At 39.0% G+C, this 72,089-nt stretch overlaps 2 protein-coding genes and 2 long non-coding RNA genes across 12 annotated transcripts; 2 read left to right on the plus strand and 2 right to left on the minus strand.

The window, feature by feature from the left end:
* The first annotated feature begins 22,118 nt into the window (after positions 1-22,118).
* LOC145102526 (protein neprosin-like) lies at positions 22,119-25,532 on the plus strand. The gene is made up of 7 exons (XM_079039944.1): positions 22,119-22,541; positions 22,632-22,718; positions 22,814-23,035; positions 23,138-23,302; positions 23,398-23,451; positions 23,554-23,700; positions 24,945-25,532. The coding sequence occupies exons 1-7, from the start codon at positions 22,338-22,340 to the stop codon at positions 25,320-25,322; spliced, it is 1,257 nt and encodes a 418-aa protein (XP_078896070.1). The 5' UTR covers positions 22,119-22,337; the 3' UTR covers positions 25,323-25,532.
* Positions 25,533-30,299: 4,767 nt separating this feature from the next.
* Positions 30,300-32,841, minus strand: LOC145102527 (2-oxoglutarate (2OG) and Fe(II)-dependent oxygenase superfamily protein). Of its 2 annotated transcripts, none has more exons than XM_079039946.1 (9): positions 32,506-32,841; positions 32,078-32,248; positions 31,813-31,975; positions 31,608-31,725; positions 31,455-31,524; positions 31,295-31,375; positions 31,156-31,212; positions 30,967-31,078; positions 30,300-30,836 (listed from the first exon to the last, which is right to left on the minus strand). In XM_079039946.1, the coding sequence occupies exons 1-9, from the start codon at positions 32,713-32,715 to the stop codon at positions 30,397-30,399; spliced, it is 1,422 nt and encodes a 473-aa protein (XP_078896072.1). In that variant the 5' UTR covers positions 32,716-32,841; the 3' UTR covers positions 30,300-30,396. The 2 variants fall into 2 exon arrangements, with proteins under 2 accessions (XP_078896072.1, XP_078896073.1); XM_079039947.1 differs by having other exon boundaries at positions 32,484-32,709.
* A 110-nt stretch (positions 32,842-32,951) lies between these two features.
* Positions 32,952-35,381, plus strand: LOC145102528 (uncharacterized). 4 transcript variants are annotated; one of them, XR_013706173.1, is made up of 6 exons: positions 32,952-33,286; positions 33,423-33,826; positions 34,084-34,171; positions 34,685-34,772; positions 34,842-34,948; positions 35,214-35,381. It is a non-coding gene; the product is annotated as an uncharacterized LOC145102528 (long non-coding RNA). The 4 variants fall into 4 exon arrangements; XR_013706174.1 differs by having other exon boundaries at positions 32,952-33,237; XR_013706172.1 differs by having other exon boundaries at positions 32,952-33,826.
* A 2,112-nt stretch (positions 35,382-37,493) lies between these two features.
* LOC145100347 (uncharacterized) lies at positions 37,494-40,585 on the minus strand. 5 transcript variants are annotated; one of them, XR_013704989.1, is made up of 4 exons: positions 40,268-40,585; positions 40,096-40,157; positions 39,172-39,475; positions 37,494-38,904 (listed from the first exon to the last, which is right to left on the minus strand). It is a non-coding gene; the product is annotated as an uncharacterized LOC145100347 (long non-coding RNA). The 5 variants fall into 5 exon arrangements; XR_013704988.1 differs by having other exon boundaries at positions 37,494-37,780; positions 38,833-39,475; XR_013704987.1 differs by having other exon boundaries at positions 37,494-37,825; positions 38,833-39,475.
* Positions 40,586-72,089: the final 31,504 nt, after the last annotated feature.

Consider the following 72,089-nt stretch of genomic DNA (forward strand, 5'->3'; position numbering starts at 1 on the left):
ATATATATATATATATATATATATATATATATATATATATATAACTTAAAATGCTAGTCTTACCGTTAGTACGCCTCATTCACGAAACCAGTCTATAAGGTGGGTATAAGGTTGCTGCCTATAAAATGGCGCTTAATGGGTGTACACTCACACCTACCGCTTGCTTGACTGGTGGAGGGTCGTTAGCCGAACGGGTAGGATAGGGCAACCATCTCCTCATTAAAAGTATAATGTTAAATATAAAGTAACTACATGTTTTATAAATTCCCATTCCTAGTTACTTCAGGGTAAAATGTGAAAATGATGCTAATCCATGGAATTACACTTCGTACCCTTGTCAAACGTTGATGGAGAGCGTGTGGTTAACCGACACATCAATTTGGGGATGACATTGGTAGCGAAGGGTGAATCGATGTTTGTCATAGATCAATGGAGCGTGTGTGGTTTACCGGCACAATGATTAGGTGATAAAGACATTGAGTGCACCATGTTGATTCGCATGGTTATTCACAAATTTGTTTGCGATCCTCGGTATCCCAGTCGCAAATTTGAAATGCATATCGAGATTTAAACATGCCATTGAAAAGGTCAATGAATCTCAAAGATCTAGGAGTTTTTAATACATTTAAAACCTAAATTGCCTTTTTCGTTTTTCATGGTGAGAATTAGTGAATCATCATTCACTTACCTTCAAATTATTTACTTTTAGAGTACGGCATCCCTTTCTAAGTTGTAAATAATGTTGTTGGATCCTAGCCCTAATTTCTCATTTGGGTGTTTAATTTGGGATTAATTTCTAATCAAACTTTGTTCCTTTCCTTTTTCAGATGTCTGCAAACAACAACAACAACAACGCTTCTGGGTCATTCTCGTTGATGAACTTGTGTCAGAAAGTGACATTTAATGGTTCAAACTTCAACGAGTGGACAAGGTATATTCGCATGATCACACGCTACGAGGACAAAGAATATGTCCTCGATGAAAAGCTTGAGAAGATCATCCCAGATGTTGCTACTCCTGAAGAATTGGCCGCCTTTGAGGCCCATGAGCGTGATGCCACGAAAGTTCACTACATCATGCTAGCCACCATGAACCTCGAACTCCAAAAGTCCTATGAGGACATGTATCCATATGAAATGCATCAGGATTTGCTGGACAGGTATCACTAGAGCGCGAGGCAAGAGCGCTATGAGATAATTACTAACATGATCACCGCTAAGATGGGGAGTGGAGAATCCCTAACCTCTCATTTTCAGAAAATGCAGAGGTATGTTGATCGTCTTCTCAAACTTAATGTTAAGTTTGATGAGGATTTGGCTATCGACATAATCCTCCACTCCTTGCCCTCCTGCTACAATCAGTTTAGGATGACCTACCACATGAACAAAGAGGAGGACTCCTTGAGAAAGCTCCAAGGATTTTTGAGGACTGCTGAGAGCAACCTCAAAGACAAATCCGTTGCACCGTCCCCTGTTGTGGCCGCTCCTGTGATGGCAATAGGTCAAGGAAAGGGTAAAAAGCGGAAGGCTCCATGTAAGAGCCACCATAAGGGAAAGCCCCGAGATGGTTCGTCCTCAAGTGGGACCAAAGCTGGCCCTGCTAAGCCCTCTTTCGATCCCAAAGAAACAGAGTGCTTCTATTGCCACCAAAAGGGCCATTGGAAGCGAAGCTACCCACAATATCTGCAGCACATAAGAGATGGGAAGATTAAGCCCACCTTTGAAGGTATGTATCTTATTAAATCTAATAGCTCGTCATTTGCTACTTCATGGGTTCTTGATACACGGTGTAGTTACCACATTTGTTCTGATATGCAGGGCCTAAAAAGAAGTAGGGAGATGGAACATGGGAAGATGAACCTGATTATGGGAAACAGAAGATCGTCGCCTGTGACCAAAGTCGGTGTTTATTCTTTAGTGTTAAGTAATGGGTTAGGGATAGATTTAGAAAATTGCTGTCATTCGCCAGATATGGCAAGAAACATTATTTCATTTCACGGGTTGTTTAGACAAGGTTTCAGATATTCTTTTGATAATAGTAATGGTTCTATTAATGTTTATTTGAATGGTGTCTTTTATTTCAATGCATTACCTTGTAATGGGATTTATGAATCTGTGATGATTGTTGATAATTCAGGAAATAATGTTTTGAACATTGATTCGTCTACTAGTTTAGACAAAGCATGCTTGTGGCATTGTCGCCTTGGCCATGTCAACAAGAAACGCATAGCCCAACTCCAAAAGGATGGAGTGTTGGAGTCATTCGACCTTAGGGACAATGACACGTGTGAATCTTGTTTACTTGGGAAGATGACCAAGTCACCCTTTACTGGCACTTGTGAAAGGGGTGAGGGTTTATTGGATCTCATACACACCGATGTATGTGGGCCCTTTAGATCCACCACAAGGGATGTTTGTCGCTTCTACGTGACTTTTACAGATGCTTATAGCAGATATGGATATATCTACTTAATCAAGCAAAAGTCGGAAACCTTTGAAAAGTTCAAAGAGTTTAAGAATGAAGTGGAGAATCAGCTGGACAGGAAAATCAAGATGCTTCTGTCAGAACGAGGAGGAGAGTACCTAAGTCTTGAGTTTCACGACTATCTAAAAGAATGCGGAATCGTTTCGCAATTGACGCCTCCGAGGACGCCACAATTGAATGGTGTGGCTGAGAGACGTAATCGGACCTTGTTGGACATGGTTCGTTCTATGATGAGTCGGACTTCATTACCAATAGCTTTTGGGGGTATGCCTTAGAGACTGCCGCCCATATCCTTAACTTAGTTCCCACCAAAAAGGTTTCCAAGACTCCTCACGAGATGTGGACAAGGAAGGCTCCCTCGTTGGCACATATCAAGGTTTGGGGTTGCGAGGCTTTCGTAAGACGAGAGACTCACGACAAGCTAGAACCCCGTAGTGAGAAGTGTTATTTCATCGGCTATCCGCAGAAGTCTTTTGGCTACCTTTTCTATAGACTGAGTGACAATGTTGTCTTCGTTGCTAAAAGAGGAGTTTTCCGAGAAAGGGAATTGATAAGCCAAGAAGACAGTGGGAGGCAAATTGAACTAGAAGAGATTCAAGATCAAAACGATGAAGGAACCTCTGACACTGGCACTCAACTTGAGGAGGAAACTCCTGTTGACGAGTCCTTACCTCTTCGGCGTTCCACTAGGGCTAGTGTTCCACCCCAGTTTTATGGTTTTCATATTACTACTGAAGGGGATACATTTATTAGTGATAGTACACTAGTAAATTTGGATGAACCTAGCAGCTATAAGGAAGCCATGGCAGGCCCAGAGTCTGCGAAATGGAAAGAGGCGATGGACAGCGAGATTCAATCCATGTACGACAACCAAGTTTGGAATTTGGTTGATAATGTATCGGTTCGTAAGACAGTCGGGTGCAAGTGGATCTTCAAGAAGAAGACGGACATGGATGGGAAAGTGCATACTTATAAAGCGCGATTGGTTGCGAAGAGCTTCACTCAAACTCCTGGAGTTGACTATGATGAGACCTTCTCAGTAGTTGCGAAGATAAAATCTATTAGGGTGATGCTTGCAATAGCTGCATATCATGATTATGAAATATGGCAGACGGACGTGAAAACCGCTTTCCTTAATGGAAAGTTGGCTGAGGATGTCTACATGAATCAGCCAGAGGGTTTTGTCGATGCGAAGCATCCAAATAGTGTATGCAAGCTTGAGAAATCCATTTATGGATTGAAACAAGCGTCTCGCAGATGGAATCTTTGTTTTGACGAGAAGGTTAAAGAGTTTAGCTTTCTGCGAAGCGAAGATGAATCTTGTGTGTATGTCAAAGCTAGTGGGAGTATAGTGAGCTTCCTCGTATTGTAGGTCGATGACATACTGCTCATAGGAAATGATGTCCTAACCTTGCAGGGGGTCAAATCCTGGCTTGGGAAATGTTTCGCTATGAAGGACCTCGGAGAGGCTGCATATATTCTGGGAATAAGAATAGTAAGAAACAGGGAAAAGAGACTGATAGGACCCAGTCAGGATACATACTTGGATAAGGTACTAAAGCGTCTTAGTATGGAAAATTCCAAGAAAGGGGAGTAGCCAATCCAAAGCAATACCAAGCTGAGTAAGACTCAGAGCCCGAGTACAGAGGCAGAGATAGCTGATATGAGCCGAGTACCTTACGCTTCCACAGTAGGCTCTATCATGTATGCTATGACTTGTACTCGCCCTGATGTGGCCTTCGCTTTGAGCATGGTCAGCAGATATCAAGGGAATCCTGGTAGAGCTCACTGGATTGCAGTTAAGAATATTCTTAAGTACCTTCGGAGGACCAAGGAATGGTTTCTAGTCTTCGGTGGGAGTGATGACTTAAGGGTACGAGGGTACAGTGACGCTAGTTTTCAGACGGATCGGGATAACTTCCGATCGCAGTCGGGTTGGGTCTTTACCCTAAATGGAGGAGCAGTGACTTGGAAAAGTTCCAAGCAAGAGACCGTAGCTGATTCAACGTGCGAATCAGAGTATATTGCGGCGAGCAAAGCGTCAAAGGAGGCGATATGGTTGAAGAACTTCATTGGAGTCCTTGGAGTTGTGCCATCCATAAAAGAGCCGATGGAAATTTTCTGTGATAATGAAGGAGCGGTTGCCTTGACCAAGGAACCGAGAGATCATGGTAGATCTCGACATATTGACAGAAAATATCATTTTATCAGACATCAGGTAGAAGAGGGACTCCTCGTTGTGAAGAGGGTATCATTAGAAGAAAACCCAACAGATCCCCTTACAAAGGGACTGAGTAGGGTCAAACACTTGCAGCACGCTAGGAGTATTGGGCTGAAGGATGATATGAGTTTGGATTAGATAGGAAATGTGTAATAGATAGTTTGTACTTGACATTCGATGAATAAATAAAATGTGTTATTTATGAGTAAAGCTACTATCTTGTGTTGGTTATTTATCTATTGTTTCCATTTTGCATATTTTGACTTCCTAAATGATAGGATTATTCAAAAAGGTCCGCAGTCGATCATATTTTGGAAGTAGATATGAATGAAGACTATCATGAATTGTTTGTAGATTGTCTAAAAGGTTTTGGACATAGCAAAGGTTTGTTGCAAAGTTCATGAGTGCTTATGAATATGAGTTGAGCATTGGAATAAACTCGAGTTTGTAGTATCACTTCGTGGTGTTTCACCTTAAGTGATCGCAAAGCGATAACATCATATAGTCTTAAAACTTAGATATATGATTGTTGTTTGCTGGTTAGTTATGCATTGATAATGTGTAAATGCATCAGTAACTTGATGTTATAAAATGCATTATTGTGTGTAATCTAATTAGTAAATAATGGATGCATATGAGTCGAAGTTGATTTGTTCCTTTTATTCTATGAGAATAAAAGTAATATATTGGCCACTTGATGATTTGGTTTGACTTATGTGCCGGGCCCGGTCAGAATGAAGTTGATGTGTTCAGCTAAATTCTATGTCAAACAAATCGGAAATCAAGGAACTCCTACTGGACAATAAGCATTGTCAACATGATATCCAGAATAGAGGATTATACGATCCCTTATCTAAAGGACAAGTTGATCAGAGTTGACAACAAAGTATAAGAGCTATGATTGCTAATCGGATTCTGAAGTCGTATGTGAGATATAGTTACTAGACTTATCCAAGTGGGAGACTGTTGGAATAGTGTCTAAGCCCGTAACTATATTTGGTATGTACTTGACCCGGTTGTGCATGGTCCTTTTGGGTTGCCTTCTCCAAAGCAACTTGACAAGGTAATTTAAGGAGAAATATAGAGGATTATGATTCATTAATATATTATAAGAATAATATATTAAAGGAGAAATCATATTTATTTAATTAGTATTGGTCATAAATTAATTAGGAATTAATTTTGGTGACCAAAAGAGATTAATTGAATAAAGGGGTATAAACTGTCAAATGTATGATAGTTGAGTTTTGGGTTAAGGAAACCTAATGGGCTTAAGGGGGAACGAAATTGTGATGGGTATCCATCATATTTTCGTCCAAGACCTTATTCCAGAAGGTTCCTTGGGCTGCTTAGTGGCTAAGCTGTCCATTAGGGTTTAGACTGAAACCCTAGTAACCTGTAAGTATAAATATGACCCTTAGGGCATTGAATTCGGCTACCACTTGATTCTAAGAGAACCCTAGGCCGATTTCTAGCTTCTCTCTCCCTCTCTCATATTGCCTTCTTGCTTGTGGGTTTTGTGAACCATTAGAGGAGTTGCATTTGTGACTCTAAGCTCAAGAGAAGAAGAAAGGAAGATCTAAGCCAACATTTGAAGAGGTAAACATCTAGATCTGATTCTACATGTTGTTTTGTTATTAATATGCTAGATTAGGGTTTGTAAGTCTTGGAATCAAAGCATGTTCAATAGAGAAACCTAGATCCAAGCATTAGGGTTTGTATGAGCACATAGGAATGTTTCTTATGCATAAAACCCATCAGTTTCATGCACGTCAGCCAAAGAAATATGCGATAGGTTGACAGAACTTTACTCAATCAATGAAGATCTAGAACACTAAATTCAAACCTTGCTGATATCTGAATTTGGAGTTTTCGAACAGAAACCAAAAGAAAAACCGATACAAACTTTCTATCGATTCAATCATCTCCTAAGTAAGATGATCAAGCATGTAATAGAAAGAAAGTTGATCGAGCAGAAGGTAACCTTTATGATCGGTATGAGACCAGAATGGATGGATGTGGTTTCAACAGTGAAAGCACATGAATAGTTTAAATCTTACTCACTAGCAAAACTTGTGGGAATACTTAAGTCCCATGAAAGTGTGGTAACCAAGGAGGCGAAAGTTGTTTCAAGTGTGGGATCATTGGCCCTTGTCTCAAAAGGAAAGAATATTGCAGAAGAAGGAGAAGAGTTGGATATATCTGAGTGTGACCTTACAAGCGAAGAATATGCTATGATGGTCACCAATCCAAAGAAGTTTGCACGAAGAAAATTTCCTATCAATAAGAACCGAAACTAGCAGGGAAGTTACAGTTATGAGAAGGTGAAAGATGAACCGAAAATTACTTCTCAAAAGGATGATGATAAGAAGGAGAGCAAACTTATAGGAGACTCTGGGTTCGACTGCAATTACTGTCATGGCAAGAACCATTTTGCCAAAGACTGCATGCTGAGGAAAATGGCTGAGAAAAGAGATGGTGAAGACGATGAGGCTTACTACATGCGAAAGTTGGAAGAGATCAAGAAAAAGAAGGCTTCTAACAGTTCTATGAATGCCTTGATTGTGCAAGAAAATGCTGAGGAAGATGAGTTTGGTGGCATTGAAGTTTGGTCAACCGATTCTGAAGATGAAGAGGTGAGAAAGCCCACTCATGGAAAAGCTTATGTGGAAAAGGATGCAAGTTCGGAAGGAAGATGTTTGATGGTCACAACTAGTGGGTCAACTGAAGGTCCAAATAAGGAGCCGAACCTAACTAAGGACAAATGCTTTGCAGCCAAGCCCGTGAGCGAGAAAATCAACGACTGTGATCGGCTGATCAAAAGGTACACTCCATCCTTGAATCACTTAAAGTTATAGTAACAAATTATGAAGAAGAATTAAATGAATTAAAATTTAAATTCTCTAACTTAAGTGGTAGTCTTATACAAACTCACTTAGCGAATTCTAACCTAACTGACCAACTCAGCAGGGTGTCTTCAAAAAGTGAGGAGAGAAGGATGTGGATTGAGCTGAAGGATGCGGAGTTAACTAGGGCTAGGGATGAAACTATTTATTTGCAACGAGACAATTTAAATTTTTTTGAAACAAAGGAATGTTTTTTGTTTAATTGCTAAACGCTTATATACTAATATTGCTCAATTGCATTTAAGTTGTGAAATAAGGAAAAAGATTCATAAGATGATCTTACCCTTCCTTGAGTTTAAGGAGGATGAGGTCATTGCTGAGTGTGAATCAATAATGTCCTCAGAAGAGACATCCAACGCTAACAAAATTGGACTGGATAAAATAGAGACCTTCATTGACTCTAAGGAACATAAATGTATGTTCAAAAATCTTTTAGATGAAAATGATAGGTTAAAAATTAAGTCCAAAACCATTCAATCATTTGACTCTTCCAACGCTAAATTAATTTCAGACGATAAAATGAACATAGAAAATACGTCTGAATTTGATGAAGAAAGTAAGATGAGCGAAATTTCAGTTGAAGACGTGGTTGATTGCTCTGAGTTCATGAAGAGCAAAACCGAAAATAAGAAACCCCTCATTTCTGAAAATTTTGTGGAATACGCTCGCCTGTCACAGAACAAGCCACAAAAACTCAAGGAGAAAGCAACGGTTTATAATAGGGTTCAAACTATGCCAAATCAAGTCTATGTTGTTATAGGAGTCACTGCAAAACAAACGGCAGAGTTAAAAATCGTAGTTGACAAAGACAATGCTGAAGGGTGCGACGATTACTTTTGGTCAGCCCCTATTGACAACGCAGACGAAACCATTGGCTTATATGAGCAAACTTCTTGGAGAGTTAACGGAAGATACGTTGCTGAACCTATCAACAAACCCTCGAGTTTCGACAAACCAAGCACAAGTGGAACAAAAGAAATCCCTGAAGAACCAATGAGAGAACCAATTGTTCCAACTAAGACAACCGAAACTCAAAGGAAAAAGCCAAAATCAAGATTTAACATTCACAAATCCAAGAAGGAGTTAGCTGAAAAGAAATGCCAAAGAAATTAAAGATACAACAAAAATCTGAATGAGCGAAAACGTTATTGGCAATCTCAAAATGCCAACTACGTACCTCCTAAGAAAGAATCAATTGACAAAGGAAAGGAAAAGCTAAAAGGAAAAGAAAATTTTAGTCCAAATTCCTACTATTCCAAAGCTCAGAACCGAATTTCTAGTCTCGGTTCAAACGACAAGGCTAACAACCAATCCTCTACTTCCGGTTCCAACATCAGCACTTGGAACCAAAAGTCAAGTTTCGGTCAAAAGTCTAATTTCGGTCCTTCCAACTCCCAAAGAAAATTCAATTCAACGAAGGACATCAAAGGAAAGCGAATACTTGATTCTGATTCAAAAATAAGAAAAAGTCAGCTAACCCTAGGATTCAAAAGAAAACACCAAGACCATCTAACAACACACCATCGAATACACTAAAATTTAAACAAGATAAAACCAAAATCAAGGTGTATACCATAAAAAGAAAAGATCAATCCACTATAATAAAAAGAACTTATTTGGTTGATGTTTCTACTGAAATTCCTTTTTCTGTGAAAAACTCACAAGGACCTAAGAAAATTTGGGTTCCTAAATCTGCTTGAATTTGTAGGTGATAAGTGACGAGCAGTTTGATGATGAATGGTATATAGACAGTGGCTGCTCGCATCACATGATAGGAAGGAAGGAAGAGCTGAGGGAGTTTCGGCCCCTAAAGGATGGTGGATGTGTGAAGTATGGCAATAACTCATATGGCACAATCAAAGGATATGGTATGATAACCAAAGAAGACTTTTCAATTCGAAAAGTAGCTTATGTGGAAGGATTGCATCATAACCTCATCAGTGTGTCATAATTAGTTATGGGAACAGGTTTGAAGGTTTCATTCGATGATGAGGGCTCTGAAATAATTGAGAAGCAATCCAAAAAGGTTCTGTTGAAGTCTGAACGCAAGGGAGAGATGTATCCTTTGAATCTCAACCCAATTCAAGGAAAACCAGCAATATGCATGCTATCAAAGGCAAACACTGATGAAAGCTGGTTGTGGCATTGACGCCTATCACACCTGAACTTCAAAGACATTAATAAGTTGGTACTTGGTGACCATGTTCGAGTCCTTCCTCTTCTCAAGTTTGATAGGAACATTGGTGTGCAGCGTGTGAGATGGGCAAACAAAGCAGAAAGAGCCATCCTACACGAATTAATACAAAGATAGTTGAAGCTCTTGAACTTTTGCACATTGACTTATGTGGACCTTCGGCTATCGAAAGCTTAGGTGGAAGTAAGTTCATTCTTGTCATAGTAGATGATTTTTCACGCTTCACCTGGGTTTTCTTTCTTAAACTGAAATCAGATGCGACGCCCAAGTTGAAGACGTTCATCAAGCAAGTGGAAGTACAGTTGCGAAAGCTGGTGAGAAACATTAGAAGCGACAACGGGATGGAATTTAAGAATAAAGATTTAGAGGATTTTCTAGCTAACAACGGGATATCTCACAACTTCTCAGCCCCATAGACCCCACAACAGAATGGGATTGTTGAAAGACGAAACCGTTCCCTTTGTGAGGCAGCCAAAACCATGCTAAGCTTCACTTCTCTTCCACTATACTTTTGGGCTGATGCAGTTGCAACCGCGTGCTACACTCAGAACCGATCCTTGCTCAACAAAATATTCTCAATCACTCCATATGAGATTCTGAACAATCGAAAGCCCAATGTTAAATTTTTCCATGTGTTCGGTTCAAGGTGTTTCATCTTTAATTCAAAAGAGAACCGCAATAAGTTTGATGTCAAAGCTGATGAGGGAATTTTTCTTGGTTATTCACTCACTTCAAAGGCATACAGAGTTTTGAAAAAATGCTCCAAACAAATTTATGAAAACATATTATGTAACCTTTGATGATAATTACATGAAGAAAGTTCAAAGGAGCGAAAGTGACTTGGGGGAAATATTTCCTGTATCAGGACAAGTCTCGGTTCCAATATCCAACTTGTTTGAAGAGTACATTCAACTAGTTGATGAACCAGAGAAAGCAGCACACTCAGAAGCGAAAGCAGTAGACAACAAAATCGACAATCTCAAAAAGATAATAGATGAAGTTTCCAAAGAAATGGAAATTGAACCTCCTAAACTGACAGGTGGTCAACCCTCCAATGACTCTCCAAACATCAGCTCAATGTTCAAGGGGGAGAGTTCATCAGCACCAAAGACAACCGAAATGTCTTTCGAGGGGGAGAATCCAATTCCATCCCCAACTCATAAAGGTCCAAGCGAGGGGGAGCATAAAACTCCAAACCCACCCAACAATAGTCCAATCGAGGGGGAGAATCCGACTCCCACAGAGGATGAAAACTCTGATCCTGACACAGGTTATACTTCACCAGTCGAGGGGAAGAAAAAGAATACAACTGAAGAAGATGATCAATCAAAACTTGAAGAGGAAGTAAATGCAGATTTGGATCCAGCGGATCCAGCCTATGACCCAAATTATCCTCCTTTAGTGAAATGGACCAAGGATCATCCCAAAACACAAATCATTGGTGAATCATCTGAGAAAGTTATCACTCGTTCTCAATTGAAAAGCGAAACAAACTGCATTATTCTCTAAAGTTGAATTCTATATGTTTAACTCGTTTGTCTCCAAAGTCGAACCGAAAACAGTTAATGCTGCACTTGATCATTCTGTCTGGGTAGAAGCAATGCAAGATTAACTCCATGAGTTCGAACGCAATCGAGTTTGGAGGCTGATTCCCACACCAAAGGATGCTTCAATGGTTGGCTTGAAATGGGTCTTTAGGAATAAATTGGACAAAGAGGGGAATGTTATTAGAAACAAGGCTCGGTTGGTAGTAAAAGGATATTGCCAAGAGGAAGGGATAGATTATGAGGAAACCTTCGCTCTAGTAGCAACCTTGGAATCAGTTAGAATTTTTTTGGCATATGCTGCTCATAAAAACTTCGGAGTTTTCCAAATGGATGTAAAATGCGCTTTCTTGAATGGAAAACTAGAAGAAATAGTGTATGTTGAGCAACCTCCTGGGTTCGTGAACAGGAACTTCCCTGATTATTGCTATGTGTTGGATAAAGTTTTACACGGTTTAAAGCAAGCACCGAAGGCCTGGTATGAAACTTTAACTCACTTTCTGAAAATGTCAAAATTTAAGAAAGGTTGGGTTGACCCAACCTTCTACCGAAAGAAAGAAGGCGAACACTTAATGATAGTTCAGATTTATGTCGATGACATCATCTTCGGCTCCACGAATCCTAGCTTAACGGCTGAATTCAGGAAGTTGATGGAGACTAAATTTGAAATGAGTGTAATGGGTCCGATTAACTTTTTCCTTGGTTTGAATATTAGACAGGACCAAAAGGTATATTTATCAACCAGGAGGCCTACACAAAGAACTTGCTGGCAAAATTTGGTATGACGGGAGATTCGAAAGGGAAGGTTCCTATGGCATTTGGCACTAAGTTAACATCTTCTCTAGAAAAACCTGTTGTTGACATAACACTATATCGACAAATGATAGGGTCCATTATGTATCTAACAGCGAGTAGACTGGACATTATGTTTTCTGTTTGTTATTGTGCCAGGTTTCAAGCTAATCCAAGAGAACCTCACATGGTGGTAGTGAAAAATATTTTCTGTTACCTGACGCGAACCACATCTCTCGGTCTCTGGTACCTTGCTAGATCTGGATTCTTTATTCAAGCTTTTTCTGATGCTGATCTTGGAGGATGTGGTCTGGACCGAAAAAGCACAACTGGTGGATGCCAATTCCTTGACGGTAAACTTGTTAGCTGGCTGTCCAAGAAGCAAACTTGTGTCTCACTTTCAATAGCCGAAGTTGCGTATATAGTTGCAGCATCATGTGCTTCTCAAGTAATATAGATTCAAAGTCAACTAAGAGATTATGGGCTGAGTATGAAGAAGATTCCTATCTATTGTGACTCAGAAAGTGTAATAATAATATGTCACAATCCAGTGCAACACTCAAAGACTAAGCATATTGCACTTAGATATCATTTCATCAAGGACCATGTAGAAGATGGGAACCTGGAAGTACATTTCGTTCGGTCCTCGGATCAACTGGCTGACATATTCACTAAAGCCTTACCTGAAGCAAGCTTCAATAAAATTTTACAAGACCTGGGAATGATGGAAGCAGTGTTGGAACCAAATCCTCAAATCTCTCACTTAAAATTAAACAAGCGAAATAGAGCAAACGCTCGGTCTATTTCGGTTCCGGATTTTTTTGGAACCGAAATGAACCGAACGCTCGGTCTATTTCGGCTCCATAATTTTCGAGAACCGAACACTCAGTCTATTTCGGCTCTTAAATTTTAAGGAACTGAAATGAACCGAACGCTTGACTTATTTCGCTTCATTCTTTTAAGATAAGGTTTCGGTTGTACATTTTTTTTATTCTTTTTAATTTTTTAAAGTGTTTTGTGCTAATTTATTTCCGTCTTTCTGTTTTTATTATTTTTCAGAAAATTTCAAAAATCTCAAAAATATTTTTTTTCTACATTATTTTTTGTTTGGTTTGTTTGTTTGTTTTGTTTGTGTGGTGTGTTTGTTTGTTTGTTCTTTTAATTAGGTCCCAAGTATACCGGTACAAAAGAATTTGGAGCTAAGGCAGGTACGATTATTTCCATCTGAACTAGTTAAGGGTCCCTAGAAGCATGCTGCTGCATGTTGACCGAAGCATCTACGACTACGAGCAAGGCCTTAATGATTCGATCTATACCTATCGTTTCTGCCCAATCAGGACATTAAAATCAACTCAAGTCTAGAGCTACCTTACTCTTCTCAAATGAGTTAAGAGTTTTCTGCTTTGTCATGTTAATATAGCAGAGGTACTTTCGGTTCTTTAACCATCATCCTTACATTCTCCATCAACCTTTGGTTCACTATTGTAACCCTCGAGACTCTCAGTCTTTACCACTGAGCTTTATAGTTGCACAAAATCTGTGTTTGTGATCTTAGATACGTACACCACATGCTAAGTGAATCCCAAAAACCAACACCTACAATGAATTGACGGTGAATCATTATATTCAAGATCTTACTTGTTACCTAATGAAATCTCTTTTTATTTTTGAGTGGTCTTTTATGAAATTTTCTAAAACCAAGGCTTTTCTTCCCAAAAAGATTCTGTTTGTTTTTGTTTTTGAGATTTCTATCACATTTTAAGTCACTATAAATTCTATCCAACCTACTTGTTCAACATACCACAATGGTCTCACAAGTACTTTTTCCAACGTTCGGTCTTATGTTAAGAATTGACGTTTGGTTGAAGATAAGCTACCCTTAGCTTATAATTTAAAAGAAGCCTTTCAATGTTTCTGTACAAACACTTGATCGTATCTTCTCGGGAAACCACACAAGCACTTCAAGTCTCTCTTGACTTTGAAGGAAGCGATTCTTGCCCAGAATTATCTGCTTTATGTCTTCTAATAGACATCACTCACATCCAATACACATAGTGCTTTATTTCTTTATCTTTTGTCACCCTATTGCACGAATTTTTTTTTCTAACATTCTGGTTGCTATTGGTTCGATTGTTGTTTATCTTTTGGAGCAACAGAGGTTATCCTAAATTTTGGAGCGACGCTGGATTTCAAACGACGGATTGAGGATAAGCTTTTGGGAGCGTGAATTTGAACGGTCCATAAACCCACGTGTGCTGACATATACCTGGGAGAAACCACCCTGTCACATCGCGCTTTATTAGGCGACGTTTTAGTGATCTCATAATTATCATGACGATTCTTTCTCTCTCCTGGAAACGGTATATAAAGGGTTTCTAATTCTATTTGTCTCTTTCACCTGCAACAAACTCTCTCTATATACACGACGTTTTACAACTGTTCATCTTCTTCCTTAACTCAACAATGGCGACTTCTTCATCGGCTCACGATCAAACTGCTTCATCCACATTGATCTCAATCAAGCCAAACCAGAACATGATCATTGAACTCAACCGTTTTCTGTATGATTCGTATATGCTACAAGTGGTTGAGTGTTTGAAGTATTCACCTTTGGTTCTAGCCTTAACACAGGTGGAATCCATTCCAATTTCACTCTTATCGCAAGTCTACACTATCGCTTCGTATGATAAGAACAAGGAGAGGATCTACTTCCAAATCTTCTCTCACAAGGCTTCGATTTCTAAAGGGAGATTTTGTTCCCTATTACAACTTGTTGTGGCTTCGTCTGTGATCTCATCGGACTTCAACACCACTACTCAATTGTTCTCGATGCTCTACGAGATGGGCTACACTGATGTGCTTACCACAGTTACGAAGGTCAAGAAGTCATGCTTACCGCCCAAATGGAATGCATTGCTTACTCTTCTCATCAAGAGTTTTGCGGAGAGGAGTGGTGAGTCTGATGGTACCAGCAAGGGTTTTCTGACCCTTCTATATGGTCTTTACATTGGTATCAATCTTGACTATGGGTCGATTATTTGGTCACAGGTGGTGCAAAGCCTCAACACTTCAACGAGGCACTCTGAAATTTCGTGTGGTCGATTCTGGACTCTCATTACACAAAGGGCGATTGATTTTTTTGCAGATTCCAGTAATGAAGGATTCCCTAGTCGCTGTTGTGGCTACGTTTCACACCAAGAAAATCATCATTTTTGATCCTACAAAGTTTCCTCACAATGGCTTTATACCTGAGACAATGTATAGGAGTGTCTCAGCCGAGAGTAAGGTCATGGCTGATTATCACAAGATTCCTCCCAAGGCACCGAGAGTCTTATCTCCTAATCAGCAGGCTGCCTTGGATGCTATGGAGAAGCCTGGAAATCGAGGAAAAAGGGCTACTTCCAAGAAAGGGACAACCGAGGATGATACGTCTAAGTCAAAGAAGCGAAAGTCTGAGGAAGGGGATACTTCTAAGCCAAAAAAGATTAAGAAGATGGCGAAGAAATCCAAGAGTCCCTCTTTTTTCAGATCTGCAAACGATGAGGAGGACGCAGAAGAGGAAATTCATCATGTATCACCGAGAGGTAAAACGTCTCCCTGATCCACCACTCCAACTGAATCTCTTCATGCCAAACTTCCAACACCACCTCCATCACCGAAACAGACAGTTCCTATTTCGGTTGCTCCTGTTCTCCCACCTACCACATCTCAAACAACTTCTATTCCACCACCGCCACCAGTTACTACCATTCCCATTTCTACAACTCCAATCCCTCCTCCTATTATTTCCCAATCAACTTCCACTACTATTCCAGAACCGACAGTAGGAGTCAACGTATCTGATACGGGGGCGACTACTGAGACTGAACCTCCAGTTACTTCCAAACCAATTTCACCCTCACCTTCAACCAATTCATGTGCCACTCTCGGTGGTGCTACTGATGAATTTGATTCGATCTACTATAGTCCCTATAGGCTTCCTACAGATGATGATGATGATGAAGCTCTAGTCACACGTTAACAATTGCAGAGCATTGATGAGAAGCTTGATAAATTGCTTCATGCCAACAAGTCCTACAATGATGTTGTGCTCAACGCTTTCTTGGATATTTCTCTTGAGCAATATATAGAGTCGATTGACAAATCCACGAAGGCTGTTAACGAGTCTACTTCTTCTAGCAAGAAGGCCACTACTGATGTTGTAGAAATTGTTCACAGTACTCAGATCTTTCTCGAGTCACTCAAAGGGCATGCTGATACCAGTGCAGCCAAGGTGAATACCTTTGTGGATTCCTTATCCAAGTCCATTCAAGCAGAGCAAACAAAGTTTGAGGCTGTTCGTTCTTCAATCCAAGAAGAAAACACTTCACTTATCAGTTCTGTGAATTCTCGGCTTGAATCTCTTCACGCTGATTTAGCTAAGGAGAGTGCTCTAAAGGAAGAACTTGCACGCGAAGCCTCTACAATTGAAGTTCAGAAGGTGCAACTCGCTCAAGCTGAAAAGGAAATTTCCTTGTTGAAGACGGAGAGGGTTGTCTTTCGTAGCTGTGCTGGGGATGTCAAGGATATGCTGACCAGTCTCCTTGGTGCTCATGATCCTATCCTTACTTTGACTATAAGGAATCATCTCACTTCAAAACTTCTTCCTGCCCTTGCATTGTTACACGAGATGAAGGGTGTTTCGGAGAAACCGAAGGTTATTGTGAAAATTGAAATCGAATCTCCCCAACCGAAAGTCAATGTTACAACCGAACTGAAGGGTAATGAAGCTTCGAGTTCTGGTTCTCAAGATAAAAAGAAGGGGATTGATGATGATAGTGATGACGAAGAAGAAAATACTATTGTTGAGGCTCTTAAAAGAAAGAAGAACAGAGAGTTGGATGAAACCTTGAGAATTACAAGGGATGCTGAGGAAAGGGAAAGGAGGAACAAGGAAGAAGAAGAAGCCTTAAACTGCAAGAAGGCCTTGTTTCCCCTCTGGACAAATGAAACACTTATCAATGAGGCAATAGAGTTTCCAAGCGTCTATTGGCTGGAACCTGTCGCTTCTTTTAATTGTGACAATTCCAAGGACTCACAGTTTGACATGCCAATAACACGAAAGGCATTCATGTTTCATTGTTTTGATTCGACTGTTGAAATTCCTTTCCCTCATCCAAAAGTTGATCGTGAGCTTATCGACTTTTATCTGAAGTATGGTCAACCGCAGTACTTGACATGGTGCGCACAGAAGATAGTTACTATCATGGTACTGAAACCTACGCCTGCTGGGAAGTTCGTAAATGTTAATTTCAAAATCACACGAGGATCAACAAACTCGGTGTCGATTATTTCCCTAGCAGATCTTCCGAATATAAATCCTCATGATTGGATCCTATTGTTTAACATTCTGCTCACCAATCCAAAAGAATACGAGCCAATACTGGATCATTTGAAGAGGATGCTGGCCTCTTACATCCATGAGGTTGCTGCTATGGATCAGGAGATAGCGAAAGTGATGAACAAGAAACCGACTGTCAAGCCAACACCGAAACCAGGAGATGTGAACAAAATGAAGATGGGCCAAATCGATTCTACACATCTTATTGTGATGTTCACAAGAGGCGAATCCAATCATTTTCTGTTCGCACTTGCTGATAAACATTTATTCTCAACTGACTGCTTGGAGTACATTATCAATATTATCCATCAGTGCAAGCAGAATTCAGAAGCAGACAAGAAGAACTTCACGTACATGCTTCGCTGGTACATTACGTTTTGTCATCATCTATTGGCCATCATACTGAAGGTGTTTAAGATAATCAAGAAGTCTTCTGCAGCTCCACCGAAGTGAGATTTCGGCTCCATTGACGCAAAGGGTGAGATTGTTGGGTCTTGTTATGTTGCATCATGGGCTTGTGTTTTGTATCCGGATTGGGCCTGTCCATCCGTGATTATCTAGTAGGGCTTTACTATAAATAATGCATGCATGTATGCATTAGATACGTTCGTAATTGTCATTAATTATTGTTTTGTAACCCTAAGCACCTCTATAGTCGAAGTTCTTAATCGAGCTCTTCTGAGGTGTTGAAGTTTTAATCATACGACATATTTAAAGCCATTCTTGTGTTCTTCGAGATTAAGGAACAAAATGTTGGTAATTTAATATCATCAATATTATTTAAGTGTAATAGGATTAAATTTGTTGACCAAAAGTGATCTTGTCGAATATTGAACAACTTAGGATGGTGTAGGAGTGCACACTTGTTCAAGTTTTTCAAGATTCAAAGTACATTGTTTTTTAGGGGCGAAACCCCTAAACGAACGGGGATCCGAGGGAAGCGCCCCTAGCGGGGTCCAAGGGGCAGAGCCCCTGGCTGGGGTCGAGCTGCCAGGTCAACGCATAAATTTTTTATTTGGGCTATGTTACTATATTAAAAAAATGCATCAAAAATTCAATTTTAGAAAGTTGACCCATTTTTCCTTAAGATCCGTTTTATGACAGATATTGGTAGTTTTGATAACAGTTTGTAATTGTCTTGTCAGTTTTTAGACATGAATCATATAGTCGTTTTTGGTCATTTTTTGGTACATCTTTTTGAAGAACATTTTCACATACATTTTCTGATTTCGTTCTCTGAATTTCATCCAATTGAGTGTTCAATATGTACTATCGAAATACTTCAATTTGATAGTGAATCACGACTTTCAGAGAATCCAAACAATCTGTCCATCCCCTATTTCAAACACAAAAGTTGACAAGGGTTGCACTCAATAAACCTCTGACCATGAACAAAACCAAGTTCACACCTCCACAACAAAATCACACTTGAAAAATGCATGATCGACAATCTCTTCCTCTTTCAAACATTGTTTTTTTATTAAATATGTAATTTTAATGTAAAATATGCATTTTTACATATAAATATATAAATTTAATGTAAAAATACTAGGCCATATCACATGGATACATGTATCATTTTTTAACCATCGGCCGATATGTATACATAATATGTTGTTCATATATATATATATATATATATATATATATATATATATATATATATATATATATATATATATATATATATACCTTAATTTTGTCCCTTATTTTTGGCTATTTTGACACTTTTGGACATTGTATTCAAAATTTTTACATTTTTTTGGAACCTTTTAATATTCAAAGTTTGGCCACAAAACTTTAAGGAATTGACAACTTTGGTCTGTTTTTTAAAAACTAGCGAATTTCAACCCCTTTAATTCTTTAGCCATTTTGATACTTTTGGTCCTTGCAGTCAAAACTTTTACATCATGTTTTTTTCAACTTTGCCCCTCATTCTTTAGCCATTTTGATATTTTTGATCATTGCAATCAAAATTTTTACATGTTTTTGGAACCTTTTAATATTCAAAGTTTGGCCACAAAACTTTAAGGAATTGAAAACTTTGGTCCATTTTCTAAAAACTTGGTAATTCCAACTCATTTAATTTTTTAGCCATTTTGATACTTTTGGTCTTTACAGTCAAAACTTTTATATTTTTTTCATAAAAAACACAAAAAATAGTCCGACAAAGCCCGAGTTTTTTCGCTAATAGAGTCAATAACGAGTTAGGAATAGTGAAACTCACGTTTTTTTACTGTTTTCGTTCTTACACTTTCTGTGTCTGTCATTTTCTTCTTTTTGTATATTGATCCTTATATTTAACTTTTTTGTTTTTTTCTGGCCCTTTATCTATCCATTTCTCACTGTTTATCCGTATGAAAATAATCCAAAGTCAACTACAAGAATCAACAACGACACCTATTAATTTATAAACAAAAACGACATTCGAATCAGGTGCACACGGCCCATGCGGAACATGGCAACATATCTAGTTTAAATTAATAAGGTTAGTAACTCAATAAATCGTAAGAAACCGTGTGATATTATATTTGAATCTCATTCACAATTGTATATGTATAAAAAAAATATGTTTTTTAAATGTAAAAACATGTATTTATATGTTTTCAAATGTAAAAAAAATATTTTAATGATTTCAAACCGAAAATTGAGGACAATGAACAAAATTGAAAAAAATAATGATTGATTTGGAACAAAAAAAAAGCTAAAATTAAAAAATAAAATAAGAACTTAATATCAAAATTAAAAAAATTAAAAGCATAGTGTACATTATTTATTTATTTTTTTTTCAATTTTGACACGTAATCATAACATATTAGCACCAAATAACTAAATAGTGTTATGTCACCGGATAACTGAATTAACTGGTCAAATAGTCAAAACTAAAAAAATAAAAAAATTTAATGATTAAATTGTAACAAAAAAATACAATATAACCGAGGGTTTTTTTTTTTGTTTATTATTATTATTATCAAAATGAAACAATGACATATTATTTGAAGCATAAAAGCAGAAAATACTAAATTAACCCCAGGGCAGAACACAACAAGAAATTTGCGATTTGCGAGTAAAACGCTGCTTTTTAGGAATCTGCGAGGTGCCATGCCAGATGTTTCTGCCCTCTCTCTTTCTCTTTCACTTTCTCTATTTCCTTTTCATGTTTTAAATTTCTTTTCAAAAGCACTAACGTTTTTATCATTATTACAAGTGAATTAATTGTGTAATAACTAAAAAGTTTAATAAATTAAAATAAAACATTTTAATAAAAATGATGCAAGTAAATTTATGTTTATCAAGTCAAAAGGATCATAAATCATCTGAAACGTATTCAAAAGGATAAATCACCAAAACGTTTATTTAAAAAATCAGCTCTTTTTTTTTAAATAATATATATTTCAACATATTAGTCGTTCAACAAATTCACAATATATATATATATATATATATATATATATATATATATATATATATATATATATATATATATATATATTCCTTTTCGCCGACTCAACGAAAGTTAATAAAATTTAATCTATTGATGTATTGGGTAAATAGTATTTTTAAGACTTTAGCTTTTTAATTTTGAGAACTTAAACCAGAAATGTTTGTAACCACCTTAGAGCGTTAATTTTACACAAAAAGTGAAAAACCTATAATCCAAATATATTTTAAATAATTTTTAAAAGATTTTAGTTTTAAAATTTCATATAATTTTATACATTTTCTAATTTTAACTTATAATCCAAAAAACTTATACGAACATTCATACAAATAAAAAAAAATCTAATTCTAATTACCAACTACTGTCTAGTTTTTACTGTTCGAGGTTACTCATTTTGACACCTTTGCGTCATATTTGACATGTGATTACCCATTTTCTTTTTCAAATTACTTAACGAAATCAACTATTAGTCTATTATGATACTTTCTAGACGTCAATTTCTATGAAATCGTATCTAAGAAACTCAAGATTGATAATGGCTAAAATTGACATTAAGAAAAGAAAAAAAAAAAAAAAAGTAAGGCATGTGCTGGACAATTGTAGGTGGGGTAGGTTTTCCGTAAGAATTGCAACTTTAAAATTTATACAACGAATCGAGGTCCTGAAATGAAATTACATACAACCAAAAAGGAATATACAAAACACATCTTTTATACAAAATATAATAAAATGTGTATTTTAAACATGGTTAAATACATGATATAGCAAGGCACATCCTCCTTTGTTTTATTTATTACAACTTTTTTGCTTTTATCACTTTATATTATATTTAAAAAAATCCATACAAGTATAATATAACATTGTATTTTCATTACTTTCATCGATTTGTTCATTTAATAATAAGAAAAAATATATATAACTTCAATTTAAAATATACTACTATCTTAATTAAAAATAGATGTTATAATAAATAAATTGTTATTTATTCTTGTACTAACTTTTCTAAATGTAAGGATATTAAAATACCCAAAAAAAAACATGTACGTTATGTAAGTGTTGGAGTAAGGGTGTACTTATGTGACGATTTAGTGTCATTGATAAGATAGTAAAGACGAATTAATTGTTTAAAAACTCAGAAACAGTTTGTCTTTTGAAGGGTTTTCAGTTTCAGGCTTCTTCTGTCTTGTATGCATCTGCTGCATTTTCTTCCCTATGACAAAATTTCGGAATAAAACCAAAAACTGTTTGTTGGTGATGGTGTTGTTGTTTTCTTGTTGATGAAATCTCAGTCTTGTAGGAAAGAGACAACTCCAAATCCGATTTCATATACACAAACCCTTAAAATACACACCCAAACACCAACAAAATACAAACATGGCGGCTTCTTCTTCTTCTTCTTCTTCTTCTTCCAAAACCTCAATCCTCTTCACATTTGTTTCTATCCTTCTGTTTCTACCTCTTGTCTTCTCCCTACCCAAAAACGAAACCACTTTCAGGCCATTGCAAGAGCTAAAGAAGCTAAAAAGAATCAGAAATCATCTCAACAAGATCAACAAGCCTCCAGTCAAGACCATTCACGTAATCTTTTTGGGTTTTTATAATTTCTCCGTTTTCTAGTTTCTTGAATGTCAACTTACAAGTTATGTGTGTTTTTTTTCCCCTAAACAGAGCCCCGATGGAGACTTGATAGACTGTATTCCCTGTCATCATCAACCAGCATTTGATCATCCAAAGCTCAAAGGACAGAAGCCATTGGTATATTAATTTTTCCTTTCAGATTCGCTTTCTGGTTGTTCCCATGTATTATTCAAGTATCTTAAATGGGTTTTTCATTTTTTACTAAATTGCAGGAACCACCATTAGAGAGGCCGAAGGAGGATGACAGATACTCCATCGATGAAACTATCGAGACCTTTCAGCTATGGACACAATCCAACGAATCCTGCCCAGAAGGCACTATTCCGATCAGGAGAACTACAGAAGCCGATGTTTTACGTGCAACTTCGCTCAAACGATTCGGAAGAAAGATCATAAAGCCTGTCAGGCGCGACACATCCAGCGGTGGTCATGAAGTCAGTACTACTTACAAGAATCGATATATTGTTGTTATATTAATTACATATATAAGCCATAAGTGGAACTTGTACTAAAAAAAATGGTGGTTTATATTACAGCATGCAGTCGCTTTTGTGAATGGAGATCAATACTATGGAGCTAAAGCGAGTATAAACGTATGGACTCCTGTTGTAACAGATCCATACGAATTCAGTCTTTCACAATTGTGGGTAATCTCTGGTTCATTTGGCAATGATCTGAATACAGTAGAAGCTGGTTGGCAGGTAATTAAACTTTTACTTATCTTAATTACTTATATCAAACATTAGTTTAATTTCATAGATATAATGACAAGATATATATATTGATAATTTTTCAGGTAAGTCCGGAGTTGTATGGAGATGGCTACCCAAGATTTTTCACCTACTGGACAGTAAGTTCTATTGACATTTTTTTGAGTGTTTGCTTCAAATAAGAACAAAATGATATATAGTGTATTGAGAAAAAAGATGGTAACTTTGGTTCATTTTAACAGACTGATGCATACCAAACGACTGGATGCTACAACTTACTATGTTCAGGATTTGTTCAAACGAACAACAGGATCGCTATAGGTGCAGCAATCTCACCAAGGTCATCTTACAAGGCTAAACAATTTGATATCGGCATTATGATATGGAAGGTAATTAATGCCAACATGGTTTGAGTTATATTACTTATATACTACATCTTAAAGAAATTATATTCTACTACTTTTGTTTTTACATTCATCTTGTGGGTGAATCAAACTCCACTTTTAACACCAAAATGGAGTAACCACTAGCTAGATTACTAAAATATCACCAATTCATTTTTTTTGCATTGAAAATGGAGTTACTCTTCATTTGTTTGCACTAAAAATGGAGTTGCTTCAAAAATGGGATATATTTGGAAACAGATAACTTGTTTGCATTATTTTTAATGCAAAAAATGGTGTTGTATATGTTGGAGATTTTGGTTTTTCAATTGACCTTCACTAGCTAGGGTTTTGCCTAGATATAACTCCACCATTTTTGTGGACCAAAACTTCCAAATTAAACTGTTTTATTTCTGCACCCACTGATCTTTGCTAATATTAAATTGTAAGATTCTCTTATTTTTCCTATCGGAAGTGGTCTCCCATGTGTTGACATAAGTGATTAAATTAATCTAACTATTTACTAAAAACTCTAAAAGCATTTCCAACATAGTACACCTGTTTTTAACTTTTTTTTTTCTTTGTAGATTTTTAAAATCTGTTATCTTTTTATAAAGTTGATTACATCTTTTTTTTTAATCAAAATATCTTTATAAATATATTGTTCCACAATTAAAGAAAAACCAAGTTATTTGTATGTAACTATTATCGAAATTATTATATAATTACAACAAATATTTTATTATATAAAAACATATATATATACAACATCAGTTTAAATAAATCTTACATATGCATAAATAGAACTGTTACACATGTATTTACATTAACATTATATATATCATTGCCAAACATGATATGGAAACTCCGTACTCACGTTCTACATTCTTTTGACATGCTTCTTTTGGCAAAGCAAAGTATTTTGGACCTTATATAGTTCAAGAATAGTTTGTATTTATCTAGATCATTTTAATATATATTATATGATTAAATATTATCTCTATCTTCATCGGCTATCTGGACATTTTTTTTTTATTTTATTATGGATGATCTGGATTTAGTTTACAGCTCATTAGATTGCTAATATTGTTAATAACTTAATATATATGTCAATTATGTTTTACTTAAATATGTTATTAGGTTATAAACTATTATAGAAAGTATTAAGTTTTTATATAAGATGGAAACATGAAATTGAAATCAACTCCAATATATATATCATAAATTAACACACTTGTTTTATTTTGTAGGACCCTAAACATGGACACTGGTGGCTGCAATTTGGATCGGGACTACTGATAGGGTATTGGCCATCGTTCTTGTTTAGTCATCTACAAAGACATGCAAGCATGGTACAGTTTGGAGGAGAGATAGTGAACACAAGATCAAATGGATATCACACTTCAACACAAATGGGTAGTGGTCATTTTGCAGATGAAGGGTTTGGGAAAGCTTCATATTTTAGAAATTTGAAGGTTGTTGACTGGGACAATAGTTTGCTTCCATTAACAAACCTTCATCTCTTGGCTGATCATCCGAATTGCTATGATATAAAAGCAGGAAAGAATAATGTTTGGGGGGATTATATTTATTATGGAGGTCCTGGAAGGAATGGAAGGTGTCAATAAAGAAAGTAACTACATGCAATATATATGTCTATGGCCTTTTCTTTCTCATGATTGATTCTTTTCCTATATAGTAATTTGTTGGATAAGTTTCGAAATTTTGTGCCTGCATAAATATCATTTTCTTTTATAATAGGTCATAATTCCACCTTCATTCAAGCTCTTGTATATTAGGTGTTACACAATGGTTTTTATATATTAAATGGTTTGTCATTGAGTGTTGTTGACCTTTCTTTATTTGTGTATTGCTATTAATATGCATATATTGTAAATGTACAAATATGTTTAAACAATGATTAATTGACACATATCTTGAAGTTGAAGTTATCTACTTCTGCTCTCTAAAATTTGTTAGTATTGAAAGGAACTTCCACCGATGTAAACCAAATATTGGTGTACCAAACACCTATCTATCATCATTATAATCTTATTGACTATTGACAAGTCTTAACTAACATGGTCCCTTTGGGGAGGGGATATGCTAGTAAGTCTACATAGACTAGATAGTATGAAAACTACGCAACATACAACTGCATGTAGTCATGAATGAATAGTCATTAATTGAAGGGGAGCTCAATGGTAAATATTCTTTAAAATTATATTCATGCTCATGCAATTTGAAATGATGGGACATACGAAAAAGTGTACGTTCGAAAAATATGCAAGAATTTAATTTGAAATAATAGTAAAAAGAGGAAGAAATTAAACCTCTTCGCTAGCAATCTACAAAATTGATAACAATAATTTGGGTGCACAAGATTCCCTTCATTTGTTATTAGTAAGGTCATCTCAGTACGTATAATACAAAAGTGGTATTCACTAACACATCAATACAACTTTTTTTTTGGACAGCCATCAATAAAATTACATACACATCGATAATTACGTTACAATATATATATATATATATATATATATATATATATATATATATATATATATATATATATATATATATATATATATATAGGTTCATGTTCATTTGAGACCATTCTAATTTTGTGAGACCAAATTTAAAATTATTTTAAAATACAAAATAAATGGAAAAATCCAAAAATTCTTTTTTTAAATATTATTTTCAGAACTTGAATTAACTAAAAATAAAAAATAAAAAAAATCCCGTTTTTTTTTTAAAATACGTGAAATATTCTAATAGAATATTACACTGACATATTCTAAAAAATAATTTTAAAATGCAAAATAAATGGAAAAATCTAAAATTTCTTTTTTTTTTTAAATATTATTTTCGGAACTTGAATTAACTAAAAAAATAAAAGAAAAAATCCATTTTTTTTTTGAAAAATACGTGAAATATTCTAATAGAATATTACACTGTACATATTCTAAAAAATAATTTTAAAATGCAAAATAGATGGAAAAATCCAAAAATTCTTTTTTTAATTATTTTCGGAACTTGAATTAACTAAAAAAAATAAAAATAAAAAATAAATAAATAAAATAAAAAAAATGCGTCTCACGGTCTCACAAAATTAGGTCGTCGTACATTAATCTAACCCTATATATATATATATATATATATATATATATATATATATATATATATATATATATAGAGAGAGAGAGAGAGAGAGAGAGAGGTAAGTTCAATTGACAAAATAAAAAAGGTTGAGAATTAAGAAATCATTCTCAGCCACTCTTTATTTTTGCCGCAAAAACCTCCATCGTACCTACGAAAATTGAAAAGGAATAGATATGTGTTTTCCAACAAAATATGTTTTCTTAAACTATGCTAATCATTACCTTAATATATATAAAAACATAATTTTTTTTTTGTTTTTTTAATTTTTAAGGAGCTATTTTTATTGAAAAATGATTTTAAATATACCAAAATTTATAGTTTTTTATTCTTTATAAATAGACATCCATATTGATATAATTTTAAGATAAATTAAACTTTTTATTTTTTTTATAGTTTCAGCTATAGTTATTTATAAGTAACAATAAAAATCAATCAGATTTTTACTACAGTACATTCGTTATTCACTTATAAATAAAAAAATATGATTAATTTTTTTTACAGCTTAAGTATCATTTATACTATTTATTCATATATGAATAGCAAATTAACTGTAACAAAAATCTGATAAATGTTTTATTCATATATGAATATAAAATATGACGACAACTAATACACATTTTATTCATATATAAATATAATATATGACGAAAGATGATGTAAAAAAATATATTTTAAGTAAGAAAACTTTATTACGTGTAATATTTATATATGGATAATACTCAAACTATAAAAAAGTTAAGAATACGTTTTATTCATGAGTAAATAACTAATGTACTGTATTAAAAATCTGATGGATTTCTATTCACTTATGAATAACGACAGTTGAAACTCTAAAAAAAATATTTTATCTTAAAACTATATCAATATGGATGTCTATTTATAAAGAATAAAAAATTATGAATTTTGATATATTTAAAATCATTTTTCGATAAAAACAGATTTCTAAAAATAAAAAACAAAAAAATATGTTTTTGTGTATATTAAGTTAATGATTAGCATAGTTTAAGGAAACATGTTTGATTCGAAAACATATCTTTATCCGTTATCAATTTCCGCCGGTACGACTACGTGTTTTGCGGCAAAATAAATGTGTGACTCGGAATGATTCCTTAATTCTCAACATTTTTTTCTCAATTGAACACTCTCTCTCTCTCTCTCTCTGTATATATATATATATATATATATATATATATATATATATATATATATATAATGTAATGGAAGTAATAATTTATATAATGTAATGGAAGTAATAATTTAATAAAAATAAACAATAATTTAATAAAATAAATTTTGATATAAATAATGTAATAATATAATATAATATAAAATAATTAAATTGTAGGAGTAACAAGCCTATGAGGCATCACAAAGGACCTTACAATTATTGAAAGTGCGTTCAATTAGTAGTTGTAATACATGACATAAGTACATAACCATATCACCTTAAAAGTATATTTTAGAGGTATTTGCAATCCCATAAAAGAGCTTCACAAGTCCATCAATTACGTGTCTAGTAAAATATGTCATTAATTTTCGGAAAGGGTAACATATTATAATACTCTCATGACAACTATGAAAACCCAACTTTGGGAAAAGTGATTGAATCCAATACATATAATGATATAATATCTCCATGTTAACCATTCAAAAAATTGGACTACTTAAAACACAGTCAACCCAACACAGTTAATGGAGATAAGACAAGCATACTTCTAAACCCAACCCATCTTGACTCTAGAGCATTCAAAAAATAATCAACCAGAGAGGGATAATTCCAAGATCTTATTTTGTCTTTATTAATTTGTGGATACAATTTAAATAAAGTCAATGGTAATATCAAGATTCAAGAGTATCTAACCCAGTCATCAATGGGTTCTATAGGTGCTCTTTTTGGTAGTCAACAAATACTTACAAAACAGAAGCTAATTAAGTGCTATAACATACATATTCTAGCTTTTAATTTAAATATAATAGTTATAGAGTAACAGTTGGAGCAAGAAATTGTTTTTATACATTGAATTGTATATCTTCATGTATTCTTCTATTAAGTTAAATCTATCAGTTAACTAACTAGCAGCAATATTAACGATTTATGTATTGAACAAGGAGAATATATTCTTGATGGTGATCTTGCACGTAAGTAGTAAAATTTTGAAAGAACAGGCTTTGTGAACATGTCAACATTTAATTGTTCAAGATAATCAATATGAGTATCTGATTGCTTTTGACATGATAGTCGCTACTATACCTTGTGGGGTTCTAAACCAACTCATATGCGGTTTTTGAGTCGAAATTGAATAGTTGACAATTTAAGGCCATAGTCAGATTCCTAGTTTTATATAAAGAAGTTTTGATGTAATTGTAAACCTCAATCTGAAATTCATAATAAACATCTTTAGTTCGCTTGCGAATGTAGCACGATTACTCTAATCATGTGAGCCACGTAAATCATATCATATGTGTTTTTTTTATTGGCATCTTACACTTGTGTGTGTATTGATTGAAAACCTAACAATTGTATCCAGGAAACCGGATTGTGATTTTCTTGATTGATGGTACTTTTTTTCTAAGGCCCTCTTATATATTCAGGTACAACTTTATTAATTTAAACTTTTTTACATATTCTTTTTCATAAATGTAATGTCTCAAACATATACAAGATCATTTTTTTACAATATATTTAAAAAAACTAAATTGTAAAAGGCATTGTAAAAAAGTTACAAAAAAAAGTTTGGCAAAAAGCTGTTAAAAATATAATTTAAAAAATAAAGTTGTAAAGAAATAACTTTCAATAAAAAAAGTAAATTTGAAAAAAAAAAAAAAAAGACATTTGAAATAGGGATTTAGTTTTTTGACTGAAAAAACGAATAGGGACCGATTACAATCAGATACGGGTATTCATTCTAGTTCTCAGCTCTTCCAATTCATCACATTCAGTTTTCGGTTATTTTGATTCCAGTTCGGTTGCAAAACTGAACACATCCCAAATTTTGAAATAGCCGTAACAAATCATTGTTTATTACCTTTTGATTTGATGTAATAAAACATATAAACTAGGTTTCTATAGACATTTGAAATTACTTGTTGACAAATTTGGTTTTAAACTATTTTTGGTTATATGTACAAATATCCTTTTATGTTATTTTACTTTCCCTTTTGGTTTATTAACTAGTTTTTAGCAACCATTATTTTTCGTCAACTATCTTAGCGGGTAAGAGTTATCTTTTCAACTATTTTGTCAAACATAGTTCATTTTCATTTCATTGTATGGATGCCTTTCCTTGATAAATAAAACTCTAACCGTTTTTGAGCATTAATCTTTGCATCACTGGTAGATAGATGATTGATCGTATGAGAAATTATACAGTCGTTGTATCAATAAATTTATCATCATAATCAACATATCTACACTAAAAACCATTTAACCAACAATTCGATGAAAACAAACAAATTGGATACAAAAATGTAATACAAATTTTACTCAATATAGTCACGTTACAAACTTTTTGCAATTAACAACCTCTAAAAAAAATGCTACCTTTTATGTGATGATAATATAAGATTTTGCAAGACGTGGTCAATGAAAACCACTAAATCTTCAGGACTACAAACCACAACATCCAACAATTTACAAATCCCCACATCCATCAAATCTTCCACTAAAACTTTCATCAATGCACATTGATCATGTATGAAATCATATGTTCTTTCCAACTGACAACATAGTTTCAAGAACACAGGGTCCTTCAAAACACTTCTGAAATCCAATGTGATGTTATGATTTTCAGATAAGCATGTGAAGTTCATCTTTATGGCAATATCTTTTGCAGACTCAAGGTTGAAGATTAAATGTTTAGCTTTTACAGAAGAACACCATTTGACATCATCACTTTTTTTAGCAAGATGACAAAGCTGAACGATGTTTGCAAAGGAAAAACGTAACATAAATTTGAAAAAATCATAGAAATTCATGCCTGCATGAAAAAAAAAAAAAAAAAAAAAAAAAAAAAAAAAAAAAAAAAAAAAAGACTTTGTAACTTAACTTATATAAGAATGCATGATTTTTTTTTTTATTATTAACTAATCACTAAAATAACTTCCTACCTGTATTAGCTGCAAGATTTCGTTGACAAAGTCCTTCAAAATCATCACAAATGTCTTTGATATCTTCAATATACTCTGTAGCTTCTTTGTAATCTTTCAAAAGAAGATCCCACTAAAAGTACAATAACAAGTGAATGATAAAAACAATACATTTATAAATTGTTTTTGGTTTATTTGTTTGTTACTTACCACCCAAGAAAGGTTATATCCATTGAACCAGTTATGGTTTATTGATATTGTATCTTCCTGTAACAAATCCATTAAGCACAAATATATGAAAAATCTCTCACATAACACAAATATATGTGCATTTGTATCATATTCATACCAGATTATGAACTTGATGATACCATCCACTAGGAACAAAAATTATTTCATTTTCATCTTGTGTGCATTCCAACCATGTTGTCTGCACATAACACACACACACATAAGCAAATTTAATGAAATTAAAAGGTAGAATTAATAGATATTGAAAGAAAAGTTACCTTCTTGAAATTGGGAAATATTGTTTCGTTAACTTCTTCAAAGATGTCATAAACAGTGTTTTTCATGTTTCTGGATATGTATAAAGAACAATAAGAGTTGAAAATACTCTTTACAATTTAAATTATCTTCTTTTCAAGAAAATCTAGTTATACCTATCAAAAGCAAGGTGGTGTTGATTTGGAGACAGAAAGTACCACTGCTTCTTGCCACATACATTAGCTGACCAACTATAGGACCTAAAAACATCAGCATGGAATGGTGTCCATGTTCCTGAATATACAAAAAAAAATTAAAAATAAAATAAAAATTGGTAACCATGTCCATATCAAGAAGTAGAATAAGAAAAAGCGTTGTAACCTTTTGCACCCATGTACACAAAACGATAATCAGAACAGCTTATGTCGTCTCTCTTCTGATATGTATCAGGGTCTTCATGCATATGATAGTGGTCAAGATACAGATTCAGCCAATCATCATGAAAAAACAATGGAGTTGTGTATGCTTTATACTCTGGGTACTCCTACAATCTTGATTATAAATAAGATAAGCATATGAAACAATGAAAATGGTAGTTCGTAGTTTAGATGGTGCTAAAAGAGCTAAGTTGAAGTGATGAACACACCTTTACAAAGTGCCAATCCTTCAAATACAGTAGTGTTTTGCCATTTAACTTGTTGATTGAAGGATTGTCATGTTCCACTGAAGAAAAGTCAACCCACTTAGCAATAAAATCAGATACTGACATGTCAAACCTCTTCTGCTCTGTAAATTCTCTGCTACCACAGTCGGCAACCTAAGGATTACAATGTGAAATCCAAAAATTTAGGGATTAGGATTTAGGAATCCGATTTGGAGAAAAATCAATCTAAGTTTTGAATAAACGAGCAACAATTCCGAACATTCAATTTCCATTCTCCAACAAACAACTAATAATTGTTACAAGTTAATTGTAGTAGTTGAAAACTTGAAATGATTGATTGTTAAACAATGGAAAGCGAAACATTTCATATTAGAGAATTTAATCTTACGATTGGGGAGAAATTAAGGCACCTGTACTTTGGAAGTACCGAAAGTGGAAGAGATAAACTGGAGATTAGGTCTTCCATCATCAAAAACCCAATCTTTACAAGCTCTCCAATCGTCCATGAGTCCCGTAATAACAACGGGTTCGTTCTTCGATAAGTATTTCTCCACAAAATTACTGTAACTCAGTTCATTACCATTTACCTTATCAACAGTCCCTACAATATTCAGTCCCATGATTTTTTATCAGATGCATTTCATACCCACGAACAGCTGCTGAACATGGTCGAAGAGGTTAGAAAGCGTACTTGGAGAGTTGGAGTTAGTTTGGGAACTGGGATTGTTTTGGAACTATGACGCTAAACAGGCAAATATCATATATATATATATATATATATATATATATATATATATATATATATATATATATATATATATATATATATATATATATGTTAAAGACTTGTGTTTGTGTCCACGTAGATAAGCTGTTTCCTCCCCCAATCCGAATGGTGTCGGGCGGCCTCTTTTAACGTATATGCTGATGAAGCTTGGTTGTCTGCCTGCCTGTGTCACCAAGCTGCCTGCTTGCTTCCGGTCAGCCCAACCTCACGCTGAGACAAGAGACTTCACAGTGGGTTTTCCTTAGGCGATTCCCCCAAAGCTACTTGTCACCGCTCTTCCATCCCCCTTTTGCTGCCACCACTCTTTCATTGCGGCTGAGAACCTCTTTTTTTTCCTATCCAAACACCCCTTAAGGTATTACGTTTTCGACGCCCCTCAGCCCCTCACTTCTCTTCTATCTATTGTAATTATATCTATTTTGGAACTCAATTTTATATTTTTTTAGGTCTTTAATCTTGATCTTTTCGGATTTACAAAATCGTACATTGAATTTATTGATAATGTTTCTTGATTGCATTTTCTACTCTATGAATTTGTAGATGGTAATGGAATAACAATCGTTCTTCTACCTCATTTGCCCTACTTCATCTCGGTACGACTGGAGACGGGCGTCCAGGACAACTGACGTCGCAGTTGCTTCTCTTTCCCAATCGTAATTTATTTCTGGTCGCAAAGATTGTATACGATAAAATTGGTTTATTGCTTTTGTATCTTCTACACCCCTCCTTGTGTGAACTATAATTATTTAACAAGTTTTAAGCTTATGAAGAGGATCATGCTTGAGTGAGTTGTACACTTAAAATACATGCATACAAGTAATTACGACTTCATTAGAAGATGAATCATCGTTCTGCCTTTCTCTTTTGACGACTTCTATGCTTTGTTTCAACATCGATTCGACCTATCTTGCCAATTAAAATAGAAGATTTAGTGATCGAACCAGGTAAAGCCCTTGTACCCTAATTTTATTCCTTCCTACCACATTTCTACCACCATTGATATCCCTTCTCTCCCCTCATTCCCAATAAAAACGATCCCTAAACGAAAGCGTTTTCCAAAAATAGGGCATATGTCTCCACTTCACTAACAATTTTCCACAAATGAATGTCTTATTTTGGTTTAAACAGATTCTTGAACAGGCTGAGATTAGAAAATAGTTATCAGTAGTTTTAATTATATTAATTTTCATCTGTTTTACAGCTATGTTGCTTTAAATTAGAGGCAGCTGATCCATCCTCTCCCCAGACGGAAGCACTTTTATGGGTCTCCTTATTATCGGAAGACACAAGTTGATTATTTTTCTTAAATTTGATCATATTCATCCTCTGGATTACATACTTTACAAATGAAACTAGATGAAGTCATCTCAGAAAAAATTAATAAGGTTATTGAACATATATATATATATATATATATATATATATATATATATATATATATATATATATATATATATTAATGAAAAAAATATGAAAATCATAATTCCTATGTAATCCAACAGATGGCTTGAAATAAGATCGAAAAGAAAACGATTGAGTACCGATGTATATAGAGATCCCTTGTTGTTATGCTTTTCTCACCTGTATTGATTTTAACATTTTTTTGACGAAAATGCCCCTGCATAATATTTTTATACTTAAAAATTTTGAATTTAACAATTTTAGATGAAACTGCTCTTGCATACTGTTTTTATAATTAATGTTTTTTGATTTTAACAGTTTTCCACAAAAGTATCCCTAATGTTTCAAATTTATCGTATAAAATGATCAGCGGGTATGGTTTATTGCTTTTGTGTCTGCAGCCCCACCACACGATGATGAAGCAACGAAGATAGTTAAAAAGGTTTATGCCAAACTTGAAGGTTTTTTTACCTCAAAGAAGAGCGAAAGGTAATTTTCCTATCTTAATAAAGGTATCTTGATTTCAAAATTAAAAAGGAAACATAACTTCCTTTGTAGATTTGTAATTGTAACAGGTTCTGGAAATTGGATATGCATGAACCTGAAACAACTTTCTGGCAAGATTTGGAATCTGAAATGACAGAGTCCTGATAAGAAATTTTGCAGTAAGTTTTATTTCTGTTTCCTGCTTTCAAAGGGTTTTCTTTATTGGGTTGTAAAGTACCTTTCGTTTATATATTTTAGTTATAAAAAATTGGGGTTTTTGGGCCTCTGGATGGGGGAGACTCCGGTGGCCCACCTGGGTCTGAGGCGGCTGGAGTGGATGGTTTGGTGTTGGAGAATTGGAGTTTTTGTAGTTTATGCCCTATTTATACACTTTTTAGGCTTTTCCTTTGCTTATTCGGTTTCTTTTCTGACATTTTTAAACAGGATTAGACCTTTTGGAACAGATGTGTGCACCAACTCAAACGTACGTTGACCTGTTAATTTGGGAGGTTCATTTAGTGCCTTCAAATTCAAATCCTACCGAGTTGATTCTATAGAGGAACTAAATTGTAAATTTTATATGGATTATATAAAATTTTGAATTTTAGCTTGGGTCCTTTTAGCTTTGGTCTGTATGTGATTTTAAAGATGGCTTGGCTGATTCGGTTATCAAAACTCAAAAACTATGGTCAAAACCAAACCCCGCGGAGTGTAGACAATAGCAACATACTTTACTGGTCTTAACCAAACCCTGCGGAGCGGGGTTTCCCAGCTAGTTTTCTTTATAAAATAGATGCTTGTAAAGTTATTTAATCAATTAAACAGTTTTCTAATTCCATTATATTTAATTTACTAAATTTGTATTATTAACTCATCGTTTTTGTTTAAATTAACTATCGAAAATCGAGTAATCTAACTATTTTTTTTGTTTAAATTAATTACAGGAAACTGAGTAATCTAATCATTTTTTTGTGTTTTTTAAATAACCAATAAGTGAATGCTTATTACGGGCCTGAATTCTGAAATAGGTGAATGGGTAAAAAAAAATATCTGATCGGTAACGTGGTTCCCCCTATATCTAGCATGTCGGAGCTCATGTTTGAACTCATTGTTCCGGACTTCATTTCGAACTCATTGTTTCGGACTATGTCAAATTCAAAGAATGTCTTCTTCTAGCAATAGCTGACAAATATGTACCACATATAACCTATCTTCAGCATTTAATATGCATTAATTACGTTTTTAAAATAACTAAAATGATTGGTCCAGAATCAATCATACATGCACACAATAGATAGTGAAAACAAAATAACCTAACCTTATATATATATATATATATATATATATATATATATATATATATATATATATATATTAGGTGTGAAACATGTGTACTACATGAGTTTATTAAAAAAAATTATATATGAAGATATAAACATTAAGTATTTTTTTAAAATAAAATTTCAAAATATATACAAACAAAATCATGAATAAATAAATAATTCAACTTTTACTAATAAAACAAACTATAAAAAAATAATTATATTTTAACCATATAACATTTTTTTTTAGTTTGTCAATAGAAAGCAATAAATTTTGATTATTTTTTTCTATATAGACTATTTTGTCTAATGACAATGAATTTTGAAAAAAACATGTCAATTTTGAATTATATATATTAAAGGAAACATATTAAAATTTGAAAATATAAAGAGACACATTAATTATTTTCTATAACCGAAAATTAGATAGTTAATTAAAAAAATTAAAAATTACCATAAAATGACAAGTGACAATTAATTTCTAAGAATTAACCACAAAATCACATGTGTCAAAATGTATTATTATATGACATGTGGCAAAAAGATTTTCATTTATTATTATTTTATATATATATATATATATATATATATATATATATATATATATATATATATATATATATATATATATATATATATATATATTAGGTTATAACCCGTGTACTACGCGGGTTGAAAAAATAAAATAATTGTTATAAATCATATATTGCAATCATTTTTTTGTGTACAACATTGCATAACATAACATCTTACTGTGAGTTCTCTTTCTGTTGCGAATGAATTTCTTTTGGTGATAGTTGTGTTTCAAAGGATGGTAAATAATTTTAATTTCACGTTTAGTTTCCTTTAGACGGGCGACGTATAGTTACGTTTTGTCAAATAGTTTCGTTTAGACAATTAGTTTCTTTAGTAAACATGTAATAATATAAAGAACATGCCATATATATTGTCAAATATCATTACTTTTAAAGAGCATGCAATATATATTGTTTTATATGGTTACTTTAAAATATATCTATAATGTATCCAAATAAATGTTTTTGGTTTTCGAAAATAGTCTTTTGAGGATTTAAGAACTTTATCAACATATGCTTCAAGAAGTCGACACATATAAACAAAATAAAAATTAAAGACATGTCAAAGCAACACAAAAACAATAGAAAATTAAATTATTAATCTTCGACCATTGAACATAGAAGGCCATTAATGCAAAGTAAAAAACACAAAAAACCTATCAATAGTTTCAAATACTCATAATAAATAAAATAATGAAGTTATAAACATAAAGATATAATGATCCAAAAAATGAGAACTGAGACTTGATTAAAACTTTATTAAAGAGATGTATCATTCAATTTATGCATTAGTTGGTGGTTGCTCATTCATGAATTGATACGTATTCTTAAATGTTAAAGAAAGGTATGTAAAAAATACAAAATCAGCAAACTAATAAAAAAAATTACTTGATTTATAAAATTATGTCAAATAACAAAATAATTGAATGTTACATTTATACTTGAGTAAAACTACCACCACATCTTTATAAGCATCATCTTCAAAATAACATATCTATTATTGTTGAGGATGAAGGGTAAAATTTAATCATTTCCATACTTCACTCACAGCTAAACTATTGGTTCCACTTGTCAATTAGATGTGTAGAAGTGCTCCACCAACCTTAAACCACACCTTGTCGTCGAATATCCAACATATCTTAATCAGATTTCATGAAAACTAAAAATAAAGCAAGAGAAATTTGTTGTAAAATTAATTTAACACTTAAAACCAGCATGTTTTATTCTTTTTACTACATAGGCAATATACTTTTCACCCGTAACAGCAAACAATCCAAGGAAATATCACTATACTTTGAATTTTTGCATTTGACCCTTACAAAAAACCTAGGAAATGACATCATACTTTCTTGCATTTTCCCATTCCAAAATTCCATTCTACTTTCATTACTTTGAACATTTTACCACCATGCATCTGATCAAAGAAATAACATTGTACTTTTGATTCTTTGATAATTTTAGCATCTAAAAATATTAAAAATACAATAATAAAAACAAATGGAAGTAGGATGCTATTTTACACAAATCAATGAAAGTTTGTTGCTATTTCTTGCATTTAAAAAAATATTAAAAAGAAAATATAATGATTAAGCTGAAAGAGTAGGAGTAAAAGTTGAAATAATGTGAAATGTCTCGATCATTAAAAGGGATGGTATGGATATACCAGTAAACTCATCAACCATGACTGATTTTTATGGGACCTTATTTTCAGTAAACGCTAAATTTCTTAATGAAAAAGTATATTCATTTCAGAATATTTATAACCTAAGTCTAAGATCCATTAATTGGGTCGTTCAAATTAGTTGTCTTACGGTTGAACATCAAAAATTGTAAATATACTTATTACGATACATTAATGCATTAGTATTTTTAATTATTTAAAAACTTTACCTACCATGCTCTTGTAGTTAAACCTTCAAAGTTTTTATGTACATTCATAAAATTCATAAGCACCAATATATCAAAGAATGTTGCATGGAAGTGGTAAAAGATGCAAACTTCACAAAATAAAACATTTTCTATGAAATAAGTAGGATCATCCTAGGTAATTTGGTGAAAACTCCATGTAAAATATTATACCTCACACCCAAAACATAAAGATTCATAAGTAAAGAAGCTAGGTAGAATGGATGTTTTGAAATAAACAAATATCTGTTACTTTGTTACCTTTTTATTCTTTTATGCCATCAATATTTTGAGGCCTTCACATTGACATCCATCTGATCATCTAATGTTAGCCTATTAAATGAACTTCATTAGCCTAATAAAATCGGATATAAAAAGGAAATAAAATGTCGAAATATAGCTGACCATTACATCCCTCATGCGAAAATATATGTAATAAACTAATAACTAACAAATTTAATATATTAACTGCAACCATTTTGATTTTAATCAGAGTTTTAGAGGAATATATATTTTAGTATCAGATTAAAAAAACAATTTTTTTACTTGTCAATTATAAGGAGGTTCAGGGGAATATCCGACCACAATCATAGTCCATACCATAAGAAGGTGTTGATTCACTCCTTAATATAACTGGCTTCCCTAGAAGTGTGCCTCTTAAGCTTGAAGAAAGAAAATATCCATGAGAAGATAATGGTTTCTAATCCAAAATAATAGGAAACTTCACCTTATTTGATGTTGACATCACTAAAAAGAATATATACAGAGAGAAACTTCACCTTATTTGATGTTGACATCACTAAAAAGAATATATACAGAGAGAGTGGAGATAGGTACCATCACCTTTTTTGTGCTTTAACCTTTAATTTGCTACTTCTGATTAAGTGATCAGCAGAGATTTTTTCTAAAAAAAAAGGCAAGGTATGAGTTTAATGAGCAAGATAATGAAAGATTTGGGCGAGATTACTGGCATGATAGGAGTTACCATTTAAACCAGTCACGTTTTATCTTTACATTGTATGATGGTACTTATGGTATGGGGCGAGATAATATTGTATTCTATGTCAAGAATTAGAGTTAAATTAATAACTTGAATGCCAATAAATGAACATTTTATCTATATTAGAGCTAGATTTTCCAAACTTTCATCATTGAAGCATTTTAACAAATAGTTGACAAGGATAACTAAAACACATATAATCAGTGTTGTTTGTGTTACACAACAAAACTTATCAATGTTTGTTTTCAGAATAGGAAGTAACTGAAAGGATAATAGGAGTGTTTTCATATACTAAAAAAACAACAAATTACTGATATAAAAACAAACTCAAGAAAAAATGAATGATTTTCTTTGTAGCAAATGCCACAGATGAAATCAGAAAATAAAACAAATTGAAAATCAAAATAAAAATAAATTAAAACATCCAGAACAAAGAGCAGGCTAAACACATAATTTTTATTTGAACCTCTAAGTAAAAACTAAGAAATCGTACCGTATAGTCATAGAAATCGTTCTTTGCTTACCGGTTCAACATGCATCAAGATGTAGCAGTGATAAAAACCTAAAAATCCTAAATGTTTGGAATCTGCAATTGTCGAAGGGGGATGGTAGAATTAGAAAACCTAAATCTCAAACCTCATGATTTCCAGAGACAAGAGAATAAGGATTACCATCAACGAATGATCAAAATCTTACCTCATTCAGAAGGAGAATTCGTCAGCGAGAGTGGTAAAATAAGAAACTCGATTGAAAGAATGATGGAGGGGAGATGGTGGTGGAGATGACCGACGTAAAGTTTTTTTGAAAGAGAGATTTTTGAAAACCTAATCACATTCCATGTACAATTTCATGAGCAAAACCGATTCAACTTTCGTTCTTAGTAGTCTCAATTATAGAGAGAAACATGGAGATAAAAAAAAGAATTGATAAATTGATTTTCGCAGATGATTTATTGCTGTTTTACAAGCATTCCGTTTGAACTTTGAATTTGATTTGAGTGTGGAGAGGAGGAAACCGAATAGTAGGGATAGGGTAGAATCGGAAATTGATTTATATGGAATTGGAGGGATAAATCAATTGGGAGGGGCTAATAGAATGCCACCTGGCAAAATTGTACTTATTTATTAGATTAGGGGATATATATATATATATATATATATATATATATATATATATATATATATATATATATATATAGGGCTAGCTTATAATGTGGATAGACAACTATTATGGGATGTGTGGATAATGTTATTCTATGAGAATTACTAAGAAAATAAGTTGTTTAGTAATGTGAATGAGTTTAACCTCACATAACTATTGTCATTTTCATATATTCTCAGTAATTTTTATTCATTTTTGTTCCCATTCATCGTTTTTCACTCATTTTCATTCTTACAGAATACGAATCAATAGTCATTCTGACAGAATGAGAATAATAATAAAAAGTCTATAATAAACTTATAGACTATTTAATTAGTGAGAATATGTGATAATGACAATCGTTATGTAAGATTGAATGTATTTACATTATCAAACAACATATTTTCTATAACACCCCGAATTCAGAAGACCTAGAAAAGAAAGGAAAACCTCAAGTCAAGAAGTCTACTAGTCGAGTCCAGAGGGATGACTCGACGAGTAGGAGCGAGAAGTTTGTCGCAAGATAAGTGACCTACTCGGCGAGTAGGTATACCGACTCGGCGAGTTGGTTAGGGTTTAGGAAACCCTAAATTCGGGTTTATGTACCCTATTTAAGCATCTTATTCTCCTCCCATCAGCCTCATTCTCAACCCCCAGGAGCCGAGCAACTTGGGGAGCAGATGAGAGAGTTTATATCAACTGAGATTACGCGCAGTATTCTAGACCAGACTCCTGTGATCTTTGGTATGGTCAAGGAGGGTATATTGGAGATTTTGGATGAGAGGTTGGGAGCCTTCCGCGCTGAGATGGTGGCCATGATGGGGGCGCGTACACTAACATTCCGAGAGTTCAGAGCTTGTGGAGCTCCGGATTATCATGGGGCTAGGGAACCCATTGCTAGCAACAGATGGTTGCCAGATGTCACCATTGCTTTTTGCAGTAGCCAGTGTCCCGAGGGGGACAAGGTCCGACTCGCCTCGTGTCTCCTGAAGGAAAAAGCATGTAATTGGTGGGAGGAAGTTGGACATATTTTTGAGGATGATGCCGCATTGGACGCGATGACATGGGGTGACTTCTCGGCCAGGTTCAAGGCCGAGTTTGCACCAGTTATTGAGGTGCAACAGTTAGCACGGGAGTTTCAAGACCTACAACAGACTACAGAGACAGTGGTTGTAACGACGTAAATTTCAAAACAATTTTTCACATTAAAAAAACACACTTTCATTGATAATTGTTATAAAATGTCACTGTATCACATAAAAACTCATAACGTCACATCCTAAGATTATAATAAGTAAAACTCATCATGTGTGTGTACTGATCAAGTCGGCGCCTTCCCGCGATCCTTACTGGTACCTTAAACACATCACACAACATTGTAAGCATAAATGATTAGTGAGTTCCCCAAAATACCACATACAACACTTACACCTTTCCAGGCCATAACTCTGTGGAACCTTCCGGTCCAAATGTCTCAGGGGACTTCTGTCCCAAATCCCGGTAGACCTTCCGGTCCTACCCAGATCGACCTTCCGGTCCATAACCTCCTAACCTTCCGGTCCATGTCCTCTTGACCTTTCGGTCCATATCATCTTGAGCTTCCGATCCTTATCATACATAGCATACATAACACATACATATCACATATCAACATATAGCACATATATCTCCTAGCATATAAGACCTTCCGGTCACACTTAGGTACCCTTCCAGGTACAGTATAGTGAGAAGACTCACCTCGGTATCTCGGATAGTCTCGCACTCGATCATACTGGTCTAGCCCCCGCCTAAACACATAACAATACTCTCAAATAAATAACGGCTCTCAAAGGCTAGATTAAATCCATTCTACAATTTCCACAGAAGGGTAAAAGACCAGTTTACCCCTCCCTGACCCAAAAGTCCAAAGGTTGACCAAAACCCCAAAAGTCAACAAAAGTTAACAGGAGGCAGTACGCGGCGCGTACCTTCTCTGTACGCGGGGCGTACGCCGGCGAACCACAATTGGGGTCTCAACCCCTTACGCAGCGCGTACTGAGAGTTACGCCCAGCGTAAGTCTCAGTTTCAGCCATTCCATGGACTTTGGTCTTAAACGGTTAAGACACTCCTTCAACTTCCAGATCTGACTCTCCTTAAGCCTCTTATCCCATAAAGTCGGAACCTTTAAGCCTTTGCATGGCTGTAAAGGTCCCTACACCCTCTAACACCTTTCCTTTCTCATCCAAAGGTCTAGATCTCATGCATGGCTCAATATTTATGTCGAAGATTGCATTTTTATGAACATACAACTCATATAGTCCTGAATTATGATAGATCTAGGCCAATGGAGACCATTTGCTCATAAAGTATCCATCTTGGGACCAAAACCCTAGAAATTGGTCCAAGAAGCACAAAACACAAATGACAAGGCAAGTTTTGAGCTTTTTACCTCAGGAAGAAGCTCCAACCTCTGAAAAGCTCGGATCTACTCTTTCCCACAAACTTCTAGCTTCTAAAATGGCCTCTTCTTCTCTTCCACCACCTTGAAATGACACTTAGAAGCTTAGAACACCAACACACTAGCTAGAAACGAAGGAAGACTCTCTTTTAGGGTTACACTCTCTGGAATGGAGGCTGAGGTCAAGGCCATAACATTCCTTTTATAGTGCACAAGCCCCAAATTAGGGTTTACACCTGGGCTTGCTACGCCCAGCGTACCCAGGCGAGTCCGCGTCCAAAATAAGCGTGCGAGTACGCGCAGCGTACTCCTCAGTACGCCTAGTGTACTCACAAGCCTAGCATTTTACTTAAGGGTCTTAACTTGACAACTTGGGAAAATGAGAAGGGTTAAATAGCTTTACCTGAATTTCGGGATGTTACAATTCACCCCCACTAGAACCAGACTTTGCCCTCGAAGTCTCATGTAGAAAACAACACCGGATGCTGCTCCCGCATCTCCGACTCCGGCTCCCAAGTCAGTTCGTACCCCCTTCGATGCTACCACTGGACTTGAACCAGGGGCACCTCCTTGTTCCTCAGAACCTTGATCTTCCGATCCAAGATGGCGATTGGCTTCTCAACATAATTCAGACTTACGTCCACCTGGATATCCTCCAACGGTACCACTGCCGACTCGTCGGCTATACACTTCCTCATCTGAGACACATGGAAGGTATCATGAATCTGGCTCAACTCCGCAGGTAGCTCCAAACGGTATGCTACTCTGCCCACCCTTGCAATCACCCTAAACGACCCAATATACCGGGGCCCCAGCTCCCCCCTCTTCCTGAATCGAATCACTCCTTTCCAAGGAGACACTTTTAGGAGTACAAAATCCCTGACCTGAAACTCGAGCTCGGATCGTCGCTTATCCGTGTAACTTTTCTGGCAACTTTGAGCTATCAACAACCTCTGCCTGACCTACTGTACCTGTTCTGTCGTCTGAAGCACTATCTCAGTGCTACCCATCACTCGCTGCCCTACTTCTCCCCAACAGATGGGAGTCTGACACCTCCTCCCATACAACAACTCAAAGGGAGGCATACCAATGCTCGAATGGTGGCTGTTGTTATAAGAAAATTCAGCCAATGGCAGATACGTGTCCCAACTCCCTGCGAAGTCAAATACACATGCCCGAAGCATGTCTTCGAGCGTCTGAATCGTCCGCTCACTCTGTCCGTCCGTCTGTGGGTGGTAAGCGGTACTGAAATGCAGCCTCGTGCCCAACTCCTCGTGGAACTTCTTCCAGAACCTGGAAGTAAAATGTACATCCCGATCTGATACAATCGAGATTGGCACTCCATGCCGCGATACGACCTCCCTCACATACAACTCTGCCAGCCTCTCAGTAGAAGAGCTGTCACTGATAGCAAGAAAGTGAGCACTCTTCGTCAGCCGGTCGACGATCACCCAAATTGCGTCGACACCCCTCGCGGTCCTTGGCAACTTAGTGATGAAATCCGTAGAAATCTGTTCCCACTTCCCTTGGGGAACCTCAAGTGGCTTCAACATGTCATGCGGTCGCTGGTGCTCGGCCTTAACCCTGCGACAGGTTAAGCACCTCTCAACAAACCATGTTACATCCCTCTTCATACATGGACACCAATACTCCTTCTTCAAATCCAAATACATCTTAGTGGCCCCGGGATGGATAGAAAATCTCGATCTATGCGCCTCCTCCATCAAGGTGATGCGTGCCCCGCCTGCCTACGGCACCCAGATCCAACCCTGAAGGGTCATCAACCCTCAACTATCAGTAATGAACTCCGGCACCTGCCCAATCACCCGCTCTCTCTTACAGTTCTCCGGTCTCACGGCCTCTGCCTGGGCCTCCCGAATGGCATCCAAAACCGGAGTCATCACTGTCAACTACATACAAATATCTCGAATCGGGGCACTCTCCGCCCTACGGCTCAGGGCATCAACTAAGACATTAGCCTTGCCCGGGTAGTACAGGATCTCACAATCGTAATCATTTACCACATCCAACCATCTCTTCTAGTGCATATTCAGATTGGGCTGGTCCATCAAATACTTCAAACTCTTGTGGTCCGTGTAGATGGTACACCGAAACCCATACAAAAAGTGACGCCAGATCTTAAGGGCGAACACCACTGTTCCAACTCCAAATCATGGGTGGGATACCTCATCTCATGAGGCTTCAGCTGCCTTGACACATACGCTATCACATACCCCCTCTGCATAAGTATTGCACCCAACCCCGATATCGATGCATCACAATACACCACAAAATCCTCCATCCCTTCTGGGAGGGCTAGCACCGGGGCTTCGCACAATCTCTGGTGAAGTGTCTCAAACGAGGTCTGCTGCTCCGGACCCCAAGAAAAAGCAATACCCTTCCGGGTCAACCTGGCGAGAGGCACGACGATCTTGGAGAAATCCTTGATAAATCTCCGATAATAGCCGGCCAATCCTAGAAAACTTCTAATCTCGGTGGGTGATCTCAGCAACTCCCATCTCATAACCGCCCCAATCTTGGCCGGATCGACCAATATCCCATCTTGGTTAACGAGGTGTCCCAAGAACTGGACCTCTCGTAACCAAAAATCACATTTGGTGAATTTGACGAAAAGCCTCTCCAATCTCAATACCCCGAGAATCTATCTTAGATGCTCCTCGTGCTGCTCTCTAGATCTCGAGTACACCAAAATATCATCAATGAACATGATCACCGACCGATCCAGCATCGGCCTGCACACCCTGTTCATGAGATCGATGAACGCTGTCGGAGCATTGGTGAGCCCAAAAGGCATCACCACGAACTCGTAATGCCCATAACGAGTTCTGAACGCCGTCTTCTGGATATCTTCATCCCGAACCCTCAATTGATGATATCCCGACGTCAAGTCTATATTGGAGAACCAAGACGTCCCCTGCAACTGATCGAACAGATCGTCGATCCTCGGTAACAGATAACGGTTCTTGACCGTCAACTTGTTCAACTCCCGATAATCAATGCACATCCGGTGTGAACCATCCTTTATCTTGACAAAAAGGATTGGCGCTCCCCAAGGTGAGCTACTCGGTCTAATAAACCCTTTCCCCAGTAATTCCTGAAGCTGCGAGGATAACTCCTGCATCTCTGGTGGCACAAGGCGATAAGGCGCCTTGGCGATAGGTGCTGCCCCCGGAACCAAATCGATACGGAACTCTACTTGCCTCTCGGGAGGCACACCCGACAATTCCTCGGGAAAAATATTCGGGAACCCGCACACTATCGGAACCTCATCAATCGCACTTGGCATCTCAGCGGCCACTCGTGTGTCCATCACATAGGCTACGAACCCGCTGCAGCCCTGCTGCAAACTCTGTCTCGCTCTGGCAGCCGAATAAAACGTTGAACCACATCGGGTACCCTCGCCGTACACCATAAGTACTCCCCCACTAAGGTCTCTTATCGTCACCAACTGACGCTCACAGTCTATAACAGCTCCAAATTGGCTCAACCAATCCATGCTCACTATGACACATACGTCCCCCATCACAATCGGGCCTAGATCTATCGGGAACTCCATACCGAAGATCTCAAGTATACATCCTCGAATCACATCCGTATCATACACCGCTCGCTCGTCAGCTATAGAAACTCACAGAGGTCAACTCAACACCTCTCGTCGGATACTGATGTGCTGACTAAATGCCAAGGAAACAAATGACCAACTCGCACCTGAGTCAAATAACACCAAAGCAGGTACAGAATTCACAAGAAAAGTACCTACGCATATCATAATATAAGAACAACACCTCAAACTCAACATAAATAAATGAAAGAATACATACCGGCCACGACATCGGGCGCTGCACGGACCTCCTTCGATGTCAACTGGAAGGCTCTCCTGCGATCCTTCGGTGCCTCGGCCTTCACCGGCCGAACCTCTGTAGCGTGCACGGCGGCAGGGGTAGATCCCTGTTGTGCTCCCTGTGCTGTCCCCCGCAGCTGTGGACACTCGACCTTCCGATGGCCCGTTTGGTTGTAATAGAAGCAAACCATGAATCCCTTGGGGCAGTCCTTGGCTATATGCCCCTCCTTGCCACATTTGTAGCAAGCACCAGATCGACAAACCTCATCGTGTCCCTTGCCGCACTTTCCAAAAGTGCGGCCCTTCTGGCCTCCAGATCTTGAATCGGCGGGCTTTGCCCGCTTGGTTGCCGGCTGAGACTGTGTCGGCCGCCTATCCATCCCCTGAGACTCGGCCTCCTCCCTGGCATGAGTCTCCAACTCAATCTCACTCTTACGGGCATTTGACTGAAGCTCAGCAAATGTCCGGTAAGTTGCGTTCGATACGAACTCCTGAATATCCATGCTCAGAATGCTCAAATATCGGCTCATGCATTCCTGCTCGGTAGACACCTGCTCAGGGCAGAACATCACCCTCTCATGAAACTTCTTGGTAATCACAGTAACCGAATCATTACCCTGCTTGAGGGTCAAGAAATCCTGAGCCAACCGCTCCCTCTCCACAGGGGGAACATACTCGTCTCTAAACATGGTGGTGAACCTCTCCCAGGTCACCTCAGAAATCTCCGCAAGCGTGAAGCTCGACGTCACGAACTTCTACCAATCCTTTGCTCCCAAGCGAAGCTGGTTCAGCGCGAACTGTACCCTCAGATGCTCTAGACAAGAACACGTGTAGAAGCATCCCTCGATATCAGAAATCCATCTCATTGCAGCGATCAGATCCTGCGTCCCATCAAAATCTGGTGGCTTCATGTTGCTGAACTCCCGAAACAACAACGAGTCACCTCCCTGAGGCCTGGCAGCAGCCGCAACCTCAGTCACAGCTGCGTACCGCTCATCGAAGGTCTCAATCAATGTGGTCTTGATAGACCCAAACATCTCTGGAATCTCAGCTCGGATGGCAGCAGCCACCTCCTCATGAATCAGCCTGCGGATCTTTTCCTCGCTAACACCACTACTCTCAGGTGTGTGGCGTGTCCCAACCTTGATGTCTCTCTGAAATACAACATAAAATATCAGAGACCCGCTCGAGCATACTCACACTCGATAACACATCCCTACTTGTTCCCTAGTACCCTAAGGATTCTTACTTGGACTGTGCACTAATACGGTGTCTTCGATAGTACGGGCCCTTATACTACCGCCAACACTGCATCAGTATTCACCCCAAGTCCTCCTCTTTGGATCCCAAATCACAAGTACTCTACACTTCCTAGCATATGCTACCCTTCGGTAGATCTCTCATAAGCTCCTCACTGCTATCTACTCACTCTCAAGCAACATAAATCTTCCTAGGCTAAGGCATCACAAATTAGGCCACTCTAGTCCTAATATGAATACTTGGCCTACTCTAGCTTGCATATCATATCATAACATATCTCATAACATATAATGTAAGGGTATTTTGGGAAATCACCATTCGGGCACTGACTGATCATACACACTGCTCCATTCTGCCTTTTTCCAAAATCCTTTACTCTCTTAGAAAAATTGTTTATTTATGAAAAAGTTTCTCAAATCCCCAGTTTGAGTTCAGATACATCCGAAGTTGCACCCGAATCCCTCAAACCAAGGCTCTGATACCAACTTGTAACAACGTAAATTTTAAAACAATTTTCTACATTAAAAAAACACACTTTCATTGATAATTGTTATAAAATGTTACAGTATCACATAACAACTCATAACGTCACATCCCAGGATCATAATAAGTAAAACTCCTCATGTGTGTGTAATGATCAAGCTGGTGCCTTCCCGCGATCCTCACTGGTACCTGAAACACATCACATAACACTGTAAGCATAAATGCTTAGTGGGTTCCCTAAAATACCACATACAACACTTACGCCTTTCCAGGCCATAACTCTGTGGAACCTTCCAGTCCAAATGTCTCAGGGGACTTTCGTCCCGAATCCCGGTAGACCTTCTGCTCCTACCCGTACCGACCTTCCGGTCCGTAACCTCCTGACCTTTCGGTCCATGTCCTCTTGACCTTCCGGTCCATATCATCTTGACCTTCTGGTCCTTATCATACATAGCATACATAACACATACATATCACATATCAACATATAACACATATATCTCCTAGCATATAATACCTTCCGGTCACACTTAGGTACCCTTCCTGGTACAGTATAGTGAGAAGACTCACCTCGGTATCTCGGATAGTCTCGCACTCGAACACACTGGTCTAGCCCCCGCCTAAACACATAAAAATACTCTCAAATAAATAACAGCTCTCAAAGGCTAGATTAAATCCATTCTACAATTTCCACAGAAGGGTAAAAGACCATTTTACCCCGCCCTGACCCAAAAGTCCAAAGGTTGACCAAAACCTCATAAGTCAACGACCATCGTACGCGACGCGTACCTTCTCTATATGCGCGGCGTATGCCGGTGAACCACAATCGGGGTCTCAAACCCTTACACTGCGCATACTGAGAGTTACGCCCAACGTAAGTCTCAGTTTCAGCCATTCCATGGATGTTGATCTTAAACGGTTAAGACACTCCTTCAACTTCCAGATCTGTCTCTCCTTAAGCCTCTTATCCCATAAAGTCGGAACCTTTAAGCCTTTGCATGGCTGTAAAGGTCCCTACACCCTCTAACACCTTTCCTTTCTCCTCCAAAGTTCTAGATCTCATGCGTGGCTCAATATTTACATCGAAGATTGCGTTTTTATGAACATACAACTCATATAGTCATGAAATATGATAGATCTAGGCCAATGGAGACCATTTGCTCATAAAGTCTCCTTCTTGGGACCAAAACCCTAGAAATTGGTCCAAGAAGCACACAACACAAATGACAAGGCAAGTTTTGAGCTTTTTACCTCAGGAAGAAGCTCCAACCTCTGAAAAGCTCGGATCTACTCTTTCCCACAAACTTCTAGCTTCCAAAATGGCCTCTACTTCTCTTCCACCACCTTGAAATGACACTTAGAAGCTTAGAACACCAACAAACTAGCTAGAAACGAAGGAGGACTCTCTTTTAGGGTTTCACTCGCTGGAATGGAGGCTAAGGTCAAGGCCATAGCATTCCTTTTATAGTGCACAAGCCCCAAATTAGGGTTTAGACCTGGGCTCGCTACACCCAATGTAACCCTGGGTACGCCCAGCGTACCCAGGCAAGTCCGCGTCCAAAATAAGCGCGCGAGTACGCACAGCGTAGTCCTCAGTACGCCCAGCGTACTCACAAGCCTAACATTTTACTTAAGGGTCTTAACTTGACAACTTGGGAAAAGGAGAAGGGTTAGATAGCTTTAATTGAATTTCGGGATGCTATAGTGGCGGAGATCACCGCCAAGTTCAGGAAGCGAGCCCTTCTTGTTCCGCGGTATGTGGCGGACGAGGAGATGAAGAAGGCTCAGTATCAAGAGATGTTGAGGAGCGACATCAGGAAGTTTGTGATTTGGTCCAGCTGGAAGACGATGGAGGATATGCTTGCTTGATCCATAGAGAGAGAGAGAGATTGACTTGGAGATAGAGAGGAAGAGAAAGTCGGATAAGATTCAGGTATCTACATGTTCGGGAAAGAGACCTAAGGGATCAGACCTGATGTGCTTCCATTGCAGTCAGCGGGGCCACAAGAAGGCCTAGTGTCCGAGTTTTCTATCAGCAGGACCGGTGATAGCGCCTGCCCCTGTGACTTTGAGGATCACCGAGGGCCGTCAGGGTGTAACGACCCATCTCCGGTATGATGATTCATAGCCTGACTCGCTGAGTAGGGTCGGGATTTCGAGCACGTGATTAGCTGGCGACTCGGCGAGTCCACATTCTGGACTCGGCGAGTCTGTCCGTCTGGGAGAAACCCTAAATCCCCGGGTTGCCCACTATTTAAGCCACCTTATAGCCCCCAATCTCGCCTCCTTCACCCTCTAAAGCTGTGAGAAAACCCTAATTCGATCTTGAGTGTTTGTTTTAGTGATCTTGTGTGCATTTGTGAAGGCTTGAAGAAGGAGAAGAAGAAAGGAGCAAGGAGAAGGATTCCAAAACAGAGATTCAAGGGAAAGCAAGAGCTCTTTGAGGTATTCTTCAGTTTTCCCTCTCTTTTATGCCTTAAAACCCTTTCTAGATCTTGTTAATGCCTTTCTCAAAGCTTTATGTTGATATGGAAGCTCTCTTATGCCGAGATAACCTTAGATCTGCTCCTTTAGGAGTTGTAGAGCCCAGATCTATTGCCTTTATGGAGCTATTTTGCATATTAACCCTAGATCTACCCCTTTTAAGCATCTTTTAGCCTTTATTCCCTTGTTCATGCGTTTGTACATGTAAAGTTGGAAACTTTACGTGGTAAATCAGCTTATTGGACTCAGATCTATCATTTGGATGTATTGGATTCGAGCAGAATCGAGTGTAGAATAGTTGCATGGCGGTGACTCGGCGAGTCGGAAGAACGACTCGGCGAGTCTAGTCGCGAGTCCCCGATTTCTTCCTTTTGAGCGGTGTCGAGTGGGACCAGTGAGTAGTGGAGTGGACTCAGCGAGTTTGAGGGTAGACTCAGTAATGGAGGGACTCGGCGAGTTGTTCATACAACTCGGCGAGTCCAAGGCAATCTTCTTAAGTTCAAGAACAACTCGTCGAGTTGTTCATAGGACTCGGCGAGTCGGATGAAGATTGTCTGAATTCTTGATCGGGAGAGTACTCGTCGAGTCGATGACCTACTCGACGAGTAGCAGCGAGTAGAGTCGAGGAGTGAGAATAAGGACTCGGCGAGTTGGCGGCCCAACTCGGCGAGTCAGGTCAACTGTGGGTTGACTTTGTCTGAGAGTTGACCTTGACCAATAGTTGACTTTGACCAAGGGTAAAAGAGTCATTTTACCTAGTGCAGTGTTTAGTATTTGATTGAGTGTATTTATGGACTTGCAGCCGGGGAGATACCGGAGCAACAACAGTTAGCCCTCAGAGCTATTCACTCAGCAGTCAGTTCACGAGGTGAGTTCCTTTTCAGTAGGAACGGGTCTAAGGTCGCAACGCCGGCCCGTTTAGCTAGCAGTAGTATCCGGATTGTTATCCGATGCAGTAGTTAGCACGTTTGATGCCTTCGTGGCTCAGACAGGATTATGTGTGTTCATGTTAAGTGATACGTTTATGTTATGATCAGTCAGCTTCGGACTACGGTCCGATGTCAGCTTCGGACTTCGGTTCGATGTAGGGGACAAGGTCCCAGTCAGCTTCGGACTTCGGCCCGATGTCAGCTTCGAACTTCGGTTCGATGTAGGGGACAAGGTCCCAGTCAGCTTCAGACTTCGGTCCGATGTCAGCTTCGAACTTCGGTTCGATGTAGGGGACACAGTCCCAGTCAGCTTCGGACTTCGGTTCGATGTTAGCTTCGGTCTCCGGTCCGATGTAGGGGACAAGGTCCCAGTCAGTCAGCTTCGGACTTCGGTCCGATGGAGGGGGCAAGGCCCCAGTATGTGTTTGATATATTATTGTATGGTATGTGGTAATTTGGGGGAGCTCACTAAGCTTCGTGCTTACAGTTTTAGTTTTGGTTTCAAGTACTTCCGCTAGCAGAGGGAAGAGCTCGGGATGATGGCATCGCACACACCACAGCTTCAGCTTTTAGCCTGGGAGTTGATTAGTTTTGATTTTTATATGACATGGATTTGATACAGTTTCCGCATAGTGTTGTTTTTATGGTTGGGATACATCACTTATGGTTTTATGATATGACACTCAGATTATGGTTTTGGTTATATTATAAAATGAAATTTTTTTTGGGTCGTATTTTTGGGTTGTTTCACAGGGTCATGGAGAGGCCCCTACAACGAGGAGCAGTGCATTCCATATGATTTCAGCAGATGAGCGAGCAGCCCCTGATGTGGCAGGTATGTACCTTTCACTTTTCTATTAGCTTTTATCTATGTTTTATTTGCTATGGTACTGCATCGATGTAGTAAGTGTATTTCAGAATATTATGTTCCCTGCTTATTATTTAGTTATATGCCATCTGCATACCATGGATGTTAGAGTAGTAGTTCGAAGATATTTCCTTTAGAGCAGGATCTCAGGATGCAGTCACTGTAGCAAGTGTAAGTGCAGTTCGGGAGGTGATATGTTAGTCTTCTAGAGCGGTTCATATGTGGTATTGGTTAGTTTTGGAGCACTAGCAGTGGTAAGCGTTGGTTGTCAGCAGATCGACCATTAGATGGAGAGAAGGATTGGGGATCCTTTTCAATATGGGAGTTGTAGGGATCTAGTTGAATCGAAGTGGGGGAGCACTATCCCAGTAGTCACGAGATGAGGTGGGAGTGCAACATGGATGTGCTCGCATCCTTGCTGAGAAGGAAAGTGGCCTAGGTAGCCATTTGGATAGAGTAGCGGGGAAGTCGGGAGTTTGAGAAACATCCCGACATTGAGTTCATGTATTCACAGTAGTTGAGGACTGGTTTGGGATACCAGGCTGATGTTTTTCCCAGTAGCACACGAGTTAATTAGGATGTTAGACTGTGGAGCGCTCGTTGTTGGATGTTTTCAGGCTGGTAGCCAGCAGTTAGACAGTGTGGGAAGGTGTTGTAAGACTGCGGGATAGTCGTAGCATTCATTAGCAGTTTAGCTAGAGGAGTATGGGCGAGGAACTGTATCTCCTAGTTAGCGGAGTGTGGGCGAGGCTAGTATCTCCTAGTTAGCATGATAAAGATTGAGGAAGGATAGTTCGTTAAGTTTCAGGATGGAGTTGGTCCTGGATAGCCTTAAATAGGTGAGACCTATGGGGGACACCACTCCGAGATATAGTTTGGGTGAGACCCGTGGGCGAGGCCCGTGTGATTATAGAAACGTAGGTGGGACCTGGTAGAGACCTTAGGGTCAAGATAAGGGATCGAGGATCCCAGGACTTAGGGAGCCACAGTGGCAAGGTAGATATAGCATTTTTAGATTGCCGAAGTTTCTTCAGAAGTCACTAGGAGCGACTAAAAGTTCGAGCTTGGGCTCAGTAACCGGTGGGAGTCCGGTAACCCAGATAATGGCAGATTAGTTGGGACCAGGGTGGTCTCGGTTCATCCGGAAAGTAGATAAGGGATAGTAGAATCTTTGGACAGGGATAGCGATAAATGAACTCTTGCATGGAACAACCAGTTGAATTAGTAGTGCTACACCCCTTACATCGAGGTCGAATAGTCTCAGAGGGATGGATTTGATTTTGTTGTGCAACTCTCATTTGAGTCTAACCGTTGTAGAAATGAATCTTTTACTCGAAGGATTATCTAATCCATCCGTTGGGTTGGGTGTTCAGCACTAAGGCGTGATAAGAGGAAGCATTCAGTAAGTAGCAGCGAAGAGACAACACTAGGAGTGACTGGAGATTTAGTTACAACGAAGGATTGTACCACACAGAGATAGAAAAGGTTGTTGCTTATGGAAAGTTGCCTTGGAAAGGATAGTGACCGCGCAGGGGAAAAGGGGTGAATCCCTTGGAGGTGTAGAATAAGTACTCGGGGAGTACCGGAAGGATTGCCGATTGGGTAAGAGCGTTGTATTCAAGGGTTGTAGTGATTGGATTGTTCTCAAGAGGATACTTTCAAGAGTAGACAGAGCAGACAAGTATACGACGATTAGGGATGTCGTGAAAGGTTGCGGGGTAGTTAGCCGAAGCGGACTTCGAGGACGAAGTCTAGTTTAAGTGGGGGAGAGTTGTAACACCCCAAATTCTGAACACTTAGAAACGAAAGGAAAACCTCAAGTCAAGAATTCTACTCGTCGATTCCGGAGGGATGACTCGACGAGTAGGAGTGAGAAGTTTGTCGCGGGATAAGTGACCTACTCGGCGAGTAGGTAGACCCACTCGACGAGTTGGTTAGGGTTTGGGAAACCCAAAAATTCGGGCTTATGTACCCTATTTAAGCATCTTATTCTCCTCCCATCAGCCTCATTCTCAGCCCCCAGATCCCAAACCATAGATCTCAAAACCCTAGTGCATCCTTGAGCTTGTGAGCTTGTTTTTGAGGGTTTGGTGTGTTCTTGAAGACTAGAAGAAGAAGAAGGACTTAGAAGGTCCAGGGAGAAGATTGTAGATCCAGCAACATCATCTTATTTCCACCATTTTCTGGTAATCAAGTCTTCATCTTGGCTTATGGTTCCTTAGATCTCTTTATGTTCATTTTATGAGGATTTTGGTCCATGAAGTTTGATCTATAGGATTTAGACATCCCAAGTAAAGATCCTTTTAGATCTGGAGTCCTAAAAGGTGGATAAGGCATAAAGGTGCAAACTTTATGCCATTGGAGACTCCCATGCAAGCTTTAAGATGTTGTTATAGTCTTTTGAGCCTAGAAGGCCATGCATAGATGAAAAGGCAGACTTTACGTGTTCTTCTGGTGTATGTGGCCTAGATCTATGTTGATGTGCTTTAGTTTGGAATGCTATGGCCTTTGGACAAGAATTTATGTCTGAAGGAATTATGGTTTGAACTCAGCCCTTGTAGGAAAGGTATTAATGGGTAAAGTTGGAAACGTTATACCCCTCTAGTAGTGTTCCAGAGTGTATGAGAAGTTTGGAGTCTAGATTTGAAATGTAAGGGCTTAATCTGTTAAGATGGCCCAAATAGAGCGAAGGACTCGGCGAGTCCAGGAAGGACTCTACAAGTTGGAGTGATTTGTCCCAATTTTGTTCACGGTAGAACTCGACGAGTCTGAGGACTAACTCGACGAGTTGATTCGATGAATCGCGACCATCAGTAGCCAGGGAACTCGGTGAGTTAGGGGGTGACTCGACGAGTTGGGTCGCGAATTCAGAGTTCCGAGTTATAGAACTCGACGAGTTGATGGAACAACTCGGCGAGTTGAGTCAACTCATAGCGTTGACTTTGATCGTTGACCGTTGATTTTGACTTTGGCCAAGGCTGACTTAGTTTGACTTATGAGTATATTTTGGTTGATATTGGTAGCTCGAGGACCCGGAGGACCAGCAGTGTGCAAAATTCCAGATAGCAGCCATAGGGGTATCAGCAGGACTCCAACAGTGCAAGGTGAGTTTCCTTACTGTGTGAATGTCGGGCAAGGCCCGATGCAGCAGGCGGGCCCCCAGTATGTGGTTATGTGTATGGTATGTGGTAGTTTGGGGAACTCACTAAGCTTCATGCTTACAATTTTCAAATTTGGTTTCTGGTACATCCAGTAGCGGAGGGAAGAGCTTGGGATGACTGCATGACACACACCAAGAAGTTTAGCCTGGGATGTTTTACTATGATAAAATAAGCATGTTTTGAATTAATACTCTGTTTTGATAAAGCAACTTATGTTTATGAAAGAAATGAATTGATAATTATGGTTTGTTTAATGATTTAAAAATGAAAATTTTGGACCATATTTTTGGGATGTTTCATTTTCTTTGTAATTCTCATAAAATTGCATTATCCACACGTCCACACAATAGATGTCAATCCACATTTAAACATTGCTCTATCTCTGTGTGTGTGTGTGTGTGTGTGTGTGTGTATATATATATATAGTAGCGTTCAATCGATAACATTTCTTTGTTCGAGAACATGAGAGAATGAATTTGGACTACAAAATATTTTTAATTAATTATAAAATAATGTTCATATAAATCAAAAAATAGTAACAAAAAATTAAAAACCCACTAATCAACACCACTCACCACTCAAAAAACACCACCCACCATCCACCATCCATCACAACCCTCCAACCATACCACCCATCACTCACCACTACCAATCATCATCACCACAACTTACAACCAACCACCACCACCCACCACCACCATCACCACCGCCGCCATCCACCACTACCAACCACCCATCACCACAACCTAGAACCCACTACCACCACCCACAACAACCACTCATCACCATCACTTACCTCCACCACCTGCCACCATCACCACCACCTGCCACCAACCACCAACCTCTACCTATCAGTAACACCACCCTATCCATCACCTACCAAAACCACCGCCCATCACCACCATCACCACCACCCATCATTACTACCCATAACCAAAAACCCACACACCACCCACCATCACCATCCGCACCACTAACCACCACCCACCAACGTCCACCACCACAACCCATCACCACCACTCGCCTCCACCACCCATCAGCTGTAACAGCCTGGATTTCCATGTATCTTTTTATGCTTATGTTTTTGATGTTTTGTGAGGGGACTCGGCGAGTTGGAGCTCAGACTCGCCGAGTAGGATCGCGGTTCTGGACGCGGGTTCGCGCCTGGACTCGGCGAGTCCAAGTTATGGACTCAGCGAGTCCTCGCTGTTTAATGAAAACCTAATTTCCCGGTCCTAAGCCCTATTTAAAGGACCTTATGGCCCTTCATTGCGGCTACCTGGATCTTGAGAGCACCAAAGCGGCTGAGGGATTCATGTGAGTGAGAAAGAGGCCATTGTTCACCAAATTTGTGTGTTTTTGCAAGAAAGGAAGAGGAAAGGCAAGCTAGAAGAGTTGGGGAGCTTGGATCTTCTTTCATTTCATCAGAGGAGGCTTCCTGAGGTATCTTTCAGAGCTTATTTCCGTATTTTGTTGATATGATCAAATCTAGGGTTTCTTCTTGCCTTATTTGCTTTGTATTGGAAGTGTGAGAGGTCCCATGGGGATATGGTGCTTAGATCTGGACCTTAGTAGGTCCAGAGAGTCCCTAATGTCATGCTTTATGTCCTCCCTTTTGGGTTGGAGGCTAGGGTTGCCATTCTAGAGGTCATTTCTCCAAAAAGAGCCTTGTAGGTGTTGTATGGTAACCAAGATATTAACTTTACGCGATGAATAAGCTTAGGAGGGCCAGATCTATGAGTGGATGGTGCGGATCTGACCTCAGAAGCTAGTTTGAGTTTATGCATGGCATGGACTCGCCGAGTCTGAAGAACAGACTCGGCGAGTAGCATGAAGATTGTCCCTAACCACTCAGCGAGTGGTCTTGTCGAGTTAAGGGTCGACTTAGTGAGTCAGGGAGAGTTAGAGAGGGTTGTCAGTTGGACTGAGTCGAGCTGGGACTTGCCGAGTTGTTCTTGAGACTCGGCGAGTTGAGTCGTGGTGGCCCCGCAATTCATGCCAGGTGGAACCCGTCGAGTCAGGGGAGTACTCGACGTGTCAAAAGAGAATCCTAGAGAGTTGGTGAATACGTATAGACTCGCCGAGTCGCCCTAGTGCACTCGCTGAGTCCGGTCAAAGTTGACCGTTGACCGTTGACTAGAGTTGACCAGAGTTGACTTGATAGGGGTAGTCGACCTTAGTGGTAAAAGTGTTAATTAGAGATGTATGATGTTATAGGGGGATTATAGCTCGGAGGATCGAGCACGAGTGATTTCCAGGATTCGCGAGTTATCGAGATACACGAGGTGAGTCTTCCCACTATACTTTGCCTTGAGTAGGTAAGCAGAGTTATGTGATCAGATTATTTGTATGCTATATGTATGTGATGTGTTGTACTGCATGATTTCTATGTGATTTATGTTGTGCATGTTTTAGAGTTGGAACCGGAAGGTTCACAGAGTTAGAACTTGAGGGTTCACAGAGTTTGGGTGCACGGACCCATAGAGTTATAGCCTCGAGTGGCTAATATGTGTTATGTGTGTGGTATTTTGGGGAACTCACTAAGCTTTGTGCTTACAGTGTTAGTGTTGTTGTTTCAGGTACTAGCGATGACCATGGGAAGGCGCCGGCTTGATCTGTACACACGCATGGGATTTTGATATATATATATATGATCTTGGGATTTTGTATGATGTGAATTGGGATTTAAACTTAATGTTTTTATGAAAATTAAATGAGAAATGTTTTTATAATTTGCGAAAAATTATTTTGAAATTCACGGTGTTACAAGTTGGTATCAGAGCCTTGGTTTGAGGGATTCGAGTACACCTTCGGGCGTATTTGAACTCAAACTGAGGATTTCAGAAGTATTTTCAAAAAGAGTAAAAGATTTTGAAAAGAAACGCAGAGCAGAGTTGTGTGTACGATCAGTCCGCACCCGAACGGTGATTTCCCAAAAGACCCTCATGTTATGTGCTATTGATATTGATATGATGTATCCGCATGCTAGAGTAGGCTAGGTATTCCTATTAGGACTAGAGTGGCCTGATTTGTGATGCCTTAGCCTAGGATGAGGTGAGCTGCTATGAGATGCTTGAGAGTGAGTAGGTAGCAGCGAGGGGCTTGTGAGAGATCTATTAGAGAGAAGGTCTATGCATGTTAGAGTACTTGGAATTTGGGATCCGAAGAGGAGGACTTGGGGTGTATTCTGATACGGTGCGGACAGTAGTATTGGGCCCGTACTACTGAAAGCACCAGAGCGGTGTACAACCCAAGTAAGAATCTTTGGAATACCAAGGATCAAGGAGGAATGAGTTGTCGAGTGTGAGTATGCTCGAAGGGGTTCTAATTTTTCGTATGTTGTATGTCAGAGGTAGATCATGGTGAGGACACGTTTGATGCCTGAGAGCAGTGGTACCAGTGATGAGGAGATCCGCCGGATCATTCATGAGGAGGTGGCTGCGACCATCAGGGCAGAGATACCGGAGATGTTTGGGTCTATAAAGACCACGCTGATCGAGACCTTTGACGAGCGTTATGCCGCTCTTTCTGAGGCTGCTGTTGCAGCAGCCACCGCGGTTGTTGCTGCCGCGAGGCCGCAAGGTGGTGATGCGTTGCTGTTTCGGGAGTTCAGCAACACAAAACCACCAGAGTTTGATGGGACCCAGGATCCGGTGGCAGCTATGAGGTGGATATCTGATATAAAGGGGTGTTTCTTCACTTGCTCATCTCCTGAGCATTTGAAGGTTCGGTTCGCGCTGAACCAGCTTCGCTTGGGAGCGAAGGACTGGTGGAAGTTTGTGACGGCGCATTATACGCCTGCTGAGCTTGTGGTAGTGACCTGGGAGAGGTTCACTGTCATGTTCCGAGATGAGTACGTTCCCCAGGTGGAGAGGGAGCGTTTGGCACAGGAGTTTCTGACCCTCAAGCAGGGTACTGAGTCAGTTACAGTGATTACCAGGATGTTCCATGAGAGGGCGATGTTCTGCCCTGAGCACGTGTCCACTGAGCAGGCACGTATGAGCCGTTATTTGAGCATTTTGAGGCGGGATATTCGGGAGTTCGCGGCGAACTCCTCGTACCGGACATTTGCTGAGCTTCAGGCAAATGCCTGGAAGAGGGAGATTGAGCTAGAGACTCAGGCCAGGGAGGAGGCGGAGTCTCAGGGGAGGGATCGGCGACCGGCACAGTCTCAGCCGACAGCCAAGCGGGCCAAGCCCGCTGATCCCAAACCAGGGAGTCAGAAGGGCCGCACTTGTGGGAAGTGTGGCAAGGGTCACGATGGAGTCTGCAGAGCGGGATCTTGCTACAAATGTGGCAAGGAGGGGCATATGGCCAAGGATTGCCCTAAGGGGTTTGCAGTGTGCTTCCACTGCAATCAGACCGGACACCGGAAGGCAGAGTGTCCGCAGTTGCGAGGGTCATCTCAGGGAGCACCTCAGGGATCTGCCCCTGCCGCCATCAGAGCTACAGAGAGTCGGCCAGTGAAGGCCGAGGCGCCGAGGGCATGAGGGAGAGCCTTTCAGCTGACCGCGGAGGAGGTCCGCACAGCGCCCGATGTCGTGGCTGGTATGTATTCTTTCATGTATTTATTTTGATGTTGTGATATTATGCTTATGTTATGTTATGTGTAGGTACTTTTCTTGTGAATTCTGTACCTGCCTTGGTGTTATTTAACTCGGGTGCGAGTCGGTCTTTTGTATCTTTGGCTTTTAGTCAGCATATCAGTATTAGTCGTGAGGCGTTGAGTCAGCCTCTGAGAGTTTCCATAGCTGATGAGAGGGTGATATATATGCCACGGAGGATCTCCGAGGTTGCGTAGTTGAGATATTCGGTGTTGAGTTCCCGATTGATCTGGTTCCTATTGCTATGGGTGATGTCTGTGTCATTGTGGGCATGGATTGGTTGAGCAGATTCGGTGCGGTTATTGACTGTGAGCGATAGCTGGTGACCATACGAGACCCTAGTGGGGGAGTTCTTTCGGTATACGGCGAGGGTACACGTTCAGGATCAGCGTTTTGTTCGGCCGCTAGAGCGAGGCAGTGTCTATAGCAGGGCTGTAAGGGTTTTGTGGCGTATGTGATGGATACGCGGGTCGATTCCGAGAGGCCGAGTTCAGTTGAGGAGGTTCCGGTGGTGCGTGAGTTCCTGGATGTGTTTCCCGAGGAGTTGTCGGGTGTGCCTCCTGTGAGGCAAGTGGAGTTCAGTATCGATTTGGTTCCGGGGGCCGCGCCTATCGCCAAGGTGCCTTATCGCCTTGCACCTCCAGAGATGCAAGAGTTATCCTCGCAGCTTCAGGAGCTGTTAGGGAAGGGATTTATTCGGTCGAGCAGCTCGCTGTGGGGAGCACCTATCCTGTCCGTCAAAAAGAAGGATGGTTCACACCGGATGTGTATTGATTACCGGGAGTTGAACAAGCTGACGGTCAAGAACCGTTACCCGTTGCCGAGGATCGACGATTTGTTCGATCAGTTGTAGGGAGCATCTTGGTTTTCCAAGATCGTTTTGAGATCTGGATATCATCAGGTGAGGGTGCGGGATGAGGACGTCCAGAAGACAGTGTTTAGGACGCGATATGGGCATTACGAGTTTGTGGTGATGCCTTTCGGGCTCACCAATGCCCTGGCAGTGTTCATGGATCTCATGAACCGAGTATGTAGGCCGATGCTGGATCGGTCGGTGATTGTATTTATCGATGATATTCTGGTATATTCGAGATCTAGAGAGCAGCATGAGGAACATTTGAGAGAGGTTCTCGGGGTTCTGAGATCGGAGAGGCTTTATGCCAAATTCTCCAAGTGTGATTTCTGGTTGCGGGAGGTCCAGTTCTTGGGACATCTCATTAATCAGGAAGGGATATTGGTCGATCCGGCCAAGGTTGAGGCGGTGATGAGTTGGGAGGTGCCGAAGTCGCCCTCCGAGATCAGGAGTTTCCTAGGGCTGGCAGGGTATTATCGGAGGTTTATTAAGGATTTCTCCAAGATCGTAGTGCCACTCACCAGATTGATCCGGAAGGGTGTTGCTTTTTCATGGGGCCCCGAGCAGCAGGCCTCCTTTGAGACACTTCGCCAGAGGTTGTGCGAAGCCCCGGTGTTAGCTCTCCCGGAAGGAATGGAGGACTTTGTGGTATACTGTGATGCATCGATTTTAGGATTGGGAGCGGTGCTGATGCAGAGGGGGCATGTGATAGCGTATGCTTCGAGGCAGCTGAAGCCTCATGAGACGAGATATCCCACCCATGATCTAGAGTTGGGGGCAGTGGTGTTCGCCCTCAAAATTTGGCGTCACTACTTGTATGGGGTTTGGTGTATGATATACACGAACCATAAGAGTTTGAAGTATTTGATGGATCAGCCCAACCTAAATATGCGTCAGAGGAGGTGGTTGGATGTGGTCAAGGATTATGATTGTGAGATCCTGTACCACCCAGGCAAGGCTAATGTGGTAGCCGATGCATTGAGCCGCAGGGCAAAGAGCACCCCGCTGCGGGAGGTATGTTTGAGATTGACACTGATAGCCCCGGTATTGGACGCTATTCGTGGGGCACAGGCCGAGGCTGTGCAACCTGAGATGCAGAAAAGGGAACGGGTTGTTGGTTTGGTTTCAGAGTTCGTTACCGATGGTCGGGGGCTTATGACATTTCAGGGGCGTATCTGGGTACCATTTGTGGGAGGAACGCGTACTATTTTGATGGAGGAGGCGCATCGGTCGAAATTTTCGATCCATCCGGGGGCCACTAAGATGTATTTGGATTTGAGAAAGGAGTATTGGTGGCCCTGTATGAAGAGGGATGTTGCGTGGTTCGTTGAGAGGTGCTTGACCTGCCGTAGAGTTAAGGTTGAGCACCAGAGGCCGCATGGTAAGTTGCAGCCATTGGAGGTTCCCGAGTGGAAGTGGGAACAGATCACTATGGATTTCATCACCAAATTTTCGAGGACTGCCAGAGGGGTTGATGCAATTTGGGTGATTGTGGACAGGTTGACGAAGAGCACTCACTTCCTTGCCATCAGTGAGAGTTCTTCAGCAGAGAAATTGGCGGAGGTGTATGTGAGGGAAGTGGTATCTCGGCATGGGATGCCAATCTTGATTGTTTCGGACCGTGATGTGCATTTCACTTCCAGATTCTGGAAGACATTTCATGAGGAGTTGGGTACTAGACTGCATTTTAGTACCGCATATCATCCCCAGACAGACAGTCAGAGTGAGCGGACGATTCAAACGCTTGAGGACATGCTCTGGGCATGTGTGTTGGATTTCGGGGGCAGCTGGGATACGTATTTACCCTTGGCAGAGTTTTCCTACAACAACATCCATCATTCGAGCATTGGTATGCCACCCTTTGAGCTGTTGTATGGGAGGAGGTGTCGGACCCCTATTTGTTGGGGAGAGGTTGGTCAGCGGGTGATGGGCAGTACAGAGATCGTGCTACAGATGACAGAGCAGATTCAGCAGGTCAGACAGAGGTTGTTGACCGCTCAGATCCGAGAGAAGAGTTATGCAGACAGGCGCCGGTCCGAGCTTGAGTTTCAGGTCGGCGACTTTGTCCTCCTGAAGGTCTCTCCTTGGAAAGGAGTGATTCGATTCAGGAAGAGGGGTAAGTTGGGGCCCCGATATATTGGTCCATTCCGTGTGATCGCGAGGGTAGGCCGGGTAGCCTATCGTTTGGATTTGCCAGCAGAGTTGGGGCAGATTCACGACACTTTTCATGTGTCGTAGCTGAGGAAGTGTATAGCCGATGAGTCGGCAGTGGTTACATTAGAGGATATTCAGGTGGATGCGAGCCTGAATTATGCCGAGAGACCAGTGGCCATCAGAGATCGGAAAATCAAGGTTCTGAGGAACAAGGAGGTACCCCTGGTGTTGGTTCAGTGGCAACACCGGAAGGGATCAGAGATGACCTGGGAGCCGGAGCGTGAGATGCGTGAGCAGCATTCGGAGCTATTTTCAGAGCGAGACTTCAAGGGTGAAGTCTAGTTCTAGTGGGGGAGAGTTGTAACAGCCCGGATTTCCAGGTATCTTTTTATGCTTATGTTTTTTATGTTTTGTGAGGGGACTCGGCGAGTTGGAGCTCAGACTCGCCGAGTAGGATCGCGGTTCTGGACGCGGGTTCGCGCCTGGACTCGGCGAGTCCAAGTTATGGACTCGGCGAGTCCTCGCTGTTTAATGAAACCCTAATTTCCCGGTCCTAAGCCCTATTTAAAGGACCTTATGGCCCTTCATTGCGGCTGCCTGGATCTTGAGAGCACCAAAGCGGCTGAGGGATTCGTGTGAGTGAGAAAGAGGCCATTGTTCACCAAATTTGTGTGTTTTTGCAAGAAAGGAAGAGGAAAGGCAAGCTAGAAGAGTTGGGGAGCTTGGATCTTCTTTCATTTCATCAGAGGAGGCTTCCTGAGGTATCTTTCAGAGCTTATTTCCGTATTTTGTTGATATGATCAAATCTAGGGTTTCTTCTTGCCTTATTTGCTTTGTATTGGAAGTGTGAGAGGTCCCATGGGGATATGGTGCTTAGATCTGGACCTTAGTAGGTCCAGAGAGTCCCTAATGTCATGCTTTATGTCCTCCCTTTTGGGTTGGAGGCTAGGGTTGCCATTCTAGAGGTCATTTCTCCAAAAAGAGCCTTGTAGGTGTTGTATGGTAACCAAGATATGAACTTTACGCGATGAATAAGCTTAGGAGGGCCAGATCTATGAGTGGATGGTGCGGATCTGACCTCAGAAGCTAGTTTGAGTTTATGCATGGCATGGACTCACCGAGTCTGAAGAACAGACTCGGCGAGTAGCATGAAGATTGTCCTTAACCACTTAGCGAGTGGTCTTGTCGAGTTAAGGGTCGACTTAGTGAGTCAGGGAGAGTTAGAGAGGGTTGTCAGTTGGACTGAGTCGAGCTGGGACTCGCCGAGTTGTTCTTGAGACTCGGCGAGTTGAGTCGTGGTGGCCCCGCAATTCATGCCAGGTGGAACCCGTCGAGTCAGGGGAGTACTCGACGTGTCAAAAGAGAATCCTAGAGAGTTGGTGAATACGTATAGACTCGCCGAGTCGCCCTAGTGCACTCGCTGAGTCCGGTCAAAGTTGACCGTTGACCGTTGACTAGAGTTGACCAGAGTTGACTTGATAGGGGTAGTCGACCTTAGTGGTAAAAGTGTTAATTAGAGATGTATGATGTTATAGGGGGATTATAGCTCGGAGGATCGAGCACGAGTGATTTCCAGGATTCGCGAGTTATCGAGATACACGAGGTGAGTCTTCCCACTATACTTTGCCTTGAGTAGGTAACCAGAGTTATGTGATCAGAGTATTTGTATGCTATATGTATGTGATGTGTTGTACTGCATGATTTCTATGTGATTTATGCTGTGCATGTTTTAGAGTTGGAACCGGAAGGTTCACAGAGTTAGAACCTGAGGGTTCACAGAGTTTGGGTGCACGGACCCATAGAGTTATAGCCTCGAGTGGCTAATATGTGTTATGTGTGTGGTATTTTGGGGAACTCACTAAGCTTTGTGCTTACAATGTTAGTGTTGTTGTTTCAGGTACTAGCGATGACCGTGGGAAGGTGCCGGCTTGATCTGTACACACGCATGGAATTTTGATATATATATGATCTTGGGATTTTGTATGATGTGAATTGGGATTTAAACTTAATGTTTTTATGAAAATTAAATGAGAAATGTTTTTATAATTTGCAAAAAATTATTTTGAAATTCACGGTGTTACATCAGCACCACCCGCCTCCACCACCCATCACCACCACTCGCCTCCACCACCCCCACCACCACACCAATCACTCACCACCAGCACCCTCACCCCCACAACCACCCATCACATCCATCACCACCACCACCACCCCACCCGACCCCCACCATCACCACCCACCACCATCATACCATCACCACTCACCACCCCACCACTGCTCTCCACTACCACCCTACCCCACCATCACTATCACTATCATTACTATTATCTACCACCACCACCACCAATCACCACCGATTACCACCACCCACCACAACCATTCATCACTACCCACCACTACCACCACCCACCATGCACTACCATCACCACCTATTACCATCACCCGGTACTAACACCCATCTTCACCAGCCGCCACCAGCACTAACACCACCACCCACCACCAGCACCACTACTCGCCACCAACAACTCCATCGCCAACCACCACCACCAAACATCACAACAAGCCACCACCAACCATCACTACCACCAGTCACCACCCACCCACCAACACACCACCACCCTTACCACCCGTCCCCACCAGCTATAATTGGTATGTGTTAGGCTTATAGTGTTGCGTCATGGGCTCGGTCCTTAGCGCAGTTTTGGTATCCGGTTTGGGCTTGTCCAACCGTGATTGTTTTTATTCTAGGGTTTTATTATTTAAGGTGCATGCATGCATCCTTAGTTGGTAATGCTTTTATTATATTTCCTATCAGAGTATTGTAAATCCTGGCTCGCCTCTATAGTGGAAGTTCTTTATTGAGCTCTGTTGAGGCATAACTATATTTGAATCATAAGCTTCATATTGATTCCATACTGTGTTCTTATTCGTATTGTGATTGAATTGTTTGTTCTTTATCATTATACATGTGAAAGATCTAAACGATCTAGAGATTATTTCTCTTCATTTGGTATCAGAGCGGGAGGCTGTGTAATTCATACACATCTCTTCTATTGAAGAAGTTATTAGGGTTTTTCCGCATTGATTGATATTAATTGAGTCGTCATTCCAAATTGGCGCATCTCATTAAATATCGATCTTACTCTAACGATAAATTACAAGTCTGATCTTAAACAAGTTATCGATCAAACATCATCACAATGTCTTTGGATGATTTGCAAACCAATCCAATAAACATCTCCAACAGTATTGGATCAACGACAAGGATTCAAATCTTATACACTCAGGATTATGAAGTTTGGACGCACCACTTCGAAGATTATGTGATCGGCTCAGAGGATAACGGGTACTTGATCTGGGAAGCAATCACAGTTGGTCCGTTTGCTCACTCAAGCACTTCAAAGATTGTCAAAACTCAAAAGGAGTACAATCAACTCGTGAATGATGTAAAAGACATTCCTCAAGACGAGAAGGAGAAGTTTCAGTGCAACATCAAAGCCTTAAGAATGATTAGGTTTGCTTTACAATCGGACACGTTTCGATTGGTGAGTTCATGTGCTACAGCAAAAGAGATATGGGATAGGTTGAAAGAATTATATTCTACTGATGAAGATCTGGAACATTCAATTCAAACCTTGCTGCTTTCTGAATTTGATGATTTCAAACAGAAGCCCGAAGAGAAACTCATTCAGGCCTTTGATCGGTTTAATCATCTCCTTAGTAAGATGATAAAGCCTGGGATCGAGAGGAAGGTCATTGAATAGAAGGTTACCTTCATGAACGGTCTTAGACCCGAATCGATGGCAGTTGTGTCCACACTGAAGGCACACGAACAATTTAAATCATATTCTCTGGTGAAACTGGTGGTAATTCTGAAATCCCATGAAAGTGCGGTGTCAAAGGAAACGAACGTGGTTTCTAGTTTGGGGTCATTAGCTCTTATTTCAAAAGGAAAAGGTGTTGTTGAAGTAGAAGAAGAATTGGATCTTGCTGACTATGATCTAACTGGTGAAGAGTATGCCATGATGGTTTCTAATCCAAGAAAGTTTATCAAAAGAAAGTTCCCAGCCAACAAGAACCAAAACTGGCAGGGAAGTTATAGTTCTGAAAAGTGAAGGAAGAACCGAAGATGGGTTCAAAGTCAGAAGAATCCAAGAAGGAGACGAATATTGGTGGTGACTTAGGCTTTGATTGCCATTATTGTGGAGGCAAGAATCACTTTGCCAAAGACTGCATGCTGAAGAAAAAGGCAGAAAAGGTTGATGAGGATGATGAGGAAGCGAACCTCCTGAGACGATTGGAGGAGATCAAGAAAACAAAATCAGTAGCTAACAATAACACCATGAATGCTTTGATTGTACAGGATACAAGTAACAATGATGAGTTTGGTGGAGTTGAAGTGTGGTCCACAGATTCAGAGGACGAAGAAGTGAGAAAGCCGACTCATGGCAAGGCTATGCTGGTGAAAGAAGAATATGTTGCCGGAAGATGTTTGATGGTGACAGAAGGTGTATCACAGATGCGAGGGTACACAACAGATGGTGGATTGGAAGATAAAAAGGAGCAAGAGGACATGTGTTTCGCTGCGAAGCCTGTTGGTGCACATATCAACGAATGTAATGAGTTGATCAAGAAGGTACAAAATATTCTCGCCTCTCTAAAAATACCTATTACTAACTATGAAAAGGAATTGAATAGCTTAAAATCTAAATTTTCTAGTAGAAGTAGTAGTCTTACCCAAACTCGTGTCACAAACTCTAACCTGACTGATCAAATTAGCAGGATATCGTCGAAGAGTGAGGAGAGGAAGTTGTGGATTGAGCAGAAGGAGAAAGAGTTAATTAGGTCTAGGGATGAGTCAATCTATTTGCAACGAGACAATCTTAAGCTTTTAGAATAGTGAAACGTTTTTTGTTTGATTGCGAAAAGACTTTATTTTAATATCACTCAATTGCATCTCGATTGTGAAATAGGAAAGAAGATACATCGCATGATTTTACCCTTCCTTGAGTTAAAGGAGGATGAAGTCGATGCCGAAGCTTACAACTGTGAAAATGTTGTATCTTCTGACGAAATCTCCCCTGCCTACAAAATTGGTCTTGACAAAATAGAGTCCTACATAAAGTCAAAAGACCATAAGGACATGCTCAAAAATCTGTTAGATGAAAATGATAAATTGAAATTAAGAACCGAAACTGTACAGAAATTTGACTCGTTGAATGCCAAATTAAGTTCAGAAAATAAAATTGATGTTGAAAATGCATCTGAACTTAATGAGGATGATGACATGAGTGAAATCTCTGTAGAGGATGTTATGGATTGTTCAGAATTTGTCAAAAGTGAACCCGAAACTAACAAAAATATGATCTCTGAAAACTCCGTTGAGCTCGCTCGCTCATCGACAGACAAGACCAAAATTCTCAAGGAAAAAGCTGTTGTATATCAAAAGGTTCAAACCACTCCAAATCAAGTCTACACAGTTCAGGGAGTCACTCCTCAACAAATAGCAGAACTGAGAGCAATGGTAGAAGAAGATAATGCAAATGGATGTAAGGAGTTCTTCTTGTCAGCACCAATAGATAACGCTGATGAAACAAAAGGCCTATCTCAGAAAACCTCATGGAGAGTAAAGGGTAGGTACGTGCCGGAACCACTTAATGAGCCTACAAGATACGATGTGCCAAGAACAAGTGGCACCAAAACATCTTTGGGCGAACCAGTGATAACGTCCAGTGCGTCTTCGTCAAAGAGCGAAAGCCATGCTTAAGCTCCAAAGAAAAAGGCCAATATTCATAAAAATCCAAAACAGGTGGCAGAACGAAAAAACCAACGTAATTTAAGATAGAAGAAGAATCTCTCAGAAAGAAAAAAAGTTTCGGAGATCTCAGAATCCTCATTATGTAAGGTATGAAAAGACACATAAGTCACGAGGAGAACCAAGAAGCAACCGAAAGGAAGGTTTCGGTCATCGGCATGAATGCAACTGAAAGGAAGGTTTTAGTCCTCGGCATGAATGCAACCGAAAGGAGGGTTTCGGTCCTAAGCATGTGTGACATCCCCAAAATCTCAGCCATAAAAGACCGATTTCATTTATGCTTTTAAAATAATTTCAGAGTAAATCCTTTTGATTTGAAACAGTTGCGAAATTTGTTCCCAAAAACAAAACATGATAAAATAGATTTTTATCAAAACATTTCATAAAGAAATATAATGTCATTTCATAATCAAAAATCGGGATGTCATGTTCCGATACAGACCATAAAGCATAAACGATAACATTACAAGTCATTCAACAAATATATACATATACAAACTTGTAAACAAAACAACTTGATGATTCATCCATCTTATGCCCTTGCGCCACTTCCTATAATACAAATAAACTGAGTGGGTCAGGCTTGGGAGCCTGGTGAGCATATAAGGTTTTCAACCTGCAATAAATAATTATATTTACTTTTACCAACCAAAAATAACCCGATTACCCATTCCCGTTATCCTCACTTTACGTCCCTAAAACAACATCTATCTCAAGGGACCTAATCTAGGATTTTCATCGGGACGGACATTACTGCAGAGGGGCTTCCTTAACAATAAGTGTCCTAAAGGAAACCATGCGGGGGATAAAGTACACCGGTGAACACATCGTTCACAACACCTACAGGTTATGAGCCTGCTAGCATTCCACAGGACTGTCTAGAAAGAGTCTGTGGTCGTTATCCATACTCTACTGAATAACTAGATCAACAACAACAACATCCTCTCATCTGTTTATCACACATCAACTATCTACCCATGTTCTACTCACAATATTAGTAGATAAAAAAAATATATATTTTTATACATAGTTTAATACCTGTATAGCATTCTCATTCAATACATATTCCAAACAACAGATGAGACACATACACATAACACGTATTTCATAGAGAATAAATCATATTTATGAGATAGAAGAAAGTGAATATACATTCACACATATAATAACAAAATATACACCCAACACATATTTCGTATAAAATACTTCATAATTATGCATTAGAAGAAAGTAACTACACACTCACTTGTAGAAGTAGTATTCTTCGGTAGATCTGGAAGATCTTCACAAAAACTGGGCTCCTCGAGGGCAGAGCTTCGGCTCGGGAATCTCACTTCTCGAGATCTTCGGGACTACGGAACTTGCTTCGGGACTCGGGAATGATACCGGGGCTTCGGGATATAATTGGCACACAAACCAAGCCAAAATCTAGAGAGAAAGAAAGAAAAATGGCAAGGAAAATGGCTGATCTTGGTTTCTATTTATAGGCTACAGGGTCTGGGATTACGCCGGGCGTAATCTTGGTTACGTTGGGCATACTTTGACGTCACTGCATGCGTCACTTAGAGGAAATTGAGTATTGGTCAGGCAACTTGCACTCATCCGAGTACGTTGGGCGTACTCAAATTACGCTCGGCGTAATTTGACTCGTCAAACTTCTAAATTGCGTAACTCTCGCATACGAGCTTCGTTTTCGACGTTCTTTATATCCACGCGTAGGTCAGACCATACACTACAACTTTTATTTAGACTCCATCAACTAATTTTGACTTTATTTTTTATTATTTATTTTTAGTAGGTCGGGACAGAAAAACTTCGTTAGAAATTCATAACTTCTTCGTCTGACGTCCGTTTTCGTCCCTCTTTCTGTCGTTGCACTGCTATCGATGAGATCTTCGATTCTCGTTTAAAAAGTTTCGGCTAAAACTCGCTCGATCTTAATTCGAACTTTTGGGCTGTCTACTGCTAAGCTGAAACTTCGAAAAATCATAACTTCCTCATACGAAGTCAGATTAAGGTGTTCTTTTTATGCACTCTCTCAGTTCAACATTATCTACATCTTCCGTGTTGATCACTAAGGCTAAATATCAATCCTTCGTAAATTCACTATTTAAGTCACGCTGTGCCACACCGGTTTTGTCGTGAAACTTTGACAAGTCATAACTTCTTCGTTATAACTCGGATTTCATCATTCTTTATATTTTCGGAAACCTCGTCTCAACCACTACATCTTCGTGCATCGATATCGGGTTTATATAACATTTCATTTTTACGCTTATTTTTATTCTTGATTAAATCAAATCATATAATTAAGCGTATAAGTATAAAACACATAATTCGCAAATAATACATTCTTATTATTTCAAATGGGTTACAAAGGTTAACCTAGACTATTACATTGCTAAAATTGGCAAGCCCAGAAACACGGGCGTTACAATTCTCTCTACCTTAGAATGATTATGTCTCC

Source organism: Lactuca serriola, chromosome 4 (genome assembly GCF_051521515.1).
Source record: "Lactuca serriola cultivar US96UC23 chromosome 4, Lser_US96UC23_V15, whole genome shotgun sequence".
Classification (NCBI taxonomy): domain Eukaryota; kingdom Viridiplantae; phylum Streptophyta; class Magnoliopsida; order Asterales; family Asteraceae; genus Lactuca; species Lactuca serriola.

Coding starts and splice junctions, on each gene's coding strand:
- LOC145102526 (XM_079039944.1), top strand. CDS start 22,338: ATGGCGGCTTCTTCTTCTTCTTCTTCTTCTTCTTCCAAAACCTCAATC. Junction 22,542..22,631: donor CTCCAGTCAAGACCATTCAC/GTAATCTTTTTG, acceptor TCCCCTAAACAG/AGCCCCGATGGAGACTTGAT. Junction 23,452..23,553: donor GATTTTTCACCTACTGGACA/GTAAGTTCTATT, acceptor TCATTTTAACAG/ACTGATGCATACCAAACGAC.
- LOC145102527 (XM_079039946.1), bottom strand. CDS start 32,715: ATGGGACTGAATATTGTAGGGACTGTTGATAAGGTAAATGGTAATGAA. Junction 31,525..31,607: donor CACCACCTTGCTTTTGATAG/GTATAACTAGAT, acceptor ATACATATCCAG/AAACATGAAAAACACTGTTT. Junction 30,837..30,966: donor AAATCTTGCAGCTAATACAG/GTAGGAAGTTAT, acceptor TTTTTCATGCAG/GCATGAATTTCTATGATTTT.